Source organism: Ostrinia furnacalis, unplaced genomic scaffold (assembly GCF_004193835.3).
Source record: "Ostrinia furnacalis isolate ACB-3 unplaced genomic scaffold, ASM419383v2 OfSCF7657, whole genome shotgun sequence".
NCBI lineage: Eukaryota > Metazoa > Arthropoda > Insecta > Lepidoptera > Crambidae > Ostrinia > Ostrinia furnacalis.
In genome coordinates, this window is record NW_021137896.1 from 449,885 (window position 1) to 511,424 (window position 61,540).

General features: G+C 43.4%; 4 protein-coding genes across 7 annotated transcripts; all 4 read right to left on the reverse strand.

Moving 5' to 3' along the window:
• Positions 1–3,104: 3,104 nt before the first annotated feature.
• Positions 3,105–28,139, reverse strand: LOC114365830 (phenoloxidase-activating factor 2). Of its 4 annotated transcripts, none has more exons than XM_028322508.1 (10): positions 27,981–28,139; positions 14,861–15,032; positions 14,067–14,218; positions 13,095–13,251; positions 12,295–12,422; positions 11,400–11,509; positions 10,317–10,478; positions 9,205–9,275; positions 8,147–8,239; positions 3,105–3,351 (listed from the first exon to the last, which is right to left on the reverse strand). In XM_028322508.1, exons 2-10 carry the CDS (start codon positions 15,029–15,031, stop codon positions 3,160–3,162), a joined length of 1,236 nt encoding a protein of 411 aa, XP_028178309.1. In that variant the 5' UTR covers position 15,032; positions 27,981–28,139; the 3' UTR covers positions 3,105–3,159. The 4 variants fall into 4 exon arrangements, with proteins under 4 accessions (XP_028178309.1, XP_028178308.1, XP_028178311.1 ...); XM_028322507.1 differs by having other exon boundaries at positions 8,147–8,192; positions 9,158–9,275; XM_028322510.1 differs by lacking the exon at positions 3,105–3,351 and adding an exon at positions 6,656–6,764 and having other exon boundaries at positions 8,193–8,239.
• A 4,710-nt stretch (positions 28,140–32,849) lies between these two features.
• LOC114365825 (putative U5 small nuclear ribonucleoprotein 200 kDa helicase) lies at positions 32,850–58,792 on the reverse strand (the record flags this gene model as incomplete). The annotated part of the gene is made up of 10 exons (XM_028322502.1): positions 32,850–33,125; positions 33,789–33,896; positions 34,935–35,069; positions 43,639–43,815; positions 45,777–45,924; positions 47,746–47,878; positions 48,511–48,662; positions 50,455–50,615; positions 51,448–51,619; positions 58,611–58,792. Coding segments are annotated over 10 exons (1,608 nt in total), but the record flags the coding sequence as incomplete, so codon positions are not given.
• LOC114365827 (putative U5 small nuclear ribonucleoprotein 200 kDa helicase) lies at positions 36,450–39,616 on the reverse strand. The gene is made up of 2 exons (XM_028322505.1): positions 39,434–39,616; positions 36,450–36,479 (listed from the first exon to the last, which is right to left on the reverse strand). The coding sequence occupies exons 1-2, from the start codon at positions 39,599–39,601 to the stop codon at positions 36,456–36,458; spliced, it is 192 nt and encodes a 63-aa protein (XP_028178306.1). The 5' UTR covers positions 39,602–39,616; the 3' UTR covers positions 36,450–36,455.
• On the reverse strand, positions 36,937–37,794 carry LOC114365828 (putative U5 small nuclear ribonucleoprotein 200 kDa helicase). Its single transcript, XM_028322506.1, has 2 exons — positions 37,766–37,794; positions 36,937–37,500 (listed from the first exon to the last, which is right to left on the reverse strand). The coding sequence occupies exon 2, from the start codon at positions 37,457–37,459 to the stop codon at positions 37,292–37,294; it is 168 nt and encodes a 55-aa protein (XP_028178307.1). The 5' UTR covers positions 37,460–37,500; positions 37,766–37,794; the 3' UTR covers positions 36,937–37,291.
• Positions 58,793–61,540: the final 2,748 nt, after the last annotated feature.

Here is a 61,540-nt window from a genome sequence, read left to right on the forward strand (position 1 = left end):
TCTGTGCCTTAAGTCTACAAACACTTCTATGTAACAGCCCATAAGACTACAAATGACAGCAGAAAAGACAGGCAAAATTTAGTGAACCATAAAATTTCACGGATTGTGTTTCTTTAAAACAACGAATAATAAAATTAAACAATGAAGAGGGCCTGGTCGACTTTGCTTGTTGTTTATGGAAATGATGGTAGAATATTCGGCTTTTCCTTATAGAAAAACACGTGACTCTCTCTTCAAGAAAAGTTCCTGGAATTTGTATGGATTTGCTACGGTCTATTCAGAATTATTTTTAAAATTCTATTTAGGGCGCTCCCTTACTGTAGTATTTGTAAATCGCAGTAATGTAGTAACGTAATAGGTGTTTTATACTAGGTTTTGCCCGTATCTTGGCAGGGTGAATTTCACATTAGAAGATTTTTGAGAATTGGGAAACAGTGTTGCTAAGTAAATGCCTACTTTATATTTATGAGATTTCAATACATCAAGCAATTAATACCCTCACTGAAATTTTGAGCAGCTTGTCTCTACTTAGAAGTTTAAATGTATTTTTTTAAAATTTCCATAATCTTAAAAAAACGTGGAAAATGCTTAAAATTATCCAAAAAATTACAGATTCTATATTAGTACGTAGAAATGATTTTATAAGTTTTTAAAACTTCTTAGGAACATTCCAAAGTGTTTATTTTTGTTATTACCTATTTATACTAAGAATATTTTATGTATTTTTCTCTGAGACTACGAGTATAACCGGTCTAAATGTTAGTGTAAGAATAATTTTAAGCGATTTTAATAAACATTACTGAATGTCATCAAGGTTTTATTACCCAATTCTATAGAACACATGGACCAAATTGTAGACTGGTTGAATAAATTGAAGAAAAATTTTTACTTGCTATTAACATACATACAAGGTCGCTATTTCTGTGTAGGTATACAACCACATAAATAGTTTTTTGTAGCTTTTGATCCTAAAAATATAAAATCATTAGGTAGGTAATAGTTTATAACAGTCGCTTTCCGCTGTCTGTCCCTATGTAGGTATGCTTAGATCTTTAAAACTACGCAACGGATTTTGATGCGTTTTTTTAATAGATAAAGTGATTCCAGAGGAAGGTTTATTATGTACTAGATTTCCGCCCGCGGCTTCGCCCGCGTGGAATTTTGTCTGTTGAAAAACTTTATCGCGGCGTCCCTGTTTAAAAAACCGGGATAAAAACTATCCTATGTCCTTTCCCTGGACTCAAACTATCTCCCTGCCAAATTTCATCAAAATCGGTTCAGTGGTTTAGGCGTGAAAGCGAGACAGATAGAGTTACTTTCGCATTTATAATATTAGTTTCGCATTTATAATGTTACGGTTAATGTGATAAATTGAAAATTATTAATAATAACCGGTTATTATTAATAATTACCGACAGTCGCGGTAAAAGTGATAAATTAATCACATTTAAGGTAAGTGCCCCCTACTTCGGTATATTAAGGCTCTTACGACTTTAACATTTTATTTTAAAATAACCAAGCATGATATCAGTATGAAAGCTTTTCTATGCTAAACTTTGGTCTTTTGACAGTAAGTTAATATAATACATAATTTATAGTTATATAGTTTGAACTTTTTTTTATATTAATTGTTCTGCGGACCTCTTGTTTGGATCCTGTTTCGTGACAAAATTTTGCTCTGTTTCTAAGTTCGTGAACTCATGTTTAGTGTGTATGTGTTAGGATATTTTAATAATGATTAAGGGTTTAATAAATTTAAAAACGATAATAAAAATGTACAATAAAATAATTATGTAAAATTGACGATATTACTTACCTGAAATATTCATAAGAAATAATGTGTGTAGTATAATATTTTGATTTGTTAATTGTAACATTTATAATTATATGAAAATATTTATAATTATAACCATTAGAAATATAGAGGGGGGGGGGACTTAACCCGAACCCCCGTACCCATAAAATTTTGATTTGTTATTTCTAGCGATATGTAAAAATATTTATATAACCATTAGAAATATAGAGGGGGGGGGGACTTACCCCCCCCCCCTTCGTACCCATCAAATTTTGATTTCTACCCCCCCCTTCTCCCCATAATCCCACCTCTGGAGCTGTTTCAAGTGAGGCGAAAAATAATATGTACGCTATTTCGTGAGTCAATTAATCGCAATTTTAAAGGAATTCTACGTTTTCATATAACTTTTTTCTAAGCCAAATCAATTGTCAAGGAACACATGAAACCACTATTACAAGTTTTATTTTAATGGACGTTCCTTCGCCTTTTTATAAGCTTAAGAAGTTGGAGCGCTAACCTTACGGTGAGAGCAACCTTTGCAAGCCGCACGGCTGTTTTTGGCTCTCTGAGAGTTTGAAGCTTCGTATTACTCTCATTTTTGGCGCCACAATGCTCGTACTTGGTTTTTTAGATAGCTTAAATAATAGAGTTTTTGCAGTAATGAAGAATTTTTATAAATAATATTCCATTTGCTTATTATTTGAGCTAGAAAAAAAACTTACGAACTTACGTACTATCACGAACTAGTAGCCGTTTACCTTAACAGTGATTATTTAATAATTCAACCTTAGTACTAACAAATTTCATAAAAGAGAACAACATCTTGTGTACGTGCTCGTGTACAGCCAAACTTTTGAACGTTTTGATAATATCATGTATTAATATAATTTGGCATAATGAGTTTGGAATGTTTCTTGCATAATATTACTTTTTCATGATGCCTATCATAATGTTTTGATTTAAAGTGAAAAGTAGGTTAAGGTAATAGGCGGCTTAGGGGTGGCCCTTGGGCCACCCCTAAGCCGCCTATTTAGTTTTATACACACATAAATGACCTCATATTAATCACATTTACCAAATCATGCGGTAATTATTCATAATAACCGGCGATTATTCATAATTTTCACATTTATCACTTTGACCGTAACATAGATACTTAGCACCCATGCGAAGCCGGGGCGGGTCGCTAGTAAATAATGTCTAGGAAAAGATTAAATTTTTTGGAGTTTTCTTTAGTTTTGCTTAATTATTTTGTAGATAAGGATATTTATTTTTTAAATTTTACTCCCGCCACAAATAAAACCACAAATACCTTCAAAATTTTATTAAAAATAATTAAAAAAGAGTTCAATCACATACTAATCTCAGATTGTGTAGACCTGTGTGTCGTACCCCCACTCCTGCATTTTCTCGTCTACCCACCGACGGAAAGCAGGTGCGGACGCGTAGACTGCGGGTACATCTTTAGTGCCACAGCCGATGCCCCACGCTGAGAGCCCGGTCAGCTTGTATCTGTCGCCGCCGATGGGACACGCGAGGGGGGCACCTCCGTCACCCTGGAAAGAAAAATACAGTGGAATATAAAACTTTTACTTTTTGAAGTTGGTTAAAATCATCAACATCAGGTCATTTAGACTCCACTGCAAAAGCAGGACTCTCCTCACGCTGGCCAGATAGGTTGGGAAGGCCTAATTCTTGAGTGATTTGAGTCTTTTCAGTACTTTGAATTTTTCTAAAAATTTTAGTCTCCTGACATTTTAGTAATTTAGCCGTGAGTCTTTTCAGTCCGTTAAGTCTTTTAAATCTCAGTCTTTAAGTCTTATCATTATTATTCTCACTTTTGATTTGAGACTATAACACCCGTATTCACAAACGACACTTGCTTAAATGAAGCAGCAACGCTATATGAAGTCGAACGCACAGCGTTAAATAGAGCTCTGTGATTGGTTCGTGTGTGTCACTCCGCCATTTAGGTATTGTCTATGAATAGGTTTAGGGACCCTGTGTGTCCACGAGCACTGTGAGACATCATAGTAATGTTTGTGAATACGGGCGTTAGTCTTGTAAGTCATGAGTCTTTTTAAGCAGTCTTAGTCCTTTGAGTCTGAGTATTTTCAGTCACTTTAAGTGCTATAAGTCTTTCGATTGCCTTGAGTGATTTGAGTCTTTTCAATCCCTTTAAGTGGTTTGAGTCCTGAGTGATTTGAGTCTTTTCAATCCTTAGAGTCTTTAAGTCTTAACATTATTCTTACCGTGCACAGATCCCTCCCCTCCTCCCCTCCGGCACACACGAAGCTCCTGTGCAGCTTGAAGTTGTTCCGCAGCAACTCCTGGCATGACTTGAGACTAGTCTCAAGTCTTGCGAGTCTTGAGTCTTAGTCTTTTCAGTTCATTAAGTCTGACGCCCGTATTCACAAACGATGCTTGCTTAAGTGAAGCAGCAAATCGAACGCACAGCGTTGAATAGAGCTCTGTGATTGGTTCGTGTGTCACCCTTAGCAATGTTCGTGAAAACGGGCGTGAGTATTTCAGTCCCTTTAAGTGCTTTGAGTCTTTCAATTGCCTTGAGTCTTGAGTGATTTTAGACTCAAGTGTTTTAGGTTCCTTAAGTCTTATTAATTCTTACCGTGCACAGATCCCTCCCCTCTTCCCCTCCGGCACACACGAAGCTCCTGTGCAGCTTGAAGTTGTTCCCGAGCCGCGTCCGCCGCAGCAACTCCTGGCATTGACTTGAGACTATTCTCAAGTCTTGCGAGTCTTGAGTCTTTTTAAGTCTTCTCAGTCCTTTAAGTCTGAGTTTTTTCCGTCCCTTTAAGTGATTTGAGTCTTTCGATTGCCGTGAGTCTTGAGTGATTTGAGTCTTTTCTATCCGAAAAGACTCTAGTGTCTTAGGTCCCTTGAGTCTTTTTAATTCTTCCTTCGTTTGAGCCAAATGACATCCACTGCTGGTGCTGGAAAAAGGCTTCCCCCAAGGCTTTCCATAATGAACAGTCCTGCGCTTCCCAGGTTCTTCCCGCGACCTTTACCAGATCGTCGGTCCACCTAGTAGGAGTTCAATTCTTACCGTGCACAGATCCCTCCCCTCCCACCTCCGGCACACACGAAGCTCCTGTGCAGCTTGAAGTTGTTCCCGAGCCGCGTCCGCCGCAGCAACTCCTGGCATAGACTTGAGACTATTCTCAAGTCTTGCGAGTCTTGAGTCTTTTTAAGTCTTCTCAGTCCTTTAAGTCTGAGTTTTTTCCGTCCCTTTAAGTGATTTGAGTCTTTCGATTGCCTTGAGTCTTGAGTGACTCAAGTGTCTTAGGTCCCTTGAGTCTTTTTAAATCTTCCTTTGTTTGAGCCAAATGACGTCCACTGCTGGTGCTGGACAAAGGCCTCCCCCAAGGCTTTCCATAATGAACGGTCCTGCGCTGCCCGTATCCAGGTTCTTCCCGCGACCTTTACCAGATCGTCGGTCCACCTAGTAGAAGTTTAATTCTTACCGTGCACAGATCCCTTCCCTCCTCCCTCCCGGCACACACGAAGCTCCTGTGCAGCTTGAAGTTGTTCCCGAGCCGCGTCCGCCGCAGCAACTCCTGGCAGCGGGCGTACGGAACCATCGGGATCTCTAGCTTCTTCAGGATGACCGCGTAAAGGCCTTGGCTTGAGTAGATTCCGCCGCAGCAGTTATTGGCATGACTATAGTCTCAAGTCTTGAGTATTTTTAGTCTTTTCAGTTCTTTAAGTCTGACGCCCGTATTCACAAACAATGCTTGCACATCGTTGAATAGAGCTCTGTGATTGGTTCGTGTGTCACCCTGTGCGTCCACGCGCACTGTAAGATCTCATAGTCAAAGTCAAAAAGTCAAAGTCAAAATTTCTTTATTTGTTTGGACTAATAAATAGTTCTTACAAATCGTCATTTTGCTCTTAAGGAGCCTCTACATGTCTCATAATCTTTTTGCCATAGTAATGTTTGTGAATACGGGCGTGAGTATTTTCAGTCCCTCTAAGTGCTTTGAGTCTTTCGATTGCCTTGAGTCTTGAGTGGTTTTAGTCTTTTCAGTCCTTTGAGTCATTTAAGTCTTAAAGCCTTCACAATAAGTTTTGAGTGCTTTGAGTCTGAGTATTTTTAGTCCCTTTAGCTGGGTTAAGTCTTTCGATTGCCTCGAGTTTAAGTGATTTTAGTCTGAGTATTTTCAGTCCCTTTCGACTGCCTTTAGTCTTGAGTGATTTGAGTCTTTTCTATTCGAAAAGACTCAAGTGTCTTAGGTCCCTTGAGTCTTTTTAATTCCTCGTTCGTTTCAGCCAAATGACTTCCACTGCTGGACAAAGGCCTCCCCCAAGGCTTTCCATAATGAACAGTCCTGCGCTTCCCGTATCCAGGTTCTTCCCGCGACCTTTACCAAATCGTCGGTCCACCTAGAAGGAGTTCAATTCTTACCGTGCACAGATCCCTCCCCTCTTCCCCTCCGGCACACACGAAGCTCCTGTGCAGCTTGAAGTTGTTCCCGAGCCGCGTCCGCCGCAGCAACTTCTGGCATGACTTGAGACTATTCTCAAGTCTTGGGAGTCTTGAGTCTTTTTAAGTGTGCTCAGTCCTTTAAGTCTGAGTTTTTTCCATCCCTTTAAGTGATTTGAGTCTTTCGATTGCCTTGAGTCTTTAGTGACTCAAGTGTCTTAGGTCCCTTGAGTCTTTTTAATCCTTCCTTCGTTTGAGCCAAATGACATCCACTGCTGGTGCTGGACAAAGGCCTCCCCCAAGGCTTTCCATAATGAACAGTCCTGCGCTTCCCAGGTTCTTCCCGCGACCTTTACCAAATCGTCGGTCCACCTAGTAGAAGATCAATTCTTACCGTGCACAGTCCTGCGCTTCCCGTATCCAGGTTCTTCCCGCGACATTTACCAGATCATCGTTCCACCTAGTAGGAATTTAATTCTTACCGTGCACAGATCCCTCCCCTCCTCCCCTCCGGCACACACGAAGCTCCTGTGCAGCTTGAAGTTGTTCCGCAGCAACTCCTGGCATGACTTGAGACTAGTCTCAAGTCTTGCGAGTCTTGAGTCTTAGTCTTTTCAGTTCATTAAGTCTGACGCCCGTATTCTCAAACGATACTTGCTTTAGTGAACCAGTAAATCGAATGCACAGCGTTAAATAGAGCTCTGTGATTGGTTCGTGTGTGTCACTCCGCCACTTAGGTATTGTCTATGAATAGGTTTAGGGACCCTGTGTGTCCACGAGCACTGTGAGACCTCATAGTAATGTTTGTGAATACGGGCGTTAGTCTTGCAAGTCATGAGTCTTTTTAAGCAGTCTCAGTCCTTTGAGTCTGAGTATTTTCAGTCACTTTAAGTGCTATAAGTCTTTCGATTGCCTTGAGTGATTTGAGTCTTTTCAATCCTTTTAAGTGGTTTGAGTCCTGAGTGATTTGAGTCTTTTCAATCCTTAGAGTCTTTAAGTCTTAACATTATTCTCACCGTGCACAAATCCCTCCCCTCCTCCCCTCCGGCACACACGAAGCTCCTGTGCAGCTAGAAGTTGTTCCCGAGTCGCGTCCGCCGCAGCAACTCCTGGCAGCGGGAGTACGGAACCATCGGGATCTCTAGCTTCTTCAGGATGACTGCGTAAAGGCCTTGGCTTGAGTAGATTCCGCCGCAGCAGTTATTGGCGTGACTATAGTCTCAAGTCATGAGTATTTTTAGTCTTTTCAGTTCTTTAAGTCTGACGCCCGTATTCACAAACAATGCTTGCACAGCGTTGAATAGAGCTCTGTGATTGGTTCGTGTGTCACCCTGTGCGTCCACGCGCACTGTAAGATCTCATAGTAATGTTTGTGAATACGAGCGTGAGTATTTTCAGTCACTCTAAGTGCTTTGAGTCTTTCTATTGCCTTGAGTCTTGAGTGATTTGAGTCTTTTCAGTCCTTTGAGTCATTTAAGTCTTAAAGTCTTCACAATAAGTCTTTGAGTGCTTTGAGTTGAGTATTTTCAGTCCTTTGAGTGGTTTGAGTCTTTCGATTGCCTTGAGTCTTGAGTGATTTGAGTCTTTTCAGTCCTTTGAGTCTTTAAGCCTCAGCCTTTTCAGTCCTTTGACTCTTTAAGTCTTCACAATAAGTCTTTGAGTGCTTTGAGTCAGTATTTTCAGTCCCTTTCGTTTGCCTTTAGTCTTGAGTGATTTGAGTCTTTTCGGACTGAAAGTGTTTTAGGTCCCTCAAGTCATTTTAATTCTTCCTTCGTTTGAGCCAAATGTCATCCACAGTTGGGCAGAGGCCTCCCCCAAGGCTTTCCATAATGAACAGTCCTGCGCTTCCCAGGTTCTTCCCGCGACCTTTACCAAATCGTCGGTCCACCTAGTAGAAGTTTAATTCTTACCGTGCACAAATCCCTCCCCTCTTCCCCCCCGGCACACACGAAGCTCCTGTGCAGCTTGAAGTTGTTCCCGAGTCGCGTCCGCCGCAGCAACTCCTGGCATAGACTTGAGACTATTCTCAAGTCTTGCGAGTCTTGAGTCTTCTTAAGTCTTTGAGTCTGTCTATTTTTAGTCCCTTTAAGTGCTTTGAATCCTTCGATTGCCTTGAGTCTTGAATGATTTGAGTCTTTTCAGTCCATTGAGTCTGAGACTTAAAGTCTCAGTCTTTTGAGTCTTTCAGTCTTCACAATAAGTCTGGGTGCTTTGAGTCTGAATATTTTTAGTCCCTTTAAGTGATTTTAGTCTTTTCAGTCCTTTGAGTCTTTAAGTCTCAGTCTTTTCAGTCCTTTGACTCTTTAAGTCTTCACAATAAGTCTTTGAGTGCTTTGAGTCAGTATTTTCAGTCCCTTTCGTTTGCCTTTAGTCTTTAGTGATTTGAGTCTTTTCGGACTGAAAGTGTTTTAGGTCCCTCAAGTCTTTTTAATTCTTACCGTGCACAGATCCCTCCCCTCTTCCCCTCCGGGACACACAAAGCTCCTGTGCAGCTTGAAGTTGTTCCCGAGCCGCGTCCGCCGGAGCAACTCCTGGCATGACTTGAGACTAGTCTCTAGTCTTGCGAGTCTTGAGTCTTTTTAAGTCTTCTCAGTCCTTTAAGTCTGAGTTTTTTCAGTCCCTTTAAGTGATTTGAGTCTTTCGATCGCCGTGAGTCTTGAGTGATTTGAGTCTTTTCTATCCGAAAAGACTAGTATGTCTTAGGTCCCTTGAGTCTTTTTAATCCTTCCTTCGTTTGAGCCAAATGACGTCCACTGCTGGATAAAGGCCTCCCCCAAGGCTTTCCATAATGAACAGTCCTGCGCTTCCCGTATCCAGATTCTTCCCGCGACCATTACCAGATCGTCGGTCCACCTAGTAGGAGTTTAATTCTTACCGTGCACAGATCCCTCCCCTCCTCCCCTCCGGCACACACGAAGCTCCTGTGCAGCTTGAAGTTGTTCCCGAGCCGCGTCCGCCGCAGCAACTCCTGGCAGCGGGAGTACGGAACCATCGGGATCTCTAGCTTCTTCAGGATGACCGCGTAGAGGCCTTGGGTACCTGGGGAGATGATATTGAAGGACATTATTGTAAACGTCGAATACATCGAACTTTTTTTCAGGCGTATTCCTCCAAGTTGGGTGCAAGCAAGTCAGCGAGTCGGAAAGTGACAGTGCACCTCAATTAGGCAGCCTACTTACGAGACAAGACACGAGGCCAGACCCTGCGAGATACTAGTGACGCATCTTCCTTTTTTGATTTTCATCTCAGGTCAGTCTTTCTGCGCTTCCCGCTCACGTCTACTCCAAAACTATGGGACCCAGAGAAAGAGAAAGAAAGACTGACATAGCTTTCATCTAAAGCATTGGTTCCCAAAGTGGGGGGCGCGCAAAGGCCTTTAAAGGGGGGCGCGGGCCATCTGTAAGGAACCTGCGACCGCTGAGAGAATGCATTCCAGACTGCTCGATAAGACCAATAAATAAATAATCTTGACTGGAGGGGGGGGGGGGATTTTCTGCTCGTTTGCCTCCTGTCACAAAAAAAATTGTATGGTCGAAAGGGGGCGCGTCTCAAATAAGTTTGGGAACCAATGATCTTGAGTCTTTGAGAGAAGAGAGAACTCACCAATAGCTCAGGAGCTCGTAACACGATTAAAAAGCCCTGCTTTGAGATGAGTCCGGTCGGGACTTGTTTTGAAATGGCGGCGGAAGAACCTGAGTAGAAAGTCTAGCGCGCTCTAATTTTTAAAGTGATGGTGTGGTTTGGATAGCCTCTTACCCAATACGTCTTTACCCCATCCATTGAGTGAATCTGTCTCAAGTTTCTCAAGTCTTCGTCGCACGCGCATGGACTTGGTTGAAACGAACAGGCTACATTTTGCAGTGTATCATTATCATTTCAGCCACAGGACGTCCACTGCTGAACATAGGCCTCCCCACATCGCCTGGTTGGTAGCGGCCAGCATCCAGCGCCTTCCTGCTGCCTTTATGAGGTCGTCGGTCCACCCACAAGGTCCTTACCGAACACGTCCTTCCCCCAGCCATTGGCGGCGCAGTCTCTGCTACCTTTATGAGGTCGTCGGTCCACCCACAAGGTCCTCACCGAACACGTCCTTCCCCCAGCCATTGGCGGCGCAGTCCCTGTACTGGCCGAAGTCCTCGTCCTGCGCGGGCAGGCAGATGGTGTTGATGTGCTGCCCGAGGGTCACAGGCGACTCCAGCCGAAGCAGCGCCACGTCGTTGAACAGATTGTTCTTCCTGAAGTCTGTTGAAGAAGGCTTGATTTACTAACATTTTCACCAGAAGTAAATATTATTGGCAGGTAAAGCCTGGTCCGTGAGCACGTAGAATTTTGTCCAATGACCCCAAGCTAACTATCCTTATCGCTCGCGCGTAATTATATTGCTGTCGCGACTGTGCGACGCGCGCTCGCAGTGAGTGTGCGAGCGCGACAGCAACATAATTACGCGCAAGCGACAAGGATGGGCAGCTTGGGGTCATTGGACAAAATTCTAGGTGCTCACGGACCAGGCTTTAGCTAATAACTCACAAGATATCATCATTGATTCTTACTGTCCGTGGTGCATTGACTTAAATTGTAAAATAACTAGAGTCGCATCACTATCAGAGGGTCGAGAGAGTCAGCAATTTGTAAGGGAATATCGGGTGTGATGGTGGTGGAACTGAAAAAACGGGCTTTTCTTAAAGGTTACTTAAACCTTTGTTTTGTCTCCTGTTATCCGCTTTGAACTGGAGGGTCAAATGACAGTTTAACTTTCCCCCGGGACAAACTTGACCTTCACTGGTTGGGTTATCGGAAATCAAGTTGTAGATGAGGCTGCACAGGAGTTGCAGCGGTGGGAGCGAGAGTCAGGATAGTCCCGTAAATGATGACGTCACCTTTTCAGATTTATTAACAGTTTATCTATCTAGCTAAACCAGTCTTTCCCAAAGTGGGCGATAACGCCCCCTTGTGGGCACTGCAGGATTAAAGGAGGGCGGTAAGAGACCCAGAAAAAAAATCGGGACGTTGCGTAGAGGCTTGGGAGGCGTCATTTACTAGGAGGACTCTTAGACACCGACTGAGCACTCGACACTCGACTACAAATGGGGGCGCCAAAAAGAATTTATTCTCAAAGTGGGCAGTAGACAAAATAAGTTTGGGAACCTCTGAGCTAGACCATACCCTTGTGGATGTAGATCTCGGAGACGACTCTCTCCTGGTGCTTGAGTCGCTCGTCCGCCGTCTGAGTGTCCCACTCTCCAGCGCGGATCTTTAGATTCCCGGGGGTGTACCTGGTGGAACACAGAGAAAATAAATAAGCTACAATAAATAATAATAAATAAATAAAACGTTTATTGCCAGTAAAACCAAATACATTCCTTATATCTGGAAAAACGTAAAGGACTTAGCACACTAATCAAGCCGGAAAGGGATCATAACCGTATTAACTCAATGCGGTAGTATTTTTTGTATGAAACACATACTGCAACGCACACTTTTCCGCACAGTAACGTAAATACCTCGCCTCGCGTTGGCGGCGCTCACCCGAAGTCAAGTTGATGCCGATTTGTTTAGGTTACGCGCTTTTTTTTTATCCGCAACGAGGAAGCTCTTGGCCTGTATCTCACCTGATGGTAAGTGACGATCAGGCCGAAGGTGGAGGCGAGCTTCACCCGGAATCCTCAACCACGAAGGAACTGGCTATCTTACCTCTAACTGCCGGAACACAATAATGCTGTTAACATTGTTGTTATGGCGACAGACTTAGGTAAGATGATGGTAGCTAGCCAGGCGGACTTAGAACAAGCCCTACCACCAACCAAACCGAACAGAAAAATCTGCCCCCACTGGGAATCGAACCCGGGACCTCTGCGTCTGAAGCAGGTGGTCTTACCACTAGACCACAGAGGCGGTTACGTAGGGTAGGCTTACGTAGGGTGGACGCCTGGTTGACCGCGCGGCGCTAGGCGATACGGTATTGATCCATTTCTGGGTTGATAAGTATGCTATGACCTTTAGTATAGAAAATACATTTTAAAAAGTAAGTTTTTTGTAATAACACAGTATTTGTACTTACTTGTAAGCGACGTGGGCGGTTGTCATGACGACCTGAGGGTGGATCAGCACACCAACTCCTGCGTAGGAGCCGTTGATGTCAATCAGCGCGATCACCCACGGGAACTCTCCGAATAGAGCTTCGTTGCCCTGGAATTTATAACATCCTAAGATCATAGAAAAAAATATAGATATGAAACGGGGGCGTGGCGCGTGTCTCCGCGATATGCCCAGAAACGAACATCGCCCGCGACGTCAGGTTAGTCGCGATTCAGCCGAAATGTTCTCCGATATTTTTGCATAATGCGTCGTTACGTGCTATAACAGAAGTGAAACGAAGAACTACAGGAACAATGGAGTCATTTACCACATGTAAGGACCTATAGCAAATCCATTGGTATTTTGCATTAAATAAAAAAAACTATGATCTAAACTATGATCCCTTCTATTATCTGAGATAACATCTTATCATTATCATTATTTCAACCACAAGACGTCCATTGCTGAACATAGGACTCCCCCTGTTTCAACTGGCCATAAAAACCCTGGGCACGTGTCTTTGACTGGTAAGAAGAGTAGGTACCTATCATACCTATTCGTAACCCTTCTGATGCCAAGCTTTTTTTTTATGATTTGAATAGAGCTCTGTGATTGGTTCGTGTGTCACCCTGTGCGTCCACGCGCAGACCTCATAGTAATGTTTGTGGTACGTTTTAGTTTTCCTGTGGATCTCCTCTGACTTATCTGACTCCTAAATTTACCTAGAGAAGGTCGTACTCCTGCAATGGAGACCAAATGACTTAATAATGAAAAGTTACTCACACTTCCACCAGAGATGGTGAAGTCCAGCCCCTTCTTATTCCTGTACCCGCATCCCTTCAGCTCCGAGGGATCCACGTCAGGGATCACCACGTTCTCTTCGTCTTTGGGCTCCGTACAGCAAAGCTCCACCGTCACCTGGCATTTGTCTTCGCCGAACCTGGAAATGGCAAGTGCACAACATAATTCCCAACTCTAGTTCCCACCGCTGCAATTCCTGTGTAGCCAGAATCTAGAGCTTGACCGCCAATAACCCAACCAGTAAAGGTATTTGTCCCAGAGGAAAGTTTTTAAACTGTCATGGGACCCGCAACGAAAATTTATCAGAAGAACATATGTAGGAGGAGTTCGAAGTTAAGGTTCGATTGCCTCCAGTGCAAAGTGGATGACAGGCCATGTATTCTGGCAAAAGTAGGCTGCCCCGTGTACAGCGCGTCTGAGAACTCGCATGACAATACCCAGCAACACAGTATTAGGTAGTTCATCATCATCATTTCAGCCATAGGACGTCTACTGCTAATATAAGCCTCCCCCAATGATTTCCACATCGCCCGGTATGTGGCGGCTTGCATCCAGCGCCTTCCTGCTACCTTTATGAACCACCTTGTGGGTGGACGTCCTACGCTGCGCTTTCCGGTACGTGGCGTCTACTTCAGAACCTTGCTACCTCATCGGCCGTCAGTTCTACATACGTGTCCTGCCCTTGCCACTTCAGTTTGCTAATCCGTGGGGCTATTCAGCGACTCTAGTTCAATAAGTAAGTAGGTACTAGCGGCCACCCGCGACTTTGTACGCGTTTATCCCGTTTTATGCCCTTAGGGGTTGAATTTTGCAAAATCCCGTCTTAGTGAGCACCTACGATCTAAAAGGAACCCCCATGCAAAAGTTGAGACACCCAGCACTTGCAGTTTCTGAGGTTTCGTGATGAGTGAGTCAGTCAGTGACCTTTCGCTTTTATATTATGATGAAACTCACCTGATATCGAGCTCTCCCCATCCCGTCACCGATGCGTTTTTGATGTTAATTCCGTTCCGGTCACGATCGCAAAGGTAGTAAGGGACGCACTTGCAGGCATTCCCGTCTTTGTCTACCATGGTGGTTGGGGTGTCTGTGGGCTTCACTGTGAACTGTGGACAAGGAAATGTATATTAATTTATTATTCATCATCATCTCAGCCGTAGGACGTCCACTGCTGAACATAGGCCTCCCCCAATGCTTTCCATGTTACCCGGTTGGTAGCGGCCTGCGTCCAGCGCCTTCCTGCTACCTTTATAATGTCGTCGGTCTTTTTTATTATTTAATTCTTTTTTATTATTTTATTATTTAATTTATTATTGGACACATCGTTTATTCCTGTAGTGGAGACTAGGGATGTTATAGATATGTAAGTAGTTTCGGTTATGGATATAGGAATAGTATTATACCGGTTTCGGTTACGGTTACGGATATTTTTTTATTTCGCTTTCGGTTACGGATATCTGTGCTTTAGAATACAATTTGCAATAGTTGTCCAACACGGTACATTTATAAATTCGAATAAAAAGTAATAAAAAAAAAATTATACTAAATGGCATTATAAAGGTGAATCGAGCTGTTTTATGCTTAACTTAATAATATGATGCTATACAAAATTTAACTGCCTACATCCGAAACTATCCGAAACTTTTGAATCGGTTACGGTTTCGGATATTTTTTTATTTCGGATATCCGAAAGTTTCGGTTACGTTTACGGATATCCCTGGTGGAGAAAAGACCTGGATGATACTCACAGTCTCAAGCCCCGGCCCAGGCTTAACAGTAGTAGTTGTGGTGGTGGTGGTGGTGGTGGAACTGGTGGGTGGGTCATCTGGCCTGCCGAAGATTTCCTCCAGATCCTTGGGGTCCACCGTGATTTGGGCCAGGGCGCCTGTCACCAGCACTGACAGGATGAAGGCGCGCATTCTGCAAAGAGAAAATAAATAAATTAATAATAATAATATGTAACGCCACTCAGGGAAGCGCTGGACGCAGGCCGCTACCAATCGATCAAGGAAAGCATTGGGGGAGGCCTATGTTCAGCAGTGGACGTCCTATGGCTGAAATGATGATGATGATGATGATGTATGCCACTCATAGGCCAAACATAGAGCTCTTCTAATTATGTACCACCTGAATTCCACCTGTTCACCTATGTTTTTACAAATAAATGATTTGATTTGATAAATAAATCTTTGGACAATTTCACACAGCGCCAGCTAGCCCCAAAGTAAGCAACTTATATGCTTGTGTTATGGGTGCTAGCTCAACGGATACCAGAAAACTACCAGACCCGTCACAGAAATTAAAATTCATCATTTCAATTTCTGCCCGGCCTAAAAATAATACGTCTTCATCATCATCATCTCAGCCATAGGACGTCCACTGCTGAACATAGGCCTCCCCCAATGCTTTCCATGCTGCCCGGTTGGTAGCGGCCTGCGTCCAGCGCCTTCTTGCTACCTTCAAACAACAAGCGTGATTAATTCACCGGTTTTTTGCTCGAAAATTTCAGGAACAAACTATTTTTTTACATTATGTACTTTGTATACGGAACCTGGAAATTTGGCCGGTTTTTATCTTCAAATTCATTCAATAAACCATTTATGAATGTTAAAATTTAAATACAATAGTGTTTATAGATTTATGGACAATTGACCATGCTAACACACACTATTATTATTTTAATTGGCTAAAACCACGCATTGCATGCCAAAACAAGGAAAAATGTTCAAGAAACCATAACTAACTAAATTGTTGATAGAATTTATGTCTGCCCGCGACTTCGTAGTTCGTACGCGTGGACCCCGTTTTAACCCATTAGGGGTTGAATTTCGCAAAATCCCGTCTTAGTGAGCACCTACGTTCTAAAAGGAACCCCCATGCAAAATTTGAGACTCCTAGCACTTGTAGTTTTCGAGATTTCGTGATGAGTGAGTCAGTGACGTTTCGTTTTTTAAGATAAAATATAAAATATTATATTTTATAAAAAAATAATTGCTGACCTCTCTGCTATCGTCGTGCAACGACATTGACATTAAAACACTCGGTTTCGCAAATATCGTTGTTTATAATCTTGAGGAAAACCCGACGTTGCATGCTGTATTGTCACAGTAGAAGTGGGGTCAGTAACCCTTTTAATGGTACTTGACAACATTGATTTGACAAAAGGTAAACCTAATTTTGTTATAAGATCGTTTCGATCACGAAGACGCGCCCCTCCATTTTTCCGCTGTTTGAGTGTTATCGGTACACGCAAAATTATCCATGAGTGCACACGCACACTACAATAATGCCGCTCGGATTGCTCGGATCAAACTCCCCGCACCCCGCGCGACCGAGACCAAAAATTGGTGGGCCGCGTCTTTGTGGATGGCACGATCAGATCTAAGGTAATTTAGGGTCATACACTTATCAACTCGGTATGGGATCAACAACAACCGTATAGCCTTTCGAAGCAGTGGTAGGGTAGAGTTAACGGTGCTGCCTACTTGCCAAAGTAAAATCAGTTTTATGGGTTTTTTTTTTGTAAGTTTGGTTGGGGATGCCTGCCTGGGTCCACTAAGATTTGGTGTCCTACTCTTCTAATACGAGTATATTTATAAATGCGAAAGTTTGTATGGATGTTTGGATATTAACATGTTTGTTACTCTTTCACGCAATAACTACTTGTATACAGCATTATTGTTTTTAACTCAGAATAAACATTTAGGCTATAATTTATGACGATATGTGACAAACCAAATTTGACGTGGGTGGGTGAAACCGGGGGCAAAAGCTAAATAAAACACTGAAGGTGCCAGTTGCCAGAATAAAAAATATTTACAAATTTGAACCGGCGACTTGGTCCGTGGACCAAGCAAAAAGTGGGCCAAGTCGGTGGAAGACTCTTCCGGAATTATTCTGCTTTAAGGTTCAGTCAAACCAAGTCAAACTTAAATGCATTGATCGCCACCGTTGCACACCGACTGATCGCGTGTGATCGCGTGTGATCGCGTTGGTTTGGCTGATTCTTTAATTAATTTAAGATTTTTCAGATTACCTATCGTCGAACATTTATTTTTTCTTTTTCTTTTTCCCAGAATGACGTCTACTGAACCAGTTAATAAAAATAAAAATAATGTGATGACGTCAGTCTACTGCCTTCGCTGTTGACTGTAGTTTATTTGCTGTGTGGTAATTAACTGGAAACCGGATCTTCGAATAAATTGGTTTCCAAATGCTCATTTTAGATGCGTTCTGGAAAAAAAGGTTACTCCCCGTGACCCGGCTATTTTGTCCTTTAGAACCCACTGATTGTCTAATGTCATTCTAGAAACAATACCTCGTTATTTAGCAATTCATTGTAATGTCTGTTACCTGTATTAGGTACTAGTACTATACTGTGCTTACGTGTGAAATAATATTTCCCGTTTTTGCAACATTTTTAATGCTCCGCCACTAATGGCTTTAAACTAGCCTTCCTCGATAAATGAGCTATCCAACACAAAAAACATTTTTCAAATCGAACCAGTAATGTAATACTTTATAGGTATTAGCGACCCTACGGCTTACACATAACTTAAGATTGACAGGCATGTATTTACTAGAGATGAAACGGATATCCGGCAACTATCCGGTAGGCCGGATATCCGGCCTAAATTTTCTATCCGGCCGGATACCGGATAGTAGCTCACTATCCGGCCGGATACCGGATATTAAAAAACTACGAAAATTTCCTATAATAAAATGAAACACATTAATCTTTGAGTCAAATATCAATAAAATGGCTTATAATAATGACGGTTTTTATCTAAAGTCCAAAAAGTTACAAAAAAAGCCATATTAAGGCCTTTAGAGATGTCACATAACTAAACCATAGCGATTTATCTATCGATTTTTTTCAAAGAGTTAGTAAAACCTATTTTTGGAGAAATATTTTGTATAGGTGTTATTTAACAAAAAACATGTATTTTTTAATTACAAATATTATTGTAACAATTTTTTATTGATAATATTCAAATTCCATGGACTTCTTGTTAAAAAAAACGATTTCTAAAAAGTACTGGTTTTATTTCTTTAAATTAAAAACTGTTAATTTATTTTCAATTCGTTTATTAAAGTCAACAATCGAAAAATATAGTTGATTTTTGTAATGTTTTTAATAACTAAGTATTCACTGCAATCGATTAATGAACCACGGAAATAATTAGTGATGGGCCGACTATGGTCTTTGCCGACTAACCGACTAGCCGACTAATCGGTTTTCAAATTGCCGATTAGTCGGCCGACTAATCGGCAATGCCGATCATTCTATTACCTACTTGTCCGAAGAATATCTAGATTTTCTCAAAGAAACATGAATAATCTAGATTTCTAAGGAGATAAATATAACTTCTTGAGAAATTAGATTTCTTTAATGAGAAAAAATAAAAAGCAAAATTACAATCACCTAACAGTACCTAAGGTAGATGTCATAATTTTCGACGGCGCGGCGGAGGGGTCAGAGGTGACAGTATGATCGCCTCCTGCTGGGCTAGGATGCGCGCCGTGATATTATTCTTACTTCATCATCATCATTTCAGCCATAGGACGTCCACTGCTAAACATAGGCCTCCCCTAATGCTTTCCACGTTGATCGATTGGTAGCAGCCTGCATCCAGCGCTTCCTTGCTACCTTTACGATGTCGTCGGTCCACCTTGTAGGTGGACGTCCCACGCTGCGTTTCTATTTTTACTTATCGACGTCAAAATGTATGGGCAAAAATGCGCTTATCGCGGTACGCATCCTAGGCCCACTGATTCCTCTCCACCCTCCACGGTGATGGTCAGCGAGCAGGGGGCCCCCGCCTACATAGCACGGACTGCCACCCACCGTCGGATAGGCAGTTCTTCACACAGGATACAGGTAGTTCTTCACACTAAGGCGATCTCAGGGGTTATTTATGTGGGTCATCATCATCCTTCCGATGAGACGAGCCCCACATAATCTACCAATTCCCTGCAGGATAGATTAGCAATTACATACTTTTTTTCCGCGAAAAAAAAAGTGTCATAATTTTTATATGGACAGATTACATAAACTTTACACATTTTTGATGATTTCCTGGTAATTTTAACTAATATTATCTTTGTATGAATTGAGACTGAATGCCAAAATTTTAAATCAGGTGAGACCACTTTTTACTGATTTTTTGCAGTCAAAAGTGGTTTAGATAAACGCCCTTGGTCCACCTCATAACAATCTTGGTGATTATGAGTTTTATTTCATTCAGATATTTAATTTTGTAATGCGCCGATTATAATCGGCATATTTTGCCGAATANAATCTTTGAGTCAAATATCAATAAAATGGCTTATAATAATGACGGTTTTTATCTAAAGTCCAAAAAGTTACAAAAAAAGCCATATTAAGGCCTTTAGAGATGTCACATAACTAAACCATAGCGATTTATCTATCGATTTTTTTCAAAGAGTTAGTAAAACCTATTTTTGGAGAAATATTTTGTATAGGTGTTATTTAACAAAAAACATGTTTTTTTTAATTACAAATATTATTGTAACAATTTTTTATTGATAATATTCAAATTCCATGGACTTCTTGTTAAAAAAAACGATTTCTAAAAAGTACTGGTTTTATTTCTTTAAATTAAAAACTGTTAATTTATTTTCAATTCGTTTATTAAAGTCAACAATCGAAAAATATAGTTGATTTTTGTAATGTTTTTAATAACTAAGTATTCACTGCAATCGATTAATGAACCACGGAAATAATTAGTGATGGGCCGACTATGGTCTTTGCCGACTAACCGACTAGCCGACTAATCGGTTTTCAAATTGCCGATTAGTCGGCCGACTAATCGGCAATGCCGATCATTCTATTACCTACTTGTCCGAAGAATATCTAGATTTTCTCAAAGAAACATGAATAATCTAGATTTCTAAGGAGATAAATATAACTTCTTGAGAAATTAGATTTCTTTAATGAGAAAAAATAAAAAGCAAAATTACAATCACCTAACAGTACCTAAGGTAGATGTCATAATTTTCGACGGCGCGGCGGAGGGGTCAGAGGTGACAGTATGATCGCCTCCTGCTGGGCTAGGATGCGCGCCGTGATATTATTCTTACTTCATCATCATCATTTCAGCCATAGGACGTCCACTGCTAAACATAGGCCTCCCCTAATGCTTTCCACGTTGATCGATTGGTAGCAGCCTGCATCCAGCGCTTCCTTGCTACCTTTACGATGTCGTCGGTCCACCTTGTAGGTGGACGTCCCACGCTGCGTTTCTATTTTTACTTATCGACGTCAAAATGTATGGGCAAAAATGCGCTTATCGCGGTACGCATCCTAGGCCCACTGATTCCTCTCCACCCTCCACGGTGATGGTCAGCGAGCAGGGGGCCCCCGCCTACATAGCACGGACTGCCACCCACCGTCGGATAGGCAGTTCTTCACACAGGATACAGGTAGTTCTTCACACTAAGGCGATCTCAGGGGTTATTTATGTGGGTCATCATCATCCTTCCGATGAGACGAGCCCCACATAATCTACCAATTCCCTGCAGGATAGATTAGCAATTACATACTTTTTTTCCGCGAAAAAAAAAGTGTCATAATTTTTATATGGACAGATTACATAAACTTTACACATTTTTGATGATTTCCTGGTAATTTTAACTAATATTATCTTTGTATGAATTGAGACTGAATGCCAAAATTTTAAATCAGGTGAGACCACTTTTTACTGATTTTTTGCAGTCAAAAGTGGTTTAGATAAACGCCCTTGGTCCACCTCATAACAATCTTGGTGATTATGAGTTTTATTTCATTCAGATATTTAATTTTGTAATGCGCCGATTATAATCGGCATATTTTGCCGAATAGTCGTCACTAGTCGGCCCACTACAAATTATGCCGAATAGTCGGCTTTCCCGACTAGTCGGCCCATCTCTAGAAATAATCGATTTTGTTATACAACAAATACCCCAGCACTAAATCTATCATCATCCATTTCACACAAAAAATATTTTTACATCGTATTTAATTAAAATATAATCAATGGACTCAGATTTTACTATAATATATTTCAAGACAAGTAGTTTTTTTTTTATTATTATATTGCTAATAAAATACAAATATTTTTTCAAAAATATTATGCATAGGTATGTAGTATGCGTAATATGGATAACCTTGAAGTGTCATACGGATCATCTTATGTGAAAAAGACTAGTCGAGTGGCAAAATCTGACATTCTATTCGAAAAAATTCGATTTTCGAAAAGTGTGACTTGTCTAGTCTACTAGACCTACTGATCGCGTTCGAAGCACCTGTGCAGCGCTAAACTCGTTACGACATGCAACATGACAATGGGACAACTATCCGGCCGCCGGATATCCGGCTATCCGGCCTAGAAGCTCGCCGGATATCCGGTATCCGGTATCCGGCCAAACAACTATCCGTTACATCTCTAGTATTTACCTACCTACATAGGTACATACAATAAATTATTATTTATTTCACATTCAACTATGTAATGAGTTTGAAATGGTTTGATATTTACATAAAATAACTTATTATAACTTACACCCGTATTCACAAACATTACTATGAGGTCTCACAGGCAATGAAGGAAGGGAATCTGAGGGCGTAACCGAATCTCAACACATTTTTTATACTGTCAGCTGTTCGGAATCAATGTAAAAGTTTAGTTCAATATAAACTTTAGTTCACACAATATTTTGAGGTCAATAACACCGTATCTTTTCTTGAGCGAGTTCACTCAGTGACTGATATTGACTTATTAATATTGATATAATTTATTTCCTGTTTTACTTACCTACTTACTTGATTATTTATTGTTGATGAGTTTACATTCTTGTAAATTACTCCGCTTATGTTTATTATTTATTTATTTATTGTAGAAAACATAACAAACATAAATATGGCAATAAATACCCACCTCTGTGGTCTAGTGGTAAGTAAGTAGGTCCTATCTTAGACCCAGAGGTCCCGGGTTCGATTCCCAGTGGGAGCTAACATTTTCAACTTAGGCTGGGTTGCACCCACAGAAAGAACTTTCTTTTTTTTTAGGTAACATGTGGTTAAAACCAGGCGACCTTACCACCATCTAAACCAGTGGTTCTTAACCGGTGGTCCACGGACCACTGGTGGTCCCTGGAGGCATTCCAAGTGGTCCACGAAGACATCGTAATAAACAAGTGACGTGACGTGATGAGTCGAGTCAACACAACTCAAACGGCGCACAGTGGGCGATAAATCGACCTCCCCTTTCATAGGATTAAAAAAAAATACAAGTGGTTCCTGACAAGACAGAAATTTGGTAAAATGGTCCCTCGTGACTTAAAGGTTAAGAACCACTGATCTAAACTTAGTTGCACCACCTAACTTTGACCGTAACTTAACGATAACCAGTGTTTTTTGTACGGAGTTTCAAGTTTGACAGATATTTGACGTTTGTCTCAGTTTAGTCAGTTGGTGCAACCCAGGCTTATGCTGACCAACTTACTTTAACCGTAACTATGACGATAACCGGTGCTTCTTCTTTTTGCATGAAATTTNCCTAGAAGCTCGCCGGATATCCGGTATCCGGTATCCGGCCAAACAACTATCCGTTACATCTCTAGTATTTACCTACCTACATAGGTACATACAATAAATTATTATTTATTTCACATTCAACTATGTAATGAGTTTGAAATGGTTTGATATTTACATAAAATAACTTATTATAACTTACACCCGTATTCACAAACATTACTATGAGGTCTCACAGGCAATGAAGGAAGGGAATCTGAGGGCGTAACCGAATCTCAACACATTTTTTATACTGTCAGCTGTTCGGAATCAATGTAAAAGTTTAGTTCAATATAAACTTTAGTTCACACAATATTTTGAGGTCAATAACACCGTATCTTTTCTTGAGCGAGTTCACTCAGTGACTGATATTGACTTATTAATATTGATATAATTTATTTCCTGTTTTACTTACCTACTTACTTGATTATTTATTGTTGATGAGTTTACATTCTTGTAAATTACTCCGCTTATGTTTATTATTTATTTATTTATTGTAGAAAACATAACAAACATAAATATGGCAATAAATACCCACCTCTGTGGTCTAGTGGTAAGTAAGTAGGTCCTATCTTAGACCCAGAGGTCCCGGGTTCGATTCCCAGTGGGAGCTAACATTTTCAACTTAGGCTGGGTTGCACCCACAGAAAGAACTTTCTTTTTTTTTAGGTAACATGTGGTTAAAACCAGGCGACCTTACCACCATCTAAACCAGTGGTTCTTAACCGGTGGTCCACGGACCACTGGTGGTCCCTGGAGGCATTCCAAGTGGTCCACGAAGACATCGTAATAAACAAGTGACGTGACGTGATGAGTCGAGTCAACACAACTCAAACGGCGCACAGTGGGCGATAAATCGACCTCCCCTTTCATAGGATTAAAAAAAAATACAAGTGGTTCCTGACAAGACAGAAATTTGGTAAAATGGTCCCTCGTGACTTAAAGGTTAAGAACCACTGATCTAAACTTAGTTGCACCACCTAACTTTGACCGTAACTTAACGATAACCAGTGTTTTTTGTACGGAGTTTCAAGTTTGACAGATATTTGACGTTTGTCTCAGTTTAGTCAGTTGGTGCAACCCAGGCTTATGCTGACCAACTTACTTTAACCGTAACTATGACGATAACCGGTGCTTCTTCTTTTTGCATGAAATTTAACAGACTTTTAACTTTCTTAAAGGTTTTAAACCTTTGTTTGTCACCTGTCATCCGCTTTGCAATAGAGGGAAGTCAAACCTTAATTTCGAACTCCTTCTATGTTCTTCTGATAAAGGACATTGGGAACTTTAATATGAGGAAATGCCCCACGGCGGACAAAGATGAAACGTATTTTATTTCAAAGCTTTATACTTGTAGGTATATTCACTTAAAAGCGCTATATTGTGAGATATGGGAATTCTGAGATATGACGAGTCTAAGTTGAAAATAAGGTAAACGGCTACTAGTTCGTGATAGTACGTAAGTTCGTAAGTTTTTTTTCTAGCTCAAATAATAAGCAAATGGAATATTATTTATAAAAATTCTTCATTACTACATAAACTCTATTGTTTAAGCTATCTAAAAAGCCAAGTACCAACATTGTGGCGCCAAAAATGAGAGCAATACGAAGCTTCAAACTCTCAGAGAGCCAAAAACAGCCGTACGGCGTGCAAAGGTTGCTCTCACCCTAAGGTTAGCGCTCCAACTTCTTAAGCTTATGGAAAGGCGAAGGAACGCCCATTTGAATAAAACTTGTAATAGTGGTTTCATGTGTTCCTTGACAATTGATTTGGCTTAGAAAAAAGTTATAAGAAAACGTAGAATTCCTTTAAAATTGCGATTAATTGACTCACGAAATAGCGTACATATTATTTTTCGGGTGTCCCCTATTTCGTGACACTCCCGAATCAAGGATATTATGGATAACATTTTGATGCTTGGTTTTTAAATAATTATTTTTGATAATTGAAATGTAACTTATGAAACAAATAATGCATTTATTAAAGTTTCTCATGACCTAAATTCGGTATATGTTTTGTTCACTAGAATTTATATGACACGAGTTTGAAGTTCACATAAATGACCAATTTTAAGATAAATTAGCATAAGTACTACCAGTGCAATTTTGGTTTTAATTCGATTTGTTTTATTTATCTTTATTTATTTGTGTAATATATGGGATAGATAATAGTTTACTCCAACCCAAAATAAGTAGCTAAGGCATTTGTGTTATGGAAATCGGGAACGACGAACCACAACACACCCAAACCAGAGACAATGTGAAAAGATCGTTTTCTATATTGTCCCGGCCGGGAATTGAACTCGGGACCTCAGGATTGGCCCGGCACACCTTGAAAACCGGTGTGTGCGCCTCTCCGCCACGGATGTCGTCAAAAATGTTACCTAAATGTAAAATAAAATAAAATATTAAAACTTCATTTTCTCAATATTCCCATATAAGAGAGAAAAAAAAATGCACGGAAATTCATTGGATATTAGTATGTATCATCTGTGATAGGTTTCGTTTGTGTCCGCTACTTTTCGAAAAGTGGGGCAAAAGTTCCCAATGTCATTTCGTTGCGGGTCCAATGATAGTTTAACTTTCCCCCGGGACAAACTTGACCTTCATTGGTTGGGTTTTTGTGGCGGTCAAGCTGATCCTGGCTACACAGGAGTTGCAGTGGTGGGAACGAGAGGTGGGAATAGTCCCGTTTTAAGACTTTTAACTTTGACAAACATAAAAAAAACTCCATACAAAAAACACCGTTTATCGTTATAGTTACGGTCAAAGTGAGGTGGTGCAACTCATCCTTAGTCTGCCACCATAACAACAATATTATCTGTGGTTACCGGACTCAAGGAAATCCGTAGTTCTATTCCAAATAGGTCAGGGGATATTCCAGTGACATAGGTTAAAAATAACTAGATGACCTACACTGAACCGTCCCAGCTATGACATGGTCAGGAAGGCGGTACTATCAATATGATTATGTACCTACCTACTGGATTATTAAGCCGATTAGAGTCCTCAATCCGCCTCAAATGGGCATTTTGTAAAGCCTACTCCTCTTTTACTGCTGGACAGAAATAGTTGAAAAAAATATATTTTATGCTATACAACAGTTCAAGGACTACATTTGACACGTTTGAATTTTCCCTACGTCTCTTTGTTTTGGATTAAAAAGTAACGATTTTTGTCACGTTGGACAACCTTAAAATTATGTAATTTTTATAGTGTTTGATTTTTGCCATTTGACGTATCTAAATCGTTGGAATAAACTTGTTTGTTAGCTATTTCGTTATCAATGAGTAAGACGCTTCTAAGATTGAGGTTAAGTTAACTAATCGAATAACAAGGAAAAATTTAGCGCACTGTTGAGCGATTTTGCGAAATAGAAAACTGGAAATATTGAACAGCTCATGTAGATTCCCATATTGAGCGATTTTGCAAAACCATTATCTGGAAAATGGGTATAAAACCGCTCACAATGGTAAAACCCCATAGTAAGTAAGCCCCATAGTAAAATACCCGCATACTTAATGATAGATTGCCCGGAGTCCTGCAAGCAGGACTTAAAGTACTTCCGGAAGGACGCAAAATTAAAAGATCACAGTTTCGTAAGTATACATTGTACAAAGTTCAAATTTACACGAAAAAATAGAGTGTTTCTTTCTCTTTCACCCAATAGTGCCCAATATCGAAAAACGCGACTAACCATTAGTCGAAGCCCGATGGCGCACGAGTATACACGGGGGCAGCGCGTTCGCGCTCGCGCGACACATTTTGACGCGCCGGGCCTGGAGTCGGCAACATTTTGGCGATAATATTATAATGAATGTGAAGTATTCCAACCTAATCAAACATTTATAATTTATTTCTTGTTTTTGTTTTTAATTTGTAGTGTATTTGTAAGTGATAGGTGTAATTTCTAATACAAAGTGACGTACCAAAGTAATTAATTTAAAGTTCCTTATTATAGTTCCTATTAGTTAAGTTAAAAGAAGATAAACAAGTTTATAATATATTAAGAAAAGTAAAAGACTGATTAAACGAAATGATTCTACGACATGACTTTTTATTTAATAAACACTAACCAAGTGTTTACTACTTCTGGTGAGGATGAGTTCAAATTTGAAGGTCACCGTACTGCTGGAAGGACCAGCAAGCAAACACGTACAAATTGCGTACTGCGGGCAGGACTTGCGATAATCTTCTGGCAGGACGTTTAGAACAAAAAACCAGTCCTTCCAGAAGAGCTTCCAGCAGGACAAAGCACCGGGCAATCTATCATTAATATGGTATCCTTATCTTCAAATTAGCTGAATAACTTCGTTGCTTTTAAACTGAGTTGCACCACCTAACTTTAACCGTAACTATAACGATAACCGTTGTTATTGTATGGAGTTTGACAGACTTTTGACATTTGTTAAAGTCAAAGTAAAAGATGGTGTAACCCAGCCTTAGCAAAACGTAGCTTTAACATTTTCAAAGTTTCATCAAAATCCGTCCACCACTTTTTGCGTGAGTTGTAGACACAAAATGTCGCCATTATTGGTGTTATTATACTTTCTAAACTTTATAGCACTGTTCAAGTACTTAACTATTTTCATGTAAAAACCAAAACGATTTTTATTTTTGCCGTCCTTTTCTCGCCAAAAAAAAACAAAACATTATTCTTAAAAAATATTTTTTCTTATAATTACTTATGATGAGTTCGTTCGTTCGTTTGTTCGATGAGTTATTAATTATAAAATTAAGTAATTTGTTTGTTTATTGAATTTGTCCAAGACATTTTTAATTTGTATGCTTTTAACACCTACCCACATAAATAATTGTATAGGTACTTTCGTTCGCCTGAAAAAGATTGGAACAAGCAGGCAAAACCGCGGTAAGATGCTAGTGCTACATTAACTAATAAGATAGATTTCTGCTTAACATTTACTAAATGCATACGTGTAAACAAAATAATTCTAAGCGGCTACCTTCTACCTTCATACACAACACAAAAGTGTAAACAAAGGTCATCCTAAAAAGCTATGCTAACAACAGAATTTGATTCTTTTGTCTTAACAAAATCGCATCAGTTTTTGCAAAACAAGAAGTAGACACTCGATGTAACAATCTTTTTTTCTCTCTCAAGGTTAGAAGGCTAAGGAAACACGTATTATTTAACACAAGTTTTAATATAAATAAACTTCTCGTTCAATTCGCTAGGTATAGCTTATCCAACAAATTATGTTTTAATGATCTAACCGTATTGAAGTAGGTAAACAAATCTTTTGTCTAATTTAATAAAAAAAACACAAAACTCACGTGATTCGATTCCTTGAGCAGCAAAATCACAAAACTTTTTTCTACAACACTAATTTCGAATTCAAATTTGAATCTTTGAATGTTTTTTTTAATTAACCATTTCGCGAGCAAAGGTCGCGCCTCCTCGATTGGCCGACGACAACTGACTGACCATGTAGGTACATTGTGTGACGAGTTGAGAAACCGGTAGATGAGATAATAATATACATACATTAAGTTAGTATTAATACAATAGAGGCACGGGGCGGTAGGATTGCCTGCTTTTTTGGACATTAAATTAGGTACTTATGTGTACATTGACCATCAGGTAAGGTCGCAAGTTCAAATCCCGCTAAGAAAATTTGTAAATAAATGTTAAAAGCATGGGCATTTCAGAGCCTTTTAGGTCCTTGTTTAGAGTTATAGGTCCTTGTACTATGGGTACTAGACAACGGATATAAACATATTTTTTGTAAATAAATAGGTACATAATTATACATAGAAAACACCCAGACCCGTCACAGAAATTAAAATTCAGCATTTCAATTTCTGTCCGGCCGGGAATCGAACCCGGGACCTTGCATACGAGTAGTAGTCCGTTCTGAACCACTTCACCAAACGGCCGACAATACACATACTCAATCAAGTTTTATTAAATAAAAAAGAGGTAAAACAAAATGCGCTCGTAATATTCTAAGAAAGTAAAATCAATTATTTTGAATAATATTATGTTGTTTACAAAACCACTAATTAACTATAGGGATAAACTATACAAAATATCCTATCCTTATTTCCTTAAACCATTGAATTTAATTTACGATAGCTACTCATTGGGAAATAAATATACTCAACATCAAATAAAACTGATGACAGTTCTAAGCCTTTCGGCATTGATCTAGTAGCCTATCTGAAACTTTTTTGACAGATAAGTAACTAAACCTTCAGAGAGCCTTTCGTTAGAACCTATCTAGTGGGTTATCCAGGATTTATCTGACAAATAAACTTATCTAATAGCTTATCTGGGACTTATCTGGCAGATAAAATAAAACCAATCTCACTTTATTCATTTATTTTCCAAACATCACTTATGAACTAGAAACACTTGACTCGTGGTCGCCGGAGTCAGACGCCGCTTCAGCCGCGCGGCCGGGAACTTGTACTGCTGGTCGGCGCCGAGACAAGCGGCCGACATGAAGTACAGAGTGTAGTGTGCCGGCCGCCTGCTCCTACCGCGGGCCGCGAGCACCCCGGGACACGCGCTCGGTGGACTTGTCTCACAGATACACTGCGACAGAGCAGACACTTATCTGACAGATAAACTACAATTGTAACTTATCTGACAGATAAACTACGATAGAGCAGACACTTATCTGACAGATAAACTACGACAGAGCAGACTTACCTGACAGATAAACTACGACAGAGCAGACTTACCTGACAGATAAACTACGATAGAGCAGACACTTATCTGACAGATAAAGTACAGGTCTTAAAAGCCCTAAAAGCCTATCTGGGACTTATCTAAGAGACAATCTGAGACTTATCTAAGAGACTATCTGGGACTTATCTAAGAGACTATCTAAGACTTATCTAATAGTTTATCTGGGACTTATCTGACAGATAAACCTATCTAGAAGAGGACTTATCTGACAGATTAAATTAAAATAAAACTCCAATCTCACTGTATTTATTTAGTTTCCAAACGTCACTTGTGGAGTAGAAACACTTGACTCGTGGTCGCCGGAGTCGTCGCCGCTTCAGCCGCGCGGCCGGGAACTCGTACTGCTGGTCGGCGCCGAGACAAGCGGCCGACATGAAGTACAGAGTGTAGTGTGCGGCCGCCTGCTCCTACCGCGGGCCGCGAGCACCCCGGGACACGCGCTCGGTGGACTTGTCTCGCAGATACACTGCGACAGAGCCGCGACACTTGTCCGGAGCTTGTCTGCCAGATACACTACGACGGAGCAGACACTTATCTGACAGATACACTACGACAGAGCAGACACTTATCTGACAGATAAACTACGACAGAGCAGACACTTATCTGACAGATAAACTACGACAGAGCAGACACTTATCTGACAGATAAACTACGACAGAGCAGACACTTATCTGACTGATAAACTACGACAGAGCAGACACTTATCTGACAGATAAACTACGACAGAGCAGACACTTATCTGACAGATAAACTACGACAGAGCCTAGACACTTACCTACAACTTATCTGACACATAAACTACTTATAGCCTATCTGAAACTTATCTGAAAGATAAGTAACTAAGCCTTCAGAGAACCTATCTGTGGGTTATCCAGGATTTATCTGACAGATAAACTTATCTTATGGTTTATCTGGGACTTATCTGATAAAATAAAACTCCAGTCTCAGTGTATTTATTTAGTTTCCAAACATGACTTGTGGAGTAGAAACACTTGGCTCGTGGTCGCCGGAGTCGTCGCCGCTTCAGCCGCGCGGCCGGGAACTCGTACTGCTGGTCGGCGCCGAGACAAGCGGCCGACATGAAGTACAGAGTGTAGTGTGCGGCCGCCTGCTCCTACCGCGGGCCGCGAGCACCCCGGGACACGCGCTCGGTGGACTTGTCTCACAGATACACTGCGACAGAGCCGCGACACTTGTCCGGAGCTTGTCTGCCAGATACACTGCGACGGAGCAGACACTTATCTGCAGATAAACTACGACAGAGCAGACACTTATCTGACAGATAAACTACAGTTGTAAGTTATCTGACAGATAAACTACGACGGAGCAGACACTTATCTGACAGATAAACTACAGTTGTAAGTTATCTGACAGATAAACTACGACAGAGCAGACACTTATCTGACAGATAAACTACGACAGAGCAGACACTTATCTGGAACTTATCTGACAGATAAACTACGACAGAGCAGACACTTATCTGGAACTTATCTGACAGATAAACTACGATAGAGCACACTTAACTGATATATAAACTACAATTGTAACTTATCTCACAGATAAACTACTTATCTCATAGCCTATCTGTAACTTATCTGACAGATACACTACGACAGAGCAGACACTTATCTGACAGATAAACTATAATAGAGCCTAGACACTTATCCGGAGCTTATCTGACTGATAAACTACGATAGAGCAGACACTTATCTGACAGATAAACTACGACAGAGCAGACACTTATCTGACAGATAAACTATAATAGAGCCTAGACACTTATCCGGAGCTTATCTGACAGATAAAGTACGACAGAGCATGTCAGACACTTTATCTGACAGATAAACTACAATTGTAACTTATCTGCCTGATAAACTACTTATCTAGTAGTTTATCCAGAAGTTATCTGTTAGATAAACTACTTATCTGATAGTCTATCTGGAACTTATCTGACAGATAAACTACAGTTACAAGTTATCTGACAGACAAAGTACAGGTCTTTAAAGCCCTAAGAGCCTATCTGGGACCTATCTAAAAGATTATCTGGGACTTATCTAAAAGACTATCTAAGACTTATCTAAGAGACTATCTTAGACTTATCTAAGAGACTATCTGGGACTTATTTATTCTAAGAGACTATCTGGGACTTATCTAAGAGACTATCTGGGACTTACCTAAGACACTATCTGGGACTTATCTAAGAGACTATCTGAGACTAATCTACCTAGTTTTCTATCAAAACTTATCTGACAGATAAACTTATCTAACAGTTTATAACAGAACCTAGACACTTGTCCGGAGCTTATCTGACAGATAAACTACAACAGAGCAGACACTTATCTGACAGATAAACTGCGATAGAGCCGACACTTATCTGATAGATAAACTACAATGTAACTTATCTGACAGATAAACTACGACAGGGCAGACACTTATCTGACAGATAAACTTCAGTTGTAAGTTATCTGACAGATAAACCACGACAGAACCTAGACACTTATCTGGAACTTATCTGACATTTCAACTGGGAATATTTCACTTATCTAACAGGTAAACTATACATAGAGCCTAGACACTTAGGCTGATAGGTAGGTATACTACGATATGATAGAGCAGACCCTTATCTGAAACTTATCTAACTGATAAAATACTTATCTAGCAGACTATCTGTAACTTATCTGACAGATAAACTGCGATTTTTAATCTAATGACAGCTCTAATTTGGCATTGATTTCATAGCCTATATGGAACTTATCTGTCAGATAAATTACAGGTCTCAAATAGCAGCCCTAAGAGCCTATCTGGGACTTATCTAGTGGTCTATCTGATACTTATCTGACAGATAAACTACTTATATTATAGGCTATCTGGAACTTATCTGACAGATAAAGTACAGGTCTTAAATCCTAAGACTATCTGGGACTTATCTAAGAGACTATCTGGGACTTATCTAAGAGCCTGTCTGGATCTTATCTGACAGATAAACTACTTATCTTGTAGCCTATCTGGAACTAATCTGACAGATAAACTACTTATCTAAAGCCCAACTGGAACTCATCTGACAGTTAAGCTACTTATCTGATAGTCTATCTGGAACTTTTATAAACTAGTATATTTTTAGCTTTATAGGTTCAGCTCTAAGCCTTTCGGCATTGATCTAGTAGCCTATCTGAAACTTATCTGACAGATAAGTAACAGCCTTCAGAGAGCCTTTCGTTAGAACCTATCTAGTGGGTTATCCAGGATTTATCTGACAAATAAACTTATCTAATAGTTTATCTAGAACGTATCTGGCAGATAAACTACTTATATTTGCCTATCTGGAATTTGTCTGACCGATAAACTACTTAGAGCCTATCTACAACTTATCCAGGATTTATCTGACATATAAACTTATCTAATAGTTTATCTGGGACTTATCTGGCAGATAAAATAAAACTCCAATTACACTTTATTTATTTATTTTCCAAACAAGTAAACTTAATGCACTATTCGTCGTCGCTGGAATCAGAAGCAGCCTCAGCCACATCTATAGAGAACTTGTACTCCTGGTCGGCCCCGAGATAAGCGTCCGACATGAAGTACAGAGTGTAGGTGTGCCTTCCTCCTACTCCTACTACGAAGTCCAGTCTGACTTTGGCCGCTCGACCGAGGGACACGCGCTTGATGGATAGTAGAGTATTGGTTTTGGGGTCTCCGATCACCACCCACCAGCCTTCTTCGCGTTTCTGTTAGAGAAAATAGAAAAATATAATAAATTTTAAGCAAAATGATGAAAATTTTGGTTTTTTAAGACGATTCTATCTACAGTATTATGAGTACTTTCCCATCAGGTGGCATTACAAAATTGACTATTTGACACCATTCCCCAATAATTGGAAATCACATTTTACTGCATTCTGGTCTTAAAAACTTATTTTTTTTTATCAAGATTTTTGGTCGCAATGTAATTGAAAAAAGTAGTTCAATTGAGTTGAGAAAATAGTGACGTCACTTGCTTGTATTGCCATACAATATCTATGGGAGAGTCTCGTTTTGACAGTTTTAAAAAGTACGTCAATTACAAATACAAATACAAATAAGTTTATTGTGCATAATGTTACAATTTGTACAAACCGAAAAATAGTTAAATAACTAACTGTATCTCTTATTTAACTTAAAACCAATTTTAAAGCAATACAATTTTATTAGAAAAATGTAGGTAGGTACAGAAACACAATCCTTTACCTTCCGTACTAGTACAAGACTGTGTTACGGCAAGGTAATGATAAAATCGTCCTAGGCATAAGGTACATTTTGCAATTGATTGGTGGGTGGTATCAACACACCTATTCCACCTGTATAATGTAGTCGACCTGTCATTACGTTGATGTTGAATATACGGTACTAACCTGAGGAAAGTAGGGCGCTATGACGGGCCCTTGAACCTCGTCCTCGCGCTCCAAAGACACCTCCACCACGATCGGCTTGCCGGCCGCTAAGCGGCGCTCATTCTTCACCTGAAAAGTAATCAAATGATTATGTTAAAAACGTTTTTATAACTGTCAATGAGTAAAGTAGTTACGTCATATAGATGACCCACGCTCACAGATATGGATTAGAGTAGATACAGCAAGTTGATCGTCAAAGCGTGCCATTCCGATATGTCCAAATGGACATACATGGTCGAGTGATGTTCATGTAATCCGATTACAACAATCGGTTACGATGATTTTACGAGGACAGTAGTACGAACACGGTAGAAAGAAGAAATTATTTACGGATTGAGAATTGTAATTAACAGCACAAGTAACAAATAATTAATTAGAATAAAGTAGCAGTAGAAGAAGTATAAAGTAGCATTGTTTTTAATACATATCCTGCGATGTACTCTTAAGAGTTAAAACCATGGTCCCTGTATGTGGTGCACTCATACCGATCCCAAGGAACCGTACTTACTCATAACAATAAGACACACACTGATGCATGTATTCATGCACTTGACAAATTTATGTTTTGAAACGCTGGTAGGGTAAAAAAAATAACGAGATTTGACGATTTGTAAGAATTAATATATTTTAAAAAGGTAAATAAAGATGTTTTTGGTTTTGTATTTAACAAATTATCAGTTTTATCGGAATTAATTAATTATCGAATCGAGTCGCACGATATCATTCGATGACTTTGCAAATGCAGTACGATGATACGATTACTTTTACGTTGCGACAATCACTAAAATTCGCTAAAATGACACTAATGACGTTTAAAAAGTGGCACGCTCGGCTTCATACAATTTTTGACACATGCTGCATCTATCCATATCTGTGCCCACGCTGAACTGTCTCACCAAACTCAATGACAGGGGGGCGCTACCATCGTTCAAAGAGAGAGAGAGAGAATGAGAAAAAAGAGAGAAAGCAAAGAGAGAGAAAGGGTGAATGTGTGGAAGTGAGGTTGTTTTAAAGAGCGAGTGTTTTCATATTAAAGGGGGCGCGTCTCAAATAAGTTTGGGAACCAATGTGCTAGTGTGTGTGTGTGTGTGATAGAAAGAGACATACCTCAATAGTCAACTCCACGTTGGGATACCGGTTGCAGAAGCGAGCGACATCAGCCATCTCACTCGGTTCCAACTGCAGCAGTTTGGCGCGCGCCTGGTCTTCCAGTTCCATGACGTCGAACACCGTCTCTACGCCCTGTGGGGTGCAAAAGTACACGTTATTGTATTGCCTGGTAAAATGTATGTATTGCTTATTGAGTACTAGCTAACCCAGCGAAGTTAGTACCGACTATGTTCATCAGAAATAACGTAGAATTCTAATGGTCAATGTTGAAGACGGATGCTAGGAGTATCATGGACCAAGATTGGTACCAATGACTGCATATTAGCCTAGGTGTAGACCACCGGCTTTTAGTCGGCCGATAGTTGGGCCCGATTTTAATTTGTATGAAAATCAAATCGGTGTAACGTGCGCACTTCCATACATGCCCATACTGATTAACTGCCCGATTAAACAATCGGCCGACAAAAAATTGGTGGTCTGCCTGCGCCTAAAAGAACTTAAAAGAACTCGGAATCAGACAGCGCCTATCAACCACAGTTCTGTCACGCATTTTGACCTTCGGCCATGTATCTTGGGGTAATGACTCCATAGAGCGTCTCGTAGTGCAGGGAAAAGTTGAAGGCACCAGGCTACATGGTAGATCACCAATGAGATAGACGACAATGATGACGCCACCACTGTGGAGGCTGTGATGACGTCACCTTGAGATTGGGTCATAATGACGAGAATATGGAAAGGGGTTGTACGTTAGCCATTTCCTTCTCCTTAGCCTAGGAATCTAGTTACTTAAGAGAGTCGTGCTCCTGCAATGGACACTAAATGACGTCACCTTGTCAGCGCATCTTTGCAGCAGCTCGGGCGTGAAGTGCGGCAGTTGTCGCAGGTACGAGTCCTTGGCCCACATGGCCTGGGTCACCATCTGGGCCAGCTCCATGGCGGCCACGGCTGGAGACAGCCAGCCTGAGCTGGAGACCACGACACACGCGTGCGTCACCATCTGATGACGTCACCTTGCTTCTGGTAACTTAGAGGAACTGGCCACAACGTGAGTGGTGGCCAGGCTGTGTGATGATGACGTCACCTTGTCGGCGCTGCGTCAAATCGTTCTGCCTCTAGTGACTTCGAGGGTCGTGGTTTAAAGTGGAGACTAAATGATGACGTCAGCTCCATTTGCCATTAGTTACCAGAACTAGAAGAGTCGCTCCTGTAATGGACACTAAATCGCCTGCGTCACCGTCTGATGACGTCACCATTTGATGACGTCACATCAGCGAACGCGGGGAGGTGTTCGGAAGCATTCCAGCGAGATGTGCGCAGTTTCTTCGTTTCCTTCGCTTTGGCCTTGGAATCTAGTTACTTAAGAGAGTCGTACTCCTGTATTGGACACTACGCACTGTGGCAGACGAAGCGAAGATCGGCAAGACTTGGAGCGAGATCAAACGCGAAGCTCAAGGCCGAACGCGATGGAGGACTGTTGTGGACGCCCTCTGCCCCATCTAGGGGACATAGGACCTTAAGTCAATGGACACTAAATGACGTCACCTTGTCAGCGCATCTTTGCAGCAGCTCGGGCGTGAAGTGCGGCAGTTGTCTCAGGTACGAGTCCTTGGCCCACATGGCCTGGGTCACCATCTGGGCCAGCTCCATGGCGGCCACGGCTGGAGACAGCCAGCCTGAGCTGGAGACCACGACACACGCCTGCGTCACCATCTGATGACGTAACCGCTGTGGAGACTGCGCGATGACGTCACATTGCAGGCGCTGCATGAATGTAGTCCAAATCCTTCTGCCTCTAGTGACTTAGAGGGTCGTATTTTGAAGTGGAGACTAAATGATGACTTCAGCCCCATTTGCCTTTACTAAAGCCCGGTCGCGACTGTGCGACGCAGTGAGTGCGAGCGCGACAGCAACATAATTACGCGCGAGCGATAAGGATGGGTAGCTTGGGGTCATTGGACAAAATTCTACGTGCTCACAGACCAGACTTTAGAACTAGAAGAGTCGCTCCTGCAATGAACACTAAATCGTCTGCGTCACCATGTAATGACGCCATCGTTTGATGACGTCACATCAGCGAACGCGGGGAGGTGATCGGAAGCATTCCAGCGAGATGTGCGTAGTTCTTTCGTTTCCTTCGCTTTGGCCTTGGAATCTAGTTACTTAAGAGAGTCCTGCTCCTGCAATGGACACTACGCACTGCGGCAGACGAAGCGAAGATCGGCAAGACTTGGAGCGAGATCAAACGCGAAGCTCAAGACCGAACGCGATGGAGGACTGTTGTGGACGCCCTCTGTCCCATCTAAGTGACATAGGACCTTAATTCAAGTAAGTTAATGGACACTAAATGACGTCACCTAGTCAGCGCATCTTTGCAGTAGCTCGGGCGTGAAGTGAGGCAGTTGTCTCAGGTACGAGTCCTTGGCCCACATGGCCTGGGTCACCATCTGGGCCAGCTCCATGGCGGCCACGGCTGGAGACAGCCAGCCTGAGCTGGAGACCACGACACACGCCTGCGTCACCATCTGATGACGTCACCGATATGGAGACTGCGCGATGACGTCACCTTGCTTCAGGTAACTTAGAGGAACTGGCCACAACGTGAGTGGTGGCCAGGCTGTGTGATTATGACGTCACCTTGTCGGCGCTGCGTGAATGTAGTCCAAATCCTTCTGCCTCTAGTTACTTATAGGGTCGTACTCCTGCAGATGATGACGTCAGCTCCATTTGCCTCTGGTTACTAAAAGAGTCGAGCTCCTGTAATGGACACTAAATCGCCTGTGTCACCATCTAATGACGTCACAGCTGTGGAGGCTACATGATGACGTCACATTGCAGGCGCTGCATGAATGTAGTCCAAATCCTTCTGCTTCTAGTGACTTAGAGGGTCTTATTCTGAAGTGGAGAATAAATGATGACGTCAGCTCCATTTGCCTTTAGTTACCAGAATTAGAAGAGTCGCTCCTGCAACGAACACTAGTTCGTCTGCGTCACCGTCTGATGACGTCACCGCTGTGGAGACTGGGATGACGTCACCTTGCTTCTGGTAATTTAGAGGAACTGGCCACAACGTGAGTGGTGGCCAGGCTGTGATGATGACGTCACCTTATCGGCGCAGCGTGAATGTAGTCCAAATCCTTCTGCCTCTAGTTACTTATAGGGTTGTACTCCTGCAGATGATGACGTCAGCTCCATTTGCCTTTAGTTACCAGAACTAGAAGAGTCGCTCCTGCAATGAACACTAGATCGCCTGCGTCACCGTCTGATGACGTCACCATTTGATGACGTCACATCAGCGAACGCGGAGAGGTGTTCGGAAGCATTCCAGCGAGATGTGCGCAGTTTCTTCGTTTCCTTCGCTTTGGCCTGGGGATCTAGTTACTTAAGAGAGTCGTGCCCCTGCAATGGACGCTACGCACTGTGGCAGACGAAGCGAAGATCGGCAAGACTTGGAGCGAGATCAAACGCGAAGCTCAAGACCGAACGCGATGGAGGACTGTTGTGGACGCCCTCTGCCCCATCTAGGGGACACAGGACCTTAATTCAAGTAAGTCAATGGACACTAAATGACGTCACCTTGTCAGCGCATCTTTGCAGCAGCTCGGGCGTGAAGTGCGGCAGTTGTCTCAGGTACGAGTCCTTGGCCCACATGGCCTGGGTCACCATCTGGGCCAGCTCCATGGCCGCCACGGCTGGAGACAGCCAGCCTGAGCTGGAGACCACGACACACGCCTGCGTCACCATCTGATGACGTCACCGCTGGGGAGACTGCGCGATGACGTCACCTTGCTTCTGGTAACTTAGAGGAACTGGCCACAACGTCAGTGGTGGCCAGGCTGTGTGATGATGACGTCACCTTGTCGGCGCAGCGTAAATGTAGTCCAAGTCCTTCTGCCTCTAGTTACTTATAGGGTCGTACTCCTGCAGATGATGACGTCAGCTCCATTTGTCTGGTTACTAGAAGTCTCAAGCTCCTGTAATGGAGACTAAATCGTCTGCGTCACCATCTGATGACGTCACCGCTGTGGAGACTGCGCGATGACGTCACATTGTAGGCGCTGCGTGAATGTAGTCCAAATCCTTCTGCCTCTAGTGACTTAGAGGGTCGTATTCTGAAGTAGAGACTAAATGATGACGTCAGCTCCATTTGCCTTTAGTTACCAGAACTAGAAGAGTCGCTCCTGCAATGAACACTAGTTCGTCTGCGTCACCGTCTGATGACGTCACCGCTGTGGAGACTGGGATGACGTCACCTTGCTTCTGGTAATTTAGAGGAACTAGCCACAACGTCATTGGTGGCCAGGCTGTAATGGGCACTAAATCGCCTGCGTCACCATCTGATGACGTCACAGGTGTGGAGGCTACAAATGACGTCATATGAGGTGAGAAGGGGAACCAATCGAGCTAACTGCGCCTTGCTGCCGTTGTTTTCGCCTTCGAGTAACTGAGAGGGTCTTGCTCCTGCAATGGACACTAAATGGTGATGATAATGACGTCACCTTGTCAGCGCATCTTTGCAGCAGCTCGGGCGTGAAGTGCGGCAGTTGTCGCAGGTACGAGTCCTTGGCCCACATGGCCTGGGTCACCATCTGGGCCAGCTCCATGGCGGCCACGGCTGGAGACAGCCAGCCTGAGCTGGAGACCACGACACACGCCTGCGTCACCATCTGATGACGTCACCGCTGTGGAAACTGGGATGACGTCACCTAGCTTCTGGTAACTTAGAGGAACTGGCCACAACGTCAGTGGTGGCCAGGCTGTGTGATGATGACGTCACCTTGTCGGCGCTGCGTGAATGTAGTCCAAATCCTTCTGCCTCTAGTTACTTATAGGGTCGTACTCCTGCAGATGATGACGTCAGCTCCATTTGCCTTTAGTTACCAGAACTAGAAGAGTCGCTCCTGCAATGAACACTAGATCGCCTGCGTCACCGTCTGATGACGTCACCATTTGATGACGTCACATCAGCGAACGCGGGGAGGTGTTCGGAAGCATTCCAGCGAGATGTGCGTAGTTCCTTCGTTTCCTTCGCCTTTGCATAGGAATCTAGTTACTTAAGAGAGTCCTGCTCCTGCAATGGACACTACGCACTGTGGCAGACGAAGCGAAGATCGGCAAGACTTGGAGCGAGATCAAACGCGAAGTTCAAGACCGAACGCGATGGAGGACTGTTGTGGACGCCCTCTGCCCCATCTAGGGGACATAGGACCTTAAGTCAAGTAAGTCAGTGGACACTAAATGACGTCACCTTGTCAGCGCATCTTTGCAGCAGCTCCGGTGTGAAGTGCGGCAGTTGTCGCAGGTAGGAGTCCTTGGCCCACATGGCCTGGGTCACCATCTGGGCCAGCTCCATGGCGGCCACGGCTGGAGACAGCCAGCCTGAGCTGGAGACCACGACACACGCGTGCTTACGTCACCATCTGATGACGTCACCGCTCTGGTGACTGGAATGACGTCACCTTGCTTCAGGTAACTTAGAGGAACTGGCCACAACGTCAGTGGTGGCCAGGCTGTGTGATAATGACGTCACCTTGTCGGCGCTGCGTGAATGTAGTCCAAGTCCTTCTGCCTCTAGTTACTTATAGGGTCGTACTCCTGCAGATGATGACGTCAGCTCCATTTGCCTTTAGTTACCAGAACTAGAAGAGTCGCTCCTGCAACGAACACTAGTTCGTCTGCGTCACCGTCTGATGACGTCACCGCTGTGGAGGCTACATGATGACGTCACCTTGCTTCTGGTAACTTAGAGGAACTGGCCACAACGTCAGTGGTGGCCAGGCTGTGTGATGATGACGTCACCTTGTCGGCGCTGCGTGAATGTAGTCCAAATCCTTCTGCCTCTAGTTACTTATAGGGTTGTACTCCTGCAGATGATGACGTCAGCTCCATTTGCCTTTAGTTACCAGAACTAGAAGAGTCGCTCCTGCAATGAACACTAGATCGTCTGCGTCACCGTCTGATGACGTCACAGCTGTGGAGACTGGGATGACGTCACCTTGCTTCTAGTTACTTAGAGGAACTGGCCACAACGTGAGTGGTGGCCAGGTTGTGTGATGATGACGTCACCTTGTCGGCGTTGCGTGAATGTAGTCCAAATCCTTCTGCCTCTAGTTACTTATAGGGTCGTACTCCTGCAGATGATGACGTCAGCTCCATTTGCCTTTAGTTACCAGAACTAGAAGAGTCGCTCCTGCAATGAACACTAGTTCGCCTGCGTCACCATCTGATGACGTCACCGCTGTGGAGGCTACATGATGACGTCACATTGTAGGCGCTGCATGAATGTAGTCCAAATCTTTCTGCCTCTAGTGAGTTAGAGGGTCGTATTCTGAAGTGGAGACTAAATGGTGACGTCAGCTCCATTTGCCTTTAGTTACCAGAACTAGAAGAGTCGCTCCTGCAATGAACACTATCGTCTGCGTCACCGTCTGATGACGTCACCACTGTGGAGACTGAGATGACGTCATTCACCTTGCTTCTGGTAACTTAGAGGAACTGGCCACAACGTCAGTGGTGGCCCCGCTGTGTGATGATGACGTCACCTTGTCGGCGCTGCGTGAATGTAGTCCAAATCCTTCTGCCTCTAGTGACTTAGAGGGTCGTATTCTGAAGTGGAGACTAAATGATGACGTCAGCTCCATTTGCCTTTAGTTACCAGAACTAGAAGAGTCGCTCCTGCAATGAACACTATCGTCTGCGTCACCGTCTGATGACGTCACCGCTGTGGAGGCTACATGATGACGTCACCTTGCTTCTGGTAACTTAGAGGAACTGGCACAACGTTAGTGGTGGCCAGGCTGTGTGATGATGACGTCACCTTGTCGGCGCAGCGTGAATGTAGTCCAAATCCTTCTGCCTCTAGTTACTTATAGGGTTGTACTCCTGCAGATGATGACGTCAGCTCCATTTGCCTCTGGTTACTAGAAGAGTCGAGCTCCTGTAATGGAGACTAAATCGTCTGCGTCACCGTCTGATGACGTCACCATTTGATGACGTCACATCAGCGAACGCGGGGAGGTGTTCGGAAGCATTCCAGCGAAATGTGCGCAGTTTCTTCGTTTCCTTCGCTTTGGCCTGGGGATCTAGTTACTTAAGAGAGTCCTGCTCCTGCAATGGACACTACGCACTGTGGCAGACGAAGCGAAGATCGGCAAGACTTGGAGCGAGATCAAACGCGAAGCTCAAGACCGAACGCGATGGAGGACTGTTGTGGACGCCCTCTGCCCCATCTAGGGGACATAGGACCTTAATTCAAGTAAGTTAATGGACACTAAATGACGTCACCTTGTCAGCGCATCTTTGCAGCAGCTCGGGCGTGAAGTGCGGCAGTTGTCGCAGGTAGGAGTCCTTGGCCCACATGGCCTGGGTCACCATCTGGGCCAGCTCCATGGCCGCCACGGCTGGAGACAGCCAGCCTGAGCTGGAGACCACGACACACGCCTGCGTCACCATCTGATGACGTCACCGCTGTGGAAACTGGGATGACGTCACCTAGCTTCTGGTAACTTAGAGGAACTGGCCACAACGTCAGTGGTGGCCAGGCTGTGTGATGATGACGTCACCTTGTCGGCGCTGCGTGAATGTAGTTCAAATCCTTCTGCCTCTAGTTACTTATAGGGTCGTAATCCTGCAGATGATGACGTCAGCTCCATTTGCCTCTGGTTACTAAAAGAGTCGAGCTCCTGTAATGGACACTAAATCGCCTGCGTCACCGTCTGATGACGTCATCGCTCTGGAGACTGCGCGATGACGTCACCTTGTCGGCGCTGCGTGAATGTAGTCCAAATCCTTCTGCCTCTAGTGACTTAGAGGGTCGTGGTTTAAAGTGGAGACTAAATGATGACGTCAGCTCCATTTGCCTTTAGTTACCAGAACTAGAAGAGTCGCTCCTGCAATGAACAATAAATCGTCTGCGTCACCGTCTGATGACGTCACCGCTGGGGAGACTGGGATGACGTCACCTTGCTTCAGGTAACTTAGAGGAACTGGCCACAACGTCATTGGTGGCCAGGCTGTGTGATGATGACGTCACCTTGTCGGCGCTGCGTGAATGTAGTCCAAATCCTTCTGCCTCTAGTTACTTATAGGGTCGTACTCCTGCAGATGATGACGTCAGCTCCATTTGTCTGGTTACTAGAAGTCTCAAGCTCCTGTAATGGACACTAAATCGCCTGCGTCACCATCTGATGACGTCACCGCTGTGGAGGCTACATGATGACGTCACATTGCAGGCGCTGCATGAATGTAGTCCAAATCCTTCTGCTTCTAGTGACTTAGAGGGTCTTATTCTGAAGTGGAGAATAAATGATGACGTCAGCTCCATTTGCCATTAGTTACCAGAACTAGAAGAGTCGCTCCTGCAATGAACACTAAATCGTCTGCGTCAGCGTCTGATGACGTCACCATGTGATGACGTCACATCAGCGAACGCGGGGAGGTGTTCGGAAGCATTCCAGCGAGATATGCGCAGTTCTTTCGTTTCCTTCGCTTTGGCCTTGGAATCTAGTTACTTAAGAGAGTCCTGCTCCTGCAATGGACACTACGCACTGTGGCAGACGAAGCGAAGATCGGCAAGACTTGGAGCGAGATCAAACGCGAAGCTCAAGACCGAACGCGATGGAGGACTGTTGTGGACGCCCTCTGCCCCATCTAGGGGACATAGGACCTTAAGTTAAGTAAGTCAATGGACACTAAATGACGTCACCTTGTCCGCGCATCTTTGCAGCAGCTCGGGCGTGAAATGCGGCAGTTGTCGCAGGTACGAGTCCTTGGCCCACATGGCCTGGGTCACCATCTGGGCCAGCTCCATGGCGGCCACGGCTGGAGACAGCCAGCCTGAGCTGGAGACCACGTCGACGCATGCTTGGATGAGGCGGATGGCCTGAAAGATAAATTGAAGTGAGTTACGCATAAAGTTAATATACCTAGCGGAGTAGAGCAACAACCACGAGCTGTCAAACGAAACCAATTTTGGATGACACTGGATATCATTTGTGTGTCACTGTCAGGATTATTTCGCTGTTTTGTACAATGAATCAATCACTGGACCAGTCATCATGTTTCTGAATCACTATTTCTCAGAAGCATCCACGATTTCAATCACATAAAATTTAAAAAATTTCAGAGTTCAAATTTTGAGCATGCCAATGAGTGTTAAAGAACTGTCAAATAGTTGCAAAAAGCGGTTCTGTTACTTCGCATCACGCATCTTTTTTTATCAAACAGTGTTGCTGCTGATGACATCTCGCTCGCTCAGTCCTTTGTTGCTCTGGTTAACGGAGAAGAGGAGCGAACAGAGGAAGCGGAGCGGGTTAGCGGAGAAGTTTAGCGGAGAGATTCTCACCTTAACCAGCACTTGAGCGGTGTCAGCATGCAGTTCAGCCGGCAGTTGCATCCGAGATAAATGCGCTTGGAGCAACACTTGTGCCTTCACGTGGGGATCGTTGTATTTCACAGCGCCGCCGGAAGGCGCGGTCGGCTTGTGGGGGACTAGTGAGACTAGGGGAAGCGGAGAGGGGAAGCGTAGAGGAAGCGGAGAAGTGGAGGGTTAGCGGATAGGAAGCGGAGAAGTGGAGGGTTAGCGGAGAGGAAGCGAAAATGGTGGAAGGTTAGCGGAGAGGAAGCGGAGAATTAAGGGTTAGCGGAGAGGAAGCGGAGAAGTGGAGGGTTAGCGGAGAGGAAGCGAAAATGGTGGAAGGTTAGCGGAGAGGAAGCGGAGAATTAAGGGTTAGCGGAGAGGAAGCGGAGAAGTTGAGGGTTAGCGGAGAAGTGTCAAAGACAATATACTGACCTTAACCAACACTTGAGCGGTGTCAGCATGCAGTTCAGCCGGCAGTTGCATCCGAGATAAATGCGCTTGGAGCAACACTTGTGCCTTCACGTGGGGATCGTTGTATTTCACAGCGCCGCCGGAAGGCGCGGTCGGCTTGTGGGGGACTAGTGAGACTAGGGGAAGCGGAGAGGGGAAGCGTAGAGGAAGCGGAGAAGTGGAGGGTTAGCGGATAGGAAGCGGAGATATTGGAAGGTTAGCGGAGAGGGTTAGCGGAGATGGGAATAATGGATGCTGATGTTAGCGGAGATGAAGCGGAAAAGTGGGGGGAAAGCGGAGAGGAAGCGGAGATATTGGAAGGTTTGCGGAGAGGAAGCGGAGAAGTGTCTTAACGCACTCACCTTAACCAACACTTGTGCGGTATCAGCATGCAGTTCAGCCGGCAGTTGCATCCGAGATAAATGCGCTTGAAGCAACACTTGAGCTTTCACGTGGGGATCGTTGTATTTCACAGCGCCGCCAGAGGGCGCTGTACTAGTACACTAGGTCAGAGGAGAGGAAGCGGAGAAGTGGAGGGTTAGCGGAGAGGAAGCGAAAATGGTGGAAGGTTAGCGGAGAGGAAGCGGAGAAGTGAAGGGTTTGCGGAAAGGAAGCTGAGGGTTAGCGGAGAAGAAGCGGAGAAGTGTCAATGACAGTATACTGACCTTAACCAACACTTGAGCGGTGTCAGCATGCAGTTCAGCCGGCAGCTGCATCCGCGACAAATGCGCTTGGAGCAACACTTGTGCCTTCACGTGGGGATCGTTGTATTTCACAGCGCCGCCGGAGGGCGCGGTCGGCTTGTGGGGGACTAGTGAGACTAGGGGAAGCGGAGAGGGGAAGCGTAGAGGAAGCGGGGAAGTGGAGGGTTAGCGGATAGGAAGCGGAGAGCGTAAAGGAAGCGGAGGGGGTTAACGGATATGGAAATAGGGGATGCGGATGGTAGCGGAGAGGAAGCGGAGAATTAAGGGTTAGCGGAGAGGAAGCGGAGAAGTTGAGGGTTAGCGGAGAAGTGTCAAAGACAGTATACTGACCTTAACCAACACTTGCGCAGTGTCAGCATGCAATTCAGCCGGCAGTTGCATCCGAGATAAATGCGCTTGAAGCAACACTTGTGCTTTCACGTGGGGGTCATTATATTTCACAGCGCCGCCAGACGGCGCGGTCGGCTTATGGGGGACTCTGCAACAAGTGATTGAACGATATACATCTTAAAGGTAGTCTATTTTATCCACGCGGCTCTCCACTATACAGTGTGAGTCACGTTAAAGTGTACATATGAAAATAAATAAAACTAGACCTATTTTTATCGATAAAAAAGAGGTCAAAATTTTTTTCAGATTTTTTTTTTAATTTTTATATAATTTTTTTTCTTCCAATTACTTATTGTAAAGAAAACGTAATAACTTTTAAACTAAGCGGTATATCCTGATAAACTAAAAACAGTAAAAATGCTAAATAACAGGTGATACTAAAAAAATACATAAAATATACAAAAAAGGCCAACAAATAATAAAAAATGAAACTTTTTGAAAAAAATCTGCTTTTAAATTCTTGTTTTTTTGGTTATTTGATAAATTTCTCCAAAAAATGCCCCTATAACCGGTGGTTTTTATTACTTTGTATTATTTTCTATCGCATTACCTTCGTAAAACCAAAAATCGCATGTCTCTATCCCTATCACAACGTTTGCAATGATCGTTTGAACTAAGCCTCTCCGGGCGCGCCATTCAACGCTTCGTTAACCACGAAACTGAAAATGGCTCTAGATTTGTAATTTTGATAGAGACAAGTTAGATTTCAAATAAAAACAAAAGATTTCGAAGTAAAATAAGCATTTTAGTTAAAATTAAAATTGTCTCTACCTGTAGCAGAGAATAATGTTGTGGCAGGCCTTTGTTCAAACGATCATAGCAAATGTTGTGATAGGGATAGAGACATGCGATTTTTGGTTTTACAAAGATAATACGATAGAGAATAATAAAAAGTAATAAAAACCACCTGTTATAGGGGCATTTTTTGGATAAATTTATCAAATAAGCAAAAAAACACGAATTTAAAAGCAGATTTTTTTCAAAAATTATCATTTTTTATTATTTGTTGGCCTTTTTTGTGTATTTTATGTATTTTTTTAGTATCACCTGTTATTTAGCATTATTACTGTTTTTAGTTTATCAGCATATACCGCTTAGTTTAAAAGTTATTACGTTTTCTTTACAATAAGTAATTGGAAGAAAAAAAATTATATAAAAATTAAAAAAAAAATCTCAAAAAATTTTTGACCTCTTTTTTGTCGATAAAAATAGGTCTAGTTTTATCTATTTTCATATGTACACTTTAACGTGACTCACACTGTATGTTATGCCTAAAGCGTACCCTCTGTTTCTTTGGACACATCATGCGGTTTCCAAGGCATTGTCTGGAGAAACAAATTTAAATTATCTTGGGACAAATGGAAGGCAGACATGCTTAGAGGCGAGATGGTTAGAGGCGTTGAGGAAGACGGTGGGCGGACACAGCTTATGACCGCAATCTATGGAGGAATACTATCTGTGGTCGCGATCCTCATCGGTGAGGAACCGAGGAAGAAGATTTTATCTACCATTAAATTATTCCCTGTCCGGGCTCCTTCCCAATGAGACATCCAGTTTTTTCAGGTACTGTCTTTGCAGGGACCCGTTTAAAAACTTATTTGCAGAAAATTAATTATTTTTAACGCAGCAGGACATAAATAGTTGCCTCGAGCATTCTTCTTTCCCCGCCCCCCAGAATGGACTAGTACCCACCCTAAGATGGTGGGGTTCGAAGATTATTTCAGTCGCGTCAGTGTATAAAAATAAAGAAATTTTTGACTTTGACTTTACTCACTTGCTGGCCAGCGCCTTGATGATGTTCTCCTCGCGGTGCCGGATGCACAGGTCGGAGTACTCCGCGGCTGCTGATATGATCTGTGTCTAGTCCAGCAGTGGACTGTATTAGTCCAGCAGTGGCCTGTATACTCACTTGCTGGCCAGCGCCTTGATGATGTTCTCCTCGCGGTGCCGGATGCACAGGTCGGAGTACTCCGCGGCTGCTGATATGATCTCCAGCAGACCCCGGATCTTGGTCTTGTTGGTGAGAGACATGCTGAACAATTCTGTGAAGAAAGAAATGATATAAAATAAAAATACATAAGTTACATACACTGTAATGAGGTATTTTGCAATAAAATGTGTGGTGTGATATGCTGTTAACTGTAACAATAACCATAACCGGCGTTTTTGGTATAGAATTTGACAGAATTTTGGCTTTTGTTATAGTTAAAGTAAGACCGAACGAGAGGGAGGACTGTGGACGCCCTCTGCCCCATCTAGGGGCCATAGGACCATAAGTCAAGTATAGTTAAAGTAAGATGGCGTGGCAAGTGGACCACAGTTCCAGTTACCCTTGCCGTTTTTTCTCTCGATCTCATCAAATGGCGATTCTTTGCGATAGGTAGTAGGGTAACTGGAAGTGTGGCCCATAATACATAATATTGGCCAAAGTTGTGGCAAAGTATTTTCAATTCTACTAAACAAAATGTAAACCTTTTCTTTTTCTAGCTCTGGGTTAAATAACGCTTGGAGCAATCAGCACTTAGTACATAATAATATCTTGTTACTCGTATAAACAAGTGGCTAGCAAAAGTGATTCTTTCGTAACTTTTCTACACCAGCTACTTTTTCCAGAAAAAATCCAAATAATAATAATCAATTATCATAATAACCACGTAAAGTATCTTCCACTCACCGATGGTAGTATAGTTGATGTAGTAGTACGAAGCAATCATTCCCAAATTAAGCGGTTGCACGTCCATTTCGTCTTCGATCGCGATGCACTTGGACGCTTCCAGGTCTGACAGCGTCGTCTCCACTAGCTCTGACAGGTGGTCTGACAGGTGCCTGTCAAATGATATATTTTACATTATGAGCACATATTAAAAGTGATATACAATGACAATGACATACATAAATATTATTTTTTTTATAAAATTTTACTTATTTCTTGCTTTTTAGTTAACTAATTATTACCTTGATGTTACTACTGAAGATAGGCAGTACACTGAGACCAAAAAAAATTGGTTCATAATCGGCGGAAATATTGCGTATAAAAAAGTTCATCCCCAATTTTCCACCCTTGGGGGTGAAATATTTTCTTCAAATTCGCATGAAACCACATTTTGATAATACCTATTCAACAAAAAAATAATCGTTCAAATTGGTTTATAATCGGCGGAGATATTGCGTATAAAAAAGTTCATCCCCAATTTTCCACCCTTGGGGGTTGTTTTTTTTATTATTAAATTTAAATGGGACCACCCTTGAGGTATTATTACCTATGCGCCGAAAAAAGATTTGTTCAAATCGGTTCATAATTGGCGGAGTTATCGCGTAACAAACATAGAAAAAAAAAACATACGGGTCGAATTGAGAACCTCCTCCTTTTTTGAAGTCGGTTGAAAATCGAACATCGCACTGTAATGTAATTACAAAACAAGGAAAAAGCTATGAAATTATTCATACATCGCACTGTGGTGAAATTTCTCACAAGACAAGGAAAAACTTATAAAATTATTCATAAAGAAGCCTCGTAACGCCGAATGTGCTTTCAGAAGAACGAATAATTTAAGTCGCAATTAAAATTTAAAAAAAAATCAAAAGCCGAGCACTTCGTGTAAAAAAAAATCTATGTTAGAGATTGTCTTTTGTAGTCATATTTTCAGGGACAATTAAAAACTTAAATCCTTGTAATTTTGCGAGAAATGGGTCAAGCCCCAAAAATGAAGTATTTTCATCGATAAAATTGTCCATAGATCACGCCCTTAAAGTTTGATCACAACAAGCCTTGTTATAGTTGGTCTTGGAAACAGTGGTCGAAGTGAGGAGGTTGGGGAGCTCAGGGACTCTCTAGCTAGACACTTGGGGAGCTCAGGGGGTCTGTCACAGACATTCAGTAGCTCAGGGAGTCTCTAGACACTCGGTAGCTCAGGGAGTGTCTATACACTCGGTAGCTCAGGGAGTCTGTCTCAGACACTCGGGAGCTCAGGGAGTCTGTTATAGACACTCGGGGAACTCAGGGAGTCTGTTATAAATACTCGGGGAACTCAGGGAGTATTCAATAGACACTTGGTGTGCTCAGGGAGTCTCTAGACACTCGGGGAACTCAGAGAGTCTCCTATAGATAACTTTCGGAGCTCATGGAGTCTCATTTAGACACTTGGGGAGCTCAGGGAGCCTCCAATAGACACTTGAGGAGCTCAGGGAGTCTCTAGACACCTGGGGAACTCAGGGAGTCTTCAATAGACACTTGGGGTAGTCAGGGAGTCTCTAGACACGCAGGTAGCTCAGGGAGTCTGTCATAGACACTTGGGGAACTCAGGGAGTCTGTCACAGACACTTGGGTAGCTCAGGGAATCTCCAATAGAAACTTGAGGAGCTCAATGAGTTCCCTTTAGACACTTGGGGAGCTCAGAGTCTCCTACTGACGCTTGGGGAGCTAAGACACGCAGGAGGGGGAGCTCAGGGAATCTCCAATAGACACTTGAGGAGCTCAATGAGTTCCCTTTAGACACATGGGGAGCTGAAGACACTTGGGAGCTCAGGGAGTCTCTATCTCTAGACACTCGGGAAGCTCAGTGAGTCTCCTATAGTGTGTACACCTGCAGTCGTGTACCAGTATGTAGTAGGTACATACCTGTGCGTGACTCCCTGCAGGTTGTAGTAGTTCGGATTCATGGTGAGCCGCCGGTAGAGGAAGGTCCAGGTCAGGTAGTCCACAGCGTCCTGTTTGTTCTCGATGGTCTTCGTCACTATTTCCGCGTTTATGTGGTCGTGGAGACGGTGGTCGAGGTGGCTCTGTAAGAAAATTTAAGACAATTATAATTTATGCCTTATTTCGCAAATATACTGGCAGAAATGCCTTATGGTATTGTTCGACTTGAAGGCTCATTAAAGTGTCATTATTCTTGTGAACGCTAAAATGTAACCTTGTTGGTGATCAAGTAAATAAATTCTGTAGTAGGAACGCGCTGGATGCAGACCGCTACCAACCGCACGATATAGAAATAGTTGGGAGAGGCTTATGTTCAGCAGTGGACATCTTGTGGCTGAAGAAAGAGTACATAAATTAATACAGTCATCATCATCATTTCAGCCACAGGATGTCCACTGCTGAACATAGGCCTCCCCCAAATTAGTGTAGTACAGTCAGCGTCAAATAATTCGTGACACCCAAAGTAGCCAAGAAGTTCGCAACTCGTCTTTATTACAATTGGAATAAGGTTATGTTGTGAACTTTATGAGCCACTTTGGGTGCCACGAACTATTTGACGCTGACTGCACAATGGAGTGTAAAATGTTCATAATTGTGACTTTATGCCATATATATATTTATAGCATATTGAAGAATCAATACTCAATACTAAATTCTTTATTGCATTTCACAGTGTAAATTAGTTCTTAATTTATTAGTCTACTTCTTCTTCCTCATACCGCCTACGTTCATCGGAAATAACGTATATTTGTCTCGAAGCGCTGTTAGGGCCCAAAAGATAAGGAGACAAGTCATACAAAGTGCCCCTTAAGGACTACCTTTTTATTATTGTTGTTGACGTTCATAAGTGCCAAAATGCTGGTCAAAATTGAAAATTTTGGATTTGATTTGAATGTAAATAAAAACGAAACGTACCTCCAGCGGCAGACAGTCGTTCAGCAGCTTGCTGTACAACGGTTTCTGGTGCTGAGCGCACATCAACACGCACACAGCGCCCTCGTCTTCTAACGGGCGGCACGCGCGGCCGGCCATCTGAAGTACCGTCGTTAAAGGGTACTGCTCGTAGGAGTGGAGCTTGCCGTTGTATCTGATAGATAGATAGATAGATTAGGTAAATATAGGCGATAAAGAGGTCTAAGGGTCGCCTAGAGAAAATTTAGGAGCTCAGGGATTCTCTTATAGACACCAGGTAGCTTAAAGAGTTACCTAACGACATTTAGGGAACTCAAAGTCTCCTATACACACTTGGTAACTCAGGGAGTCTCCGACACACACTTGGGTAGCTCAGGGAGTCGCCTATAGACACTTGATAGCTCAGAGAGTCGCCTAATAGACACCTAGGAAGCTTAGGGAGTCACTTATAGACACTTGGGGAGCTCAGTCTCTAAAAGACACATAGGAAACTCAATGAGTCTCCTTTAGACACTTAGGGACGTCAAAGAGTCCCTAATAGACACCTAGGAAGCTCAGTGAGTCTCTAAGCCTAAGAACACAGCCGGAAATCAAACTAAAGACTAAACACAATAATCGTTGATAAAGGGCGCCCGCCCGCTTAGTTAGTTATTCGCAAACCGAACACGAAATGTGTCAAAAGGGCGCCCGCTCAGTCAACACGCACACAGCGCCCTCGTCTTCCAACGGGCGGCACGCGCGGCCGGCCATCTGAAGTACCGTTGTTAGAGGGTACTGCTCGTAGGAGTGGAGCTTGCCGTTGTATCTGATAGATAGATAGATAAATTAGATAAATATAGGTGATAAAGAGGTCTGAGGGTCGCCTAGAGAAAATTTAGGAGCTCTGGGAGTCTCCTATACACACTTGGTAGCTCAGGGAGTCTCTCAAAAGACACTTGGGGCGCTCAGAGAGTATCTTATAGACAAATGGAGAGTCCCCAAGAGAAACCCCAAGAAGTCTCTATAGAAACTTGAGGGAATTTTTGGATACTATGCAGATCTCAGTCATTTAAAGACACTTAAGGAGCTTTTAGACACTATAAAGATTTCAGAGAGTCTCCTAAAGACACTTGATCTACTTCATGATCCCCAAAAGTCGCTTATAGACACTCGGGGAGCTCAGGGAGTCACTTATAGACACTTGAGGAAGCTCATTGAGCCTCCTATAGACACTCCAGGGAGCTCAGTCTGCCGTAGACACTTGGTAGCTCAGAGAGTCGCCTAATGACACTTGGGGACGTCAAAGAGTCCCTAGGAAGCTCAGGGAGTCTCTAAGTCTAAGTACACAGCCGGAAATCAAACTAAAGACTAAACACAATAATCGTTATTAAAGGGCGCCCGCCCGCTTAGTTAGTTATACGCAAACCGAACACGAAATGTGTCAAAAGGGCGCCCGCTCAGTCAACACGCACACAGCGCCCTCGTCTTCTAACGGGCGGCACGCGCGGCCGGCCATCTGAAGTACTGTTGTTAGCGGGTACTGCTCGTAGGAGTGGAGCTTGCCGTTGTATCTGATAGATAGATAGATAAATTAGATAGATATAGGCGCTAAAGAGGTCTAAGGGTCGCTTACAGAAAATTTAGGAGCTCAGGGAGTCTCTTATAGACACTAGGTAGCTTAAAGAGTTACCTAACGACATTTAGGGAGCTCAAAGTCTCCTATACACACTTGGGTAGCCCAGGGAGTCGCCTATAGACACTTGATAGCTCAGGGAGTCGCCTATAGACACTTGGGTAGCTCAGGGAGTCGCCTATAGACACTTGGGTAGCTCAGGGAGTCGCCTATAGACACTTGGGTAGCTCAGGGAGTCACGTATAGACACTTGATAGCTCAGAGAGTCACCTAATAGACACCTAGGAAGCTTAGGGAGTCACTTATAGACACTTGGGGAGCTCAGTCTCTAATAGACACCTAGGAAACTCAATGAGTCTCCTTTAGACACTTGGGAAGATCATAGAGTCGCTTAATGACACTTAGGGACGTCAAAGAGTCCCTAATAGACACCTAGGAAGCTCAGGGAGTCTCTAAGTCTAAGAACACAGCCGGAAATCAAACTAAAGACTAAACACAATAATCGTTGATAAAGGGCGCCCGCCCGCTTAGTTAGTTATACGCAAACCGAACACGAAATGTGTCAAAAGGGCGCCCGCTCAGTCAACACGCACACAGCGCCCTCGTCTTCTAACGGGCGGCACGCACGGCCGGCCATCTGAAGTACCGTCGTTAGAGGGTACTGCTCGTAGGAGTGGAGCTTGCCGTTGTATCTGATAGATAGATAGATGAATTAGATAGATATAGGCGCTAAAGAGGTCTAAGGGTCGCTTACAGAAAATTTAGGAGCTCAGGGAGTCTCTTATAGACACTAGGTAGCTTAAAGAGTTACCTAACGACATTTAGGGAACTCAAAGTCTCCTATACACACTTGGGTAGCTCAGGGAGTCGCCTATAGACACTTGATAGCTCAGGGAGTCGCCTATAGACACTTGGGTAGCTCAGGGAGTCGCCTATAGACACTTGATAGCTCAGAGAGTCGCCTAATAGACACCTAGGAAGCTTAGGGAGTCACTTATAGACACTTGGGGAGCTCAGAGTCTCTAAAAGACACATAGGAAACTCAATGAGTCTCCTTTAGACACTTAGGGACGTCAAAGAGTCCCTAATAGACACCTAGGAAGCTCAGGGAGTCTCTAAGTCTAAGAACACAGCGTGAAAATCAAACTAAAGACTAAACACAATAATCGTTGACAAAGGGCGCCCGCTCAGTTAACACGCACACGGCGCCCTCGTCTTCTAACGGGCGGCACGCACGGCCGGCCATCTGAAGTACTGTTGTTAGCGGGTACTGCTCGTAGGAGTGGAGCTTGCCGTTGTATCTGATAAATAGATAATCTTTAATTAGCCAGAAATAAGCTAAAAACTAAACTTGGTAGCTGAGGGATTCTCTCTAAAGACACTTGGGGAGCTCAGAGAGTCTCTTAGAGACACTTGGTAGCTCAGAGAGTCTCTTAGAGACACTTGGTAGCTCAGGGAGTCTCTTTTAGACACTTAAGGGAGTTCAGGGAGTCCGTTTTAGATATTTGGGGACCCCAAGGAGTCTAATAAAGAAACTTGAGGGAAGTTTTGGATACTATGCAGATCTCAAGAGTAATTTAAAGACACTAAAGGAGCTTAGACACTATAAAGACTTCAGGGAGTCTCCTAAAGACATTTGAGGGACTACATGATCCCCAGAGGTCGCTTATAGACACTTGGAGATCTCAGAGAGTCGCCTAATGACACTTGGGGAGCTCAGGGAGTCTCTAATAGACACCTAGGAAGCTCAGGGAGTCCCTTACAAACACTTAGTAGCTCAGGGAGTCTGTTATAGACACTTGGTGGCTTAGGGAGTCCCTTATAGACACTTGGGGAGCTCAGGGAGTCCCTTATAGACACTTGGTAGCTCAAGGAGTCCCTTATAGACACTTGGGGAGCTCAGGGAGTCCCTTAAAGACACTTGGGGAACTCAGTAAATCCCCTATAGTCACCCCAGGGGACGTAGAATGCCCTATAGACACTCGGGAAGCTCGTCGAGTCTCCTACAGACACTCGGCATCGCCCGGCCGCTCCCAGAAGTCCTACAATGCTGTGCGTCACTCACGCGTGCGTGTCGGCGATGATGACGGTGTGCACGTGCGCAGCAAAAGCCCAGGCCAGCTCCACAGCCACCACGCACAGCTGGATGGCGCCCGACTCCAGCAGTTGCTGCACCACGCGCCTGTCGCCGGGCTCCACGCCCTCGTGGAGGTACGCCACGCCCGCTGCGACTTTTGGACACTATACGAACCTCAGAGGAGCTTAAACACACTTGAGGAGCCTTTAGACACTATTCAAGACTTTAGGGAGTCACTTAAAGACACTTGGAGAGCTCAGGGAGTCCTTTATAGACACTTGGGGAGCTCATTGAGTCCCCTAGACACTTGATAGCTCAGAGAGTCGCCTATAGACACTTGATAGCTTAGGGAGTCTCCTAAAGACACTTGGAGAAATCAGAGTCGCCTATAGACACTTGGAGAGCTCAGGGAGTCCCCTATAGACACATGGAGAGCTCAAGGAGTCCCCTATAGACACTTGGAGAGCTCAGGGAGTCCCTTAAAGACACTTGGGGAGCTCAGTAAATCCCCTACAGTCACCCCAGGGGACGTAGAACGCCCTATAGACACTCGGGAAGCTCGTCGAGTCTCCTACAGACACTCGGCATCGCCCGGCCGCCCCCAGAAGTCCTACAATGCTGTGCGTCACTCACACGTGCGTGTCGGCGATGATGACGGTGTGCACGTGCGCAGCAAAAGCCCAGGCCAGCTCCACAGCCACCACGCACAGCTGGATGGCGCCCGACTCCAGCAGTTGCTGCACCACGCGCCTGTCGCCGGGCTCCACGCCCTCGTGGAGGTACGCCACGCCCGCTGCGACTTTTGGACACTATACGAACCTCAGAGGAGCTTCAACACACTTGAGGAGCCTTTAGACACTAAAGACTTCAGGGAGTCACTTAAAGACACTTGGGGAGCTCAGGGAGTCTCCTATAGACACTTGATGGCTCAGGGAGTCCCCTACAGACACTTGGGGAGCTCAGGGAGTCCCTTATAGACACTTGGGGAGCTCAGGGAGTCCCTTATAGACACTTGGGGAGCTCCGGCAGTCCCTTAAAGACACTAAGGGGGCTCAGTAAATCCCCTACAGTCACCACAGGGGACGTAGAACGCCCTATAGACACTCGGGAAGCTCGCCGAGTCTCCTACAGACACTCGGCATCGCCCGGCCGCTCCCAGAAGTCCTACAATGCTGTGCGTCACTCACGCGTGCGTGTCGGCGATGATGACGGTGTGCACGTGCGCAGCAAAAGCCCAGGCCAGCTCCACAGCCACCACGCACAGCTGGATGGCGCCCGACTCCAGCAGTTGCTGCACCACGCGCCTGTCGCCGGGCTCCACGCCCTCGTGGAGGTACGCCACGCCCGCTGCGACTTTTGGACACTATACGAACCTCAGAGGAGCTTCAACACACTTGAGGAGCCTTTAGACACTCTTCAAGACTTTAGGGAGTCACTTAGGGACTGCATGATCCCCAGAAGTTGCTTATAGACACTTGGGGAGCTCATTGAGTCTCCTATAGACACTTGATAGCTTAGGGAGTTTCCTAGACACTTGGGGAGCTCAATCTCTTATAGACACTCCAGGGAACTCTCAGTCTCCTATAGACACTTGGTAGCTCAGGGAGTCGCCTATAGACACTTGATAGCTCAGGGAGTCGCCTATAGACACTTAATAGCTCAGGGAGTCGCCTATAGACACTTGATAGCTCAGGGAGTCGCCTAAAGACACTTGGGGAACTCAGAGATCCCTGAAAGACACTTGAGGGACTACATGATTCCCAGAAGTCACTTAAAGACACTTGAAGATCTCGGAGAGTATCCTAAAGACACTTGGGGAACTCAGGGAGTCCCTTATAGACACTTGATAGCTCAGGGAGTCTCCTATAAACACTTAGGGAGCTCAAATAGTCTCCTTTAGACACTTGGGGAGCTCAGGGAGTCCCTTAAAGACACTAGGGGAGCTCAGTAAATCCCCTACAGTCACCCCAGGGGACGCAGAATGCCCTAGACACTCGGGAAGCTCGTCGAGTCTCCTACAGACACTCGGCATCGCCCGGCCGCTCCCAGAAGTCCTACAATGCTGTGCGTCACTCACGCGTGCGTGTCGGCGATGATGACGGTGTGCACGTGCGCAGCAAAAGCCCAGGCCAGCTCCACAGCCACCACGCACAGCTGGATGGCGCCCGACTCCAGCAGTTGCTGCACCACGCGCCTGTCGCCGGGCTCCACGCCCTCGTGGAGGTACGCCACGCCCGCTGCGACTTTTGGACACTATACGAACCTCAGAGGAGCTTCAACACACTTGAGGAGCCTTTAGACACTACTCAAGACTTTAGGGAGTCACTTAGAGATTGCATGATCCCCAGAAGTCGCTTAAAGACACTTGGGGGGCTTTTAGAAATTACACAACCTTCATGATGTTTCCTATAGACACTTGATACCTCAGGGAGTCTCCTATAGACACTTGATACCTCAGGGAGTCTCCTATAGACACTTGATAGCTCAGGGAGTCGCCTATAGACACTTGGGGAGCTCATTGAGTCTCCTATAGACACTTGATAGCTTAGGGAGTCGCCTATAGACACTTAATAGCTCAGGGAGTCCCCTATATGAACTTGGTAGCTCAGGTAGTCGCCTATAGACACTTGGGGAGCTCAGGGAGTCCCTTATAGACACTTGATAGCTCAGGGAGTCGCCTAAAGACACTTGGGGAGATCAGTAAATCCCCTACAGTCATCCCAGGGGACGTAGAACGCCCTAGACACTCGGGAAGCTCATCGAGTCTCCTCCAGACACCCGGCATCGCCCGGCCGCTCCCAGAAGTCCTACAATGCTGTGCGTCACTCACGCGTGCGTGTCGGCGATGATGACGGTGTGCACGTGCGCAGCAAAAGCCCAGGCCAGCTCCACAGCCACCACGCACAGCTGGATGGCGCCCGACTCCAGCAGTTGCTGCACCACGCGCCTGTCGCCGGGCTCCACGCCCTCGTGGAGGTACGCCACGCCCGCTGCGACTTTTGGACACTATACGAACCTCAGAGGAGCTTAAACACTCTTGAGGAGCCTTTAGACACTATTTAAGACTTCAGGGAGTCACTTAAAGACCCTTGAGGAGCCTTTATACACTACTAAAGACTTTAGGGAGTCACTTAGAGACACTTGAGGGACTACATAATGCCCAGAAGTCGCTTATAGACACTTGGGGAACTCAAGAGAGTCGTCTATAGACACTTGATAGCTCAGGGAGTCTCCTAAAGACACTTGGGGAACTCAGGGAGTCCCCTATAGACACTTGGGAGCTCAGGGAGTCCCTTAAAGACACTTGGGGAGCTAAGGGAGTCCCTTAAAGACACTTGGGGAGCTCAGTAAGTCCCCTATAGTCACCCCAGGGCACGTAGAATGCCCTAGACACTCGGGAAGCTCGTCGAGTCTCCTACAGACACTCGGCATCGCCCGGCCGCTCCCAGAAGTCCTACAATGCTGTGCGTCACTCACGCGTGCGTGTCGGCGATGATGACGGTGTGCACGTGCGCAGCAAAAGCCCAGGCCAGCTCCACAGCCACCACGCACAGCTGGATGGCGCCCGACTCCAGCAGTTGCTGCACCACGCGCCTGTCGCCGGGCTCCACGCCCTCGTGGAGGTACGCCACGCCCGCTGCGAGGGTTTCTTTCAACATCTGGGAAAAGAAACTCGAGTTAATATGACAAGATATGTACATTATTTTGATGTAATATAGAAAAACCTGGAACTAAAAATAGGCTAGTTTCCTAAAAAAATTTTTAGTCCGTCATGTTTAATATCAAAAAATATTGGACAGATATATTTTTATTTGTCAATCTAACAAACAATTACATAGTTATGGTGCGTTGAAGTTCGGCACGACGTCACAACGTGCGGCACTTTTATGCGCGCATTAACGTCACGGGCCTCTTCTTGTGAACTTTGGCGCGCTTTATCTTTTTAAATTTTCATTAGTTTGAAAAAGTGAAAAATACGTGTAGAGTATTTTTTGATAAGTTAACTGACGGACTAATTAAAACTCTTGCTTTTTGACCCAGGAAACATCCCTATTTAAGTTAAGAAATCTATACTTATATTATAAACTGAAGAGCTTGTTTGTTTGTTTGTTTGAACGCGCTAATCTCCGGAACTATTGGTCCGATTTGAAAAATTATTTCAGTATTAGATAGCCCATTTATCGAGGAAGGCTATAGGCTATAAAACATCACGCTACGATCAATAGGAGCAGAGCAGCAATGAAAAATGTTGCGAAAACGGGTTTTCACGCGTACGAAGTCGCGGGCACAGCTAGTGTACATACATAATGGCCCTCGCCCACGGCGACTTTCGTAAACGAGCGACTGCATCGCTACGAACGCGCGTTAGTCGCATTTACAACGCACTACAGAAGCGATGCCAACGCGCTACTAACGCGCTACAAAAAGTCACCATGGGCGAGGGCCCTAGTAGTTAATAGAGTTGAGGTCCAGCCAAACAAAGGCGTTCAGTCAGCGTCCGCTATCGATGGCTCCTACGTATACTGGCGTAAGTGAAAAAAGTAAATTTTACAGGAGAGCCATTTAAGTGGCCAGAACCATATTTTTGGGTCATATCTTCTGACCTACTAAAACGAATTTAATGAAATTTCACATTTAGCCTTAACATGTAATGCTTTTGCTACTGCTGTTATCAATTTTTATATTTTTCTTATATATTTTGAGATTTTACGCATTGCCCTTTTACGTCGTCACATTTCTATAATTTCATGTATATTGTTCAACGTAAAGAGACTTAAATGACAACATAAATATAATATTTTAAGCGATTACTCTCTTTATTTATGCATGTGTTAGCGCCATCTATGGGCGCAAGAAAACAACTCATGACGTCAAAGGCGCGGAACCAGAGTGAAGATCGCAGCTAACTTCGCGCCGCGCCGCCCTCCTGTCAACTTAAAATCGAACGTTTCTAACACTCGACAATTTGATCTCGTTGCATACAGTCTGTAAACCTGTCACTTTAAATAAACGTTAAAACCGTAATTTCAATAATAATTAGTCATTGAAGAGACCCTTATTCCTACACAATATTCGAAAGTCTGAGCTCGAAACATGTTCCTTCGCGCCGGATGACATGTTCCATCGCACCAGCTGACGGGATTCAAGATACCACAGAAGTCGATACCTGTTGCGTGTCAAGAGAGAAACCCTGTGAAAGAAGCAGCTCTGGAATAACGGTCAGGTTAAACCACTCCTTTCCCTTCCTATTTTAATCGATTTGTGCTAATATTGTGTCGTGTTTGCGGATTTCAGTCGATATTGCAACCGTTACAACTACCTACCTACGTTGTCGCGTTGGTGGGTGCCGGGTCTGCCTATTGCAACGAGCGTCGGGGTGATCTATACGATTGTAAGTACCTTTTGTTTCCTAAATTCTTCTCAAAATGAGCGAGGATAGCGATAGATCAAAGCTGAATGTACCAAAGTCAAGAGAGGGTAGTCATTCGCCTTCTAGAGAACTTAAATTAACCGTTTCAGACCTCAAAAAACAAAGAGGAATTCTGAAAGGTCGTGTAACTTCTTTTGAAAGCTATATTTTAAAATTTCAGAATTTGGTTATTACAAAATGTCAAGCAGTTGAACTAAATTTAAGAATTTTGAAGTTGGAATCAGTTATTGATGAGTTTTACAAAATTCAAGATAAAATCGAACAGTTTTGTGATGATAATGATCTTTCAATAAATATTGAGTACCGCGAAAGCTTCGAAGAACAATATTTTCGAAGTGTTTCTGTCGCTAAAGTCATTATAGAAGACCAAAGTAATAACCAAAATTCGGTAAATACGCAGGGTTCAAACGATCATAGCAAATGTTGTGATAGGGATAGAGACATGCGATTTTTGGTTTTACAAAGATAATACGATAGAAAATAATACAAAGTAATAAAAACCACCGGTTATAGGGTCATTTTTTGGAGAAATTTATAAAATAACCAAAAAAACACGAGTTTTTAAGCAGATTTTTTTCAAAAAGTATCATTTTTTATTATTTGTTGGCATTTTTTTGTGTATTTTATGTATTTTTTTAGTATCGCCTGTTATTTAGCATTATTACTGTTTTTATTTTATCAGGATATACAACTTAGTTTAAAAGTTATTACGTTTTCTTTACAATAAGTAATTTGAAGAAAAAAAATTCTATAAAAAATTAAAAAAAAATCTCAAAAATTTTTTGACCTCTTTTTTGTCGATAAAAATAGGTCTAGTTTCATCTATTTTCATATGTACACTTTAACGTGACTCACACTGTATATGTGTAGTATGTTTTTGAATTTATCAATCGAGGATAGGTACAAATTAGTAAATGAAAAGAAACTTTGCCATAATTGTCTGCGCGGTGGCCATTCTATAACTAACTGTTATTTT

What these genes read in the sequence shown, in the direction of transcription:
- LOC114365828 (XM_028322506.1), bottom strand. Translation starts at nt 37,459, where the DNA reads ATGGTGACGCAGGCGTGTGTCGTGGTCTCCAGCTCAGGCTGGCTGTCT.
- LOC114365827 (XM_028322505.1), bottom strand. Translation starts at nt 39,601, where the DNA reads ATGGTGACGCAGGCGTGTGTCGTGGTCTCCAGCTCAGGCTGGCTGTCT. An exon ending in TGCAAAGATGCGCTGACAAG is followed by an intron (nt 36,480 to 39,433) that starts GTGACGTCATTA and finishes TGCGCTGACAAG; the next exon opens with GTGACGTCATTTAGTGTCCA.
- LOC114365830 (XM_028322508.1), bottom strand. Translation starts at nt 15,031, where the DNA reads ATGCGCGCCTTCATCCTGTCAGTGCTGGTGACAGGCGCCCTGGCCCAA. An exon ending in ACCGCCCACGTCGCTTACAA is followed by an intron (nt 11,510 to 12,294) that starts GTAAGTACAAAT and finishes GTGTTCCACCAG; the next exon opens with GTACACCCCCGGGAATCTAA. An exon ending in TTCCGTACTCCCGCTGCCAG is followed by an intron (nt 8,240 to 9,204) that starts GAGTTGCTGCGG and finishes AGTCTATGCCAG; the next exon opens with GAGTTGCTGCGGCGGACGCG.